At 45.9% G+C, this 65,580-nt stretch overlaps 3 long non-coding RNA genes across 4 annotated transcripts; all 3 read left to right on the top strand.

Moving 5' to 3' along the window:
• The first annotated feature begins 22,414 nt into the window (after nucleotides 1-22,414).
• LOC125774357 (uncharacterized) lies at nucleotides 22,415-44,845 on the top strand. 2 transcript variants are annotated; one of them, XR_007420841.1, is made up of 5 exons: nucleotides 22,415-22,870; nucleotides 30,991-31,676; nucleotides 32,349-32,600; nucleotides 41,015-41,714; nucleotides 44,335-44,845. It is a non-coding gene; the product is annotated as an uncharacterized LOC125774357 (long non-coding RNA). The 2 variants fall into 2 exon arrangements; XR_007420842.1 differs by lacking the exons at nucleotides 22,415-22,870; nucleotides 30,991-31,676; nucleotides 32,349-32,600 and adding an exon at nucleotides 40,229-40,496 and having other exon boundaries at nucleotides 40,735-41,714.
• A 3,280-nt stretch (nucleotides 44,846-48,125) lies between these two features.
• Nucleotides 48,126-49,063, top strand: LOC125774359 (uncharacterized). Its single transcript, XR_007420844.1, has 3 exons — nucleotides 48,126-48,184; nucleotides 48,381-48,450; nucleotides 48,885-49,063. It is a non-coding gene; the product is annotated as an uncharacterized LOC125774359 (long non-coding RNA).
• An 11,551-nt stretch (nucleotides 49,064-60,614) lies between these two features.
• On the top strand, nucleotides 60,615-62,017 carry LOC125774355 (uncharacterized). Its single transcript, XR_007420839.1, has 3 exons — nucleotides 60,615-60,793; nucleotides 61,190-61,360; nucleotides 61,934-62,017. It is a non-coding gene; the product is annotated as an uncharacterized LOC125774355 (long non-coding RNA).
• The last annotated feature ends 3,563 nt before the right edge of the window (nucleotides 62,018-65,580 follow it).

Raw genomic sequence — 65,580 nt, 5'->3', positions numbered from 1 at the left:
CTTGGCTAATGTGTCTTGGCTAAGGTGTCTTGGCTAAGGTGTCTTGGCTAATGTGTCTTGGCTAAGGTGTCTTGGCTAATGTGTCTTGGCTAATGTGTCTTGGCTAAGGTGTCTTGGCTAAGGTGTCTTGGTTAAAGTGTCTTGGCTAAGGTGTCTTGGCTAAGGTGTCTTGGCTAATGTGTCTTGGCTAAGGTGTCTTGGCTAATGTGTCGTGTCTAAGGTGTCTTGGCTAAGGTGTCTTGGCTAAGGTGTCTTGGCTAATGTGTCTTGGCTAATGTGTCTTGGCTAAGGTGTCTTGGCTAAGGTGTCTTGGCTAATGTGTCTTGGCTAATGTGTCTTGGCTAATGTGTCTTGGCTAAGGTGTCTTGGCTAAGGTGTCTTGGCTAAGGTGTCTTGGCTAATGTGTCTTGGCTAATGTGTCTCGGCTAATGTGTCTCGGCTAAGGTGTCTTGGCTAAGGTGTCTTGGCTAATGTGTCTTGGCTAATGCGTCTTGGCTAAGGTGTCTTGGCTAAGGTGTCTTGGCTAATGTGTCTTGGCTATGGTGTCTTGGCTAAGGTGTCTTGGCTAATGTGTCTTGGCTAAGGTGTCTTGGCTAAGGTGTCTTGGCTAAGGTGTCTTGGCTAATGTGTCTTGGCTAAGGTGTCTTGGCTAAGGTGTCTTGGCTAATGTGTCTTGGCTAATGTGTCTCGGCTTATGTGTCTCGGCTAAGGTGTCTTGGCTAATGTGTCTTGGCTAAGGTGTCTTGGCTAATGTGTCTTGGCTAATGTGTCTTGGCTAAGGTGTCTTGGCTAAGGTGTCTTGGCTAAGGTGTCTTGGCTAATGTGTCTTGGCTAATGTTTCTTGGCTAATGTGTCTTGGCTAATGTGTCTTGGCTAATGTGTCTTGGCTAATGTGTCTTGGCTAAGGTGTCTTGGTTAAGGTGTCTTGGCTAATGTGTCTTGGCTAATGTGTCTTGGCTAAGGTGTCTTGACTAAGGTGTCTTGGCTAAGGTGTCTTGGCTGATGTGTCTTGGCTAATGTGTCTTGGCTAAGGTGTCTTGGCTAAGGTGTCTTGGCTAATGTGTCTTGGCTAATGTGTCTTGGCTAATGTGTCTTGGCTAATGTGTCTTGGCTAATGTGTCTTGGCTAAGGTGTCTTGGCTAATGTGTCTTGGCTAATGTGTCTTGGCTAAAGTGTCTTGGCTAAGGTGTCTTGGCTAAGGTGTCTTGGCTAATGTGTCTTGGCTAATGTGTCTCGGCTAATGTGTCTCGGCTAAGGTGTCTTGGCTAAGGTGTCTTGACTAAGGTGTCTTGGCTTAAGTGTCTTGGCTAATGTGTCTTGGCTAAGGTGTCTTGGCTAATGTGTCTTGGCTAATGTGTCTTGGCTAATGTGTCTTGGCTAAGGTGTCTTGGCTAAGGTGTCTTGGCTAAGGTGTCTTGGCGAATGTGTCTTGGCTAAGGTGTCTTGGCTAAGGTGTCTTGGCTAATGTGTCTTGGCTAAGGTGTCTTGGCTAAGGTGTTTTGGCTAAGGTGTCTTGGCTAATGTGTGTTGGCTAATGTGTCTTGGCTAATGTGTCTTGGCTAAGGTGTCTTGGCTAAGGTGTCTTGGCTAATGTGTCTCGGCTTATGTGTCTCGGCTAAGGTGTCTTGGCTAATGTGTCTTGGCTAAGGTGTCTTGGCTAATGTATCTTGGCTAAGGTGTCTTGGCTAAGGTGTCTTGGCTAAGGTGTCTTGGCTAATGTGTCTTGCCTAAGGTGTCTTGGCTAAGGTGTCTTGGCTAAGGTGTCTTGGCTAATGTGTCTTGGCTAATGTGTCTCGGCTAATGTGTCTCGGCTAAGGTGTCTTGGCTAAGGTGTCTTGGCTAAGGTGTCTTGGCTAAGGTGTCTTGGCTAATGTGTCTTGGCTAAGGTGTCTTGGCTAATGTGTCTTGGCTAATGTGTCTCGGCTAAGGTGTCTTGGCTAAGGTGTCTTGGCTAAGGTGTCTTGGCTAAGGTGTCTTGGCTAAGGTGTCTTGGCTAATGTGTCTTGGCTAAGGTGTCTTGGCTAAGGTGTCTTGGCTAATGTGTCTTGGCTAATGTGTCTCGGCTAAGGTGTCTTGGCTAAGGTGTCTTGGCTAAGGTGTCTTGGCTAAGGTGTCTTGGCTAATGTGTCTTGGCTAATGTGTCTTGGCTAAGGTGTCTTGGCTAAGGTGTCTTGGCTAAGGTGTCTTGGCTTATGTGTCTTGGCTAATGTTTCTTGGCTAATGTGTCTTGGCTAATGTGTCTTGGCTAAGGTGTCTTGGCTAAGGTGTCTTGGCTAAGGTGTCTTGGCTAATGTGTGTTGGCTAATGTGTCTTGGCTAATGTGTCTTGGCTAAGGTGTCTTGGCTAAGGTGTCTTGGCTAAGGTGTCTTGGCTTATGTGTCTTGGCTAATGTTTCTTGGCTAATGTGTCTTGGCTAATGTGTCTTGGCTAAGGTGTCTTGGCTAATGTGTCTTGGCTAATGTGTTATGGCTAATGTGTCTTGGCTAATGTGTCTTGGCTAATGTGTCTTGGCTAAGGTGTCTTGGCTAATGTGTCTTGGCTAATGTGTCTTGGCTAAGGTGTCTTGGCTAAGGTGTCTTGGCCAAGGTGTCTTGGCTAATGTGTCTTGGCTGATGTGTCTCGGCTAATGTGTCTCGGCTAAGGTGTCTTGCCTAAGGTGTCTTGGCTAAGGTGTCTTGGCTTAAGTGTCTTGGCTAATGTGTCTTGGCTAAGGTGTCTTGGCTAATGTGTCTTGGCTAATGTGTCTTGGCTAATGTGTCTTGGCTAAGGTGTCTTGGCTAAGGTGTCTTGGCTAAGGTGTCTTGGCTAATGTGTCTTGGCTAATGTTTCTTGGCTAATGTGTCTTGGCTAATGTGTCTTGGCTAAGGTGTCTTGGCTAATGTGTCTCGGCTAATGTGTCTCGGCTAATGTGTCTCGGCTAATGTGTCTTGGCTAAGGTGTCTTGGCTAATGTGTCTTGGCTAATGTGTCTTGGCTAAGGTGTCTTGGCTAAGGTGTCTTGGCTAATGTGTCTTGGCTAATGTGTCTCGGCTAAGGTGTCTTGGCTAAGGTGTCTTGGCTAATGTGTCTTGGCTAAGGTATCTTGGCTAAGGTGTCTTGGCTAATGTGTCTTGGCTAAGGTGTCTTGGCTAATGTGTCTCGGCTAAGGTGTCTTGGCTAAGGTGTCTTGGCTAAGGTGTCTTGGTTAAGGTGTCTTGGCTAAGGTGTCTTGGCTAATGTGTCTTGGCTAAGGTGTCTTGGCTAAGGTGTCTTGGCTAATGTGTCTTGGCTAATGTGTCTCGGCTAATGTGTCTTGGCTAAGGTGTCTTGGCTAAGGTGTCTTGGCTAATGTGTCTCGGCTAATGTGTCTCGGCTAATGTGTCCCGGCTAATGTGTCTTGGCTAAGGTGTCTTGGCTAATGTGTCTTGGCTAATGTGTCTTGGCTAAGGTGTCTTGGCTAAGGTGTCTTGGCTAATGTGTCTTGGCTAAGGTGTCTTGGCTAATGTGTCTCGGCTTATGTGTCTCGGCTAAGGTGTCTTGGCTAATGTGTCTTGGCTAAGGTGTCTTGGCTAATGTGTCTTGGCTAATGTGTCTTGGCTAAGGTGTCTTGGCTAAGGTGTCTTGGCTAAGGTGTCTTGGCTAATGTGTCTTGGCTAATGTTTCTTGGCTAATGTGTCTTGGCTAATGTGTCTTGGCTAAGGTGTCTTGGCTAAGGTGTCTTGGCTAAGGTGTCTTGGCTAATGTGTGTTGGCTAATGTGTCTTGGATAATGTGTCTTGGCTAAGGTGTCTTGGCTAAGGTGTCTTGGCTAATGTATCTTGGCTAAGGTGTCTTGGCTAAGGTGTCTTGGCTAAGGTGTCTTGGCTAATGTGTCTTGGCTAAGGTGTCTTGGCTAAGGTGTCTTGGCTAAGGTGTCTTGGCTAATGTGTCTTGGCTAATGTGTCTCGGCTAATGTGTCTCGGCTAAGGTGTCTTGGCTAAGGTGTCTTGGCTAAGGTGTCTTGGCTAAGGTGTCTTGGCTAATGTGTCTTGGCTAAGGTGTCTTGGCCAATGTGTCTTGGCTAATGTGTCTCGGCTAAGGTGTCTTGGCTAAGGTGTCTTGGCTAAGGTGTCTTGGTTAAGGTGTCTTGGCTAAGGTGTCTTGGCTAATGTGTCTTGGCTAAGGTGTCTTGGCTAAGGTGTCTTGGCTAATGTGTCTTGGCTAATGTGTCTCGGCTAAGGTGTCTTGGCTAAGGTGTCTTGGCTAAGGTGTCTTGGCTAAGGTGTCTTGGCTAAGGTGTCTTGGCTAATGTGTCTTGGCTAATGTGTCTTGGCTAAGGTGTCTTGGCTAGGGTGTCTTGGCTAAGGTGTCTTGGCTAATGTGTCTCGGCTAATGTGTCTCGGCTAATGTGTCTCGGCTAATGTGTCTTGGCTAAGGTGTCTTGGCTAATGTGTCTTGGCTAATGTGTCTTGGCTAAGGTGTCTTGGCTAAGGTGTCTTGGCTAATGTGTCTTGGCTAATGTGTCTCGGCTAAGGTGTCTTGGCTAAGGTGTCTTGGCTAATGTGTCTTGGCTAAGGTATCTTGGCTAATGTGTCTTGGCTAATGTGTCTTGGCTAAGGTGTCTTGGCTAATGTGTCTCGGCTAAGGTGTCTTGGCTAAGGTGTCTTGGCTAAGGTGTCTTGGCTAATGTGTCTTGGCTAATGTGTCTTGGCTAAGGTGTCTTGGCTAAGGTGTCTTGGCTAAGGTGTCTTGGCTAATGTGTCTTGGCTAATGTGTCTTGGCTAATGTGTCTCGGCTAATGTGTCTCGGCTAAGGTGTCTTGGCTAAGGTGTCTTGGCTAATGTATCTTGGCTAAGGTGTCTTGGCTAATGTGTCTTGGCTAATGTGTCTCGGCTAATGTGTCTCGGCTAAGGTGTCTTGGCTAAGGTGTCTTGGCTAATGTGTCTTGGCTAATGTGTCTTGGCTAAGGTGTCTTGGCTAAGGTGTCTTGGCTAATGTGTCTTGGCTAATGTGTCTTGGCTAAGGTGTCTTGGCTAATGTGTCTTGGCTAATGTGTCTTGGCTAAGGTTTCTTGGCTAAGGTGTCTTGGCTAAGGTGTCTTGGCTAAGGTGTCTTGGCTAAGGTGTCTCGGTTAATGTGTCTTGGCTTAGGTGTCGTGGCTAAAGTGTCTTGCCTAATGTGTCTTGGCTAAGGTGTCTTGGTTAAGGTGTCTTGGCTAATGTGTCTTGGCTAATGTGTCTTGGCTAATGTGTCTTGGCTAATGTGTCTCGGCTAATGTGTCTTGGCTAAGGTGTCTTGGCTAAGGTGTCTTGGCTAATGTGTTTTGGCTAATGTGTCTTGGCTAAGGTGTCTTGGCTAAGGTGTCTTGGCTAAGGTGTCTTGGCTAATGTGTCTTGGCTAATGTGTCTTGGCTAATGTGTCTCGGCTAATGTGTCTTGGCTAAGGTGTCTTGGCTAAGGTGTCTTGGCTAATGTGTCTTGGCTAATGTGTCTTGGCTAATGTGTCTTGGCTAAGGTGTCTTGGCTAAGGTGTCTTGGCTAAGGTGTCTTGGCTAATGTGTCTTGGCTAATGTGTCTTGGCTAATGTGTCTTGGCTAATGTGTCTTGGCTAAGGTGTCTTGGCTAAGGTGTCTTGGCTAATGTGTCTTTGCTAATGTGTCTTGGCTAATGTGTCTTGGCTAAGGTGTCTTGGTAAAGGTTCTTGGCTAATGTGTCTTGGCTAATGTGTCTTGGCTAATGTGTCTTGGCTAAGGTGTCTTGGCTAAGGTGTCTTGGCTAAGGTGTCTTGGCTAATGTGTCTTGGCTAATGTGTCTTGGCTAAGGTGTCTTGGCTAATGTGTCTTGGCTAATGTGTCTTGGCTAATGTGTCTTGGCTAAGGTGTCTTGGCTAAGGTGTCTTGGCTAATGTGTCTTTGCTAATGTGTCTTGGCTAATGTGTCTTGGCTAAGGTGTCTTGGTTAAGGTTCTTGGCTAATGTGTCTTGGCTAATGTGTCTTGGCTAATGTGTCTTGGCTAAGGTGTCTTGGCTAAGGTGTCTTGGTTAAGGTGTCTTGGCTAATGTGTCTTGTGAAATGTGTCTTGGCTAATGTGTCTTGGCTAAGGTGTCTTGGCTAATGTGTCTTGGCTAATGTGTCTCGGCTAAGGTGTCTTGGCTAAGGTGTCTTGGCTAATGTGTCTTGGCTAAGGTATCTTGGCTAAGGTGTCTTGGCTAATGTGTCTTGGCTAAGGTGTCTTGGCTAATGTGTCTCGGCTAAGGTGTCTTGGCTAAAGTGTCTTGGCTAAGGTGTCTTGGCTAAGGTGTCTTGGCTAAGGTGTCTTGGCTAAGGTGTCTTGGCTTAGGTGTCTTGGCTATTGTGTCTTGGCTAAGGTGTCTTGGCTAAGGTGTCTTGGCTAAGCTGTCTTGGCTAAGGTGTATTGGCTAAGGTGTCTTGGCTAATGTGGCTCGGCTAAAGTGTCTTGGCTAAGGTGTCTTGGCTAAAGTGTCTTGGCTAAGGTGTCTTGGCTAATGTGTCTCGGCTAAAGTGTCTTGGCTAAGGTGTCTTGGCTAAGGTGTCTTGGCTCAGGTGTCTTGGCTAATGTGTCTCGGCTAAGGTGTCTTGGCTAATGTGTCTTGGCTAAGGTGTCCTGGCTAATGTGTCTTGGCAAATTTGTCTTGGCTAAGGTGTCTTGGCTAAGGTGTCTTGGCTAATGTGTCTCGGCTAAAGTGTCTTGGCTAAGGTGTCTTGGCTAAGGTGTCTTGGCTAAGGTGTCATGGCTTAGGTGTCTTGGGTAATGTGTCTCGGCTAAGGTGTCTTGGCTATTGTGTCTTGGCTAAGGTGTCTTGGCTAAGGTGTCTTGGCTAAGGTGTCTTGGCTAATGTGTCTTGGCTAAGGTGTCTTGGCTAAGGTGTCTTGGCTAAGGTGTCTTGGCTAATGTGTCTTGGCTAAGGTGTCTCGGCTAAGGTGTCTTGGCTAAGGTGTCTTGGCTAATGTGTCTTGGCTAAGGTGTCTTGGCTAATGTGTCTTGGCTAAGGTGTCATGGCTAAGGTGTCTTGGCTAAGGTGTCTTGGCTAATATGTCTTGGCTAAGGTGTCTTGGCTAATGTGTCTTGGCTAATGTGTCTTGGCTAATGTGTCTTGGCTAATGTGTCTTGGCTAAGGTGTCTTGGCGTAGGTGTCTTGGCTAATGTGTCTTGGCTAAGGTGTCTTGGCTAAGGTGTCTTGGCTAAGGTGTCTTGGCTAATGTGTCTTGGCTAAGGTGTCTTGGCTAAGGTGTCTTGGCTAATGTGTCTTGGCTAAGGTGTCTTGGCTAATGTGTCTTGGCTAAGGTGTCTTGGCTAAGGTGTCTTGGCTAATGTGTCTTGGCTAAGGTGTCTTGGCTAAGGTGTCTTGGCTAAGGTGTCTTGGCTAAGGTGTCTTGGCTAAGGTGTCTCGGCTAATGTGTCTTGGCTAAGGTGTCTTGGCTAATGTGTCTTGGCTAAGGTGTCTTGGCTAAGGTGTCTTGGCTAATGTGTCTTGGCTAAGGTGTCTTGGCTAAGGTGTCTTGGCTAAGGTGTCTCGGCTAATGTGTCTTGGCTAAGGTGTCTTGGCTAAGGTGTCTCGGCTAATGTGTCTTTCTAAGGTGTCTTGGCTAAGGTGTCTTGGCTAAGGTGTCTTGGCGTAGGTGTCTTGGCTAAGGTGTCTTGGCTAAGGTGTCTTGGCTAAGGTGTCTTGGCTAATGTGTCTTGGGTAAGGTGTCTTGGCTAAGGTGTCTCGGCTAATGTGTCTTGGCTAAGGTGTCTTGGCTAAGGTGTCTTGGCTAATGTGTCTTGGCTAATGTGTCTTGGCTAAGGTGTCTTGGCTAAGGTGTCTTGGCTAAGGTGTCTTGGCTAATGTGTCTTGGCTAAGGTGTCTTGGCTAAGGTGTCTTGGCTAATGTGTCTTGGCTAAGGTGTCTTGGCTAAGGTGTCTTGGCTAATGTGTCTTGGCTAAGGTGTCTTGGCTAATGTGTCTTGGCTAAGGTGTCTTGGCTAATGTGTCTTGGCTAAGGTGTCTTGGCTAAGGTCTCTTGGCGTAGGTGTCTTGGCTAATGTGTCTTGGCTAAGGTGTCTTGGCTAAGGTGTCTTGGCTAATGTGTCTTGGCTAAGGTGTCTTGGCTAAGGTGTCTTGGCTAATGTGTCTTGGCTAAGGTGTCTTGGCTAATGTGTCTTGGCTAAGGTGTCTTGGCTAATGTGTCTTGGCTAAGGTGTCTTGGCTAATATGTCTTGGCTAAGGTGTCTTGGCTAATGTGTCTTGGCTAAGGTGTCTTGGCTAAGGTGTCTTGGCTAAGGTGTCTCGGCTAATGTGTCTTGGCTAAGGTGTCTTGGCTAAGGTGTCTCGGCTAATGTGTCTTGGCTAAGGTGTCTTGGCTAAGGTGTCTTGGCTAAGGTGTCTTGGCTAAGGTGTCTTGGCTAATGTGTCTTGGCTAAGGTGTCTTGGCTAAGGTGTCTTGGCTAAGGTGTCTCGGCTAATGTGTCTTGGCTAAGGTGTCTTGGCTAAGGTGTCTTGGCTAAGGTGTCTTGGCTAAGGTGTCTTGGCTAATGTGTCTTGGCTAAGGTGTCTTGGCTAAGGTGTCTTGGCTAAGGTGTCTTGGCTAATGTGTCTTGGCTAAGGTGTCTTTACTAAGGTGTCTTGGCTAAGGTGTCTTGGCTAAGGTGTCTCGGCTAATGTGTCTTGGCTAAGGTGTCTTGGCTAAGGTGTCTTGGCTAAGGTGTCTTGGCTAAGGTGTCTTGGCTAAGGTGTCTTGGCTAATGTGTCTTGGCTAAGGTGTCTTGGCTAATGTGTCTTGGCTAAGGTGTCTTGGCTAAGGTGTCTTGGCTAAGGTGTCTTGGCTAAGGTGTCTTGGCGTAGGTGTCTTGGCTAATGTGTCTTGGCTAAGGTGTCTTGGCTAAGGTGTCTTGGCTAATGTGTCTTGGCTAAGGTGTCTTGGCTAAGGTGTCTTGGCTAAGGTGTCTTGGCTAATGTGTCTTGGCTAAGGTGTCTTGGCTAATGTGTCTTGGCTAATGTGTCTTGGCTAAGGTGTCTTGGCTAAGGTGTCTTGGCTAAGGTGTCTTGGCTAAGGTGTCTTGGCTAAGGTGTCTTGGCTAAGGTGTCTTGGCTAATGTGTCTCGGCTAAGGTGTCTTGGCTAAGGTGTCTTGGCTAAGGTGTCTTGGCTAAGGTGCCTTGGCGTAGGTGTCTGGGCTAATGTGTCTTGGCTAAGGTGTCTTGGCTAAGGTGTCTCGGCTAATGTGTCTTGGCTAAGGTGTCTTGGCTAAGGTGTCTTGGCTAATGTGTCTTGGCTAAGGTGTCTTGGCTAATGTGTTTTGGCTAATGTGTCTTGGCTAAGGTGTCTTGCCTAAGGTGTCTTGGCTAAGGTGTCTTGGCTAATGTGTCTTGGCTAAGGTGTCTTGGCTAAGGTGTCTTGGCTAATGTGTCTCGGCTAAGGTGTCTTGGCTAAGGTGTCTTGACTAAGGTGTCTTGGCTAATGTGTCTTGGCTAAGGTGTCTTGGCTAAGGTGTCTTGGCTAAGGTGTCTTGGCTAAGGTGTCTTGGCTAAGGTGTCTTGGCTAAGGTGTCTCGGCTAATGCGTCTTGGCTAAGGTGTCTTTGCTAATGTGTCTTGGCTAAGGTGTCTTGGCTAAGGTGTCTTGGCTAAGGTGTCTTGACTAAGGTGTCTTGGCTAATGTGTCTTGGCTAAGGTGTCTTGGCTAAGGTGTCTTGGCTAAGGTGTCTTGGCTAAGGTGTCTTGGCTAAGGTGTCTTGGCTAAGGTGTCTTGGCTAATGTGTCTTGGCTAATGTGTCTTGGCTAAGGTGTCTTGGCTAATGTGTCTCGGCTAAGGTGTCTTGGCTAATGTGTCTTGGCTAAAGTGTCTTGGCTAAGGTGTCTTGGCTAAGGTGTCTTGGCTAAGGTGTCTTGGCTAATGTGTCTTGGCTAAGGTGTCTTGGCTAAGGTGTCTTGGCTAATGTGTCTTGGCTAAGGTGTCTTGGCTAAGGTGTCTTGGCTAAGGTGTCTCGGCTAATGTGTCTTGGCTAAGGTGTCTTGGCTAAGGTGTCTTGGCTAAGGTGTCTTGGCTAAGGTGTCTTGGCTAAGGTGTCTTGGCTAAGGTGTCTTGGCTAAGGTGTCTTGGCTAAGGTGTCTTGGCTAAGGTGTCTTGGCTAAGGTGTCTTGGCTAATGTGTCTTGGCTAATGTGTCTTGGCTAAGGTGTCTTGGCTAATGTGTCTCGGCTAAGGTGTCTTGGCTAATGTGTCTTGGCTAAAGTGTCTTGGCTAAGGTGTCTTGGCTAAGGTGTCTTGGCTAAGGTGTCTTGGCTAATGTGTCTTGGCTAAGGTGTCTTGGCTAAGGTGTCTTGGCTAATGTGTCTTGGCTAAGGTGTCTTGGCTAAGGTGTCTTGGCTAAGGTGTCTCGGCTAATGTGTCTTGGCTAAGGTGTCTTGGCTAAGGTGTCTTGGCTAAGGTGTCTTGGCTAAGGTGTCTTGGCTAAGGTGTCTTGGCTAAGGTGTCTTGGCTAAGGTGTCTTGGCTAAGGTGTCTTGGCTAAGGTGTCTTGGCTAAGGTGTCTTGGCTAAGGTGTCTTGGCTAAGGTGTCTTGGCTAAGGTGTCTTGGCTAATGTGTCTTGGCTAAGGTGTCTTGGCTAAGGTGTCTTGGCTAAGGTGTCTTGGCTAATGTGTCTTGGCTAAGGTGTCTTGGCTAAGGTGTCTTGGCTAAGGTGTCTTGGCTAAGGTGTCTCGGCTAATGTGTCTTGGCTAAGGTGTCTTGGCTAAGGTGTCTTGGCTAAGGTGTCTTGGCTAATGTGTCTCGGCTAAGGTGTCTTGGCTAATGTGTCTTGGCTAAAGTGTCTTGGCTAAGGTGTCTTGGCTAAGGTGTCTTGGCTAAGGTGTCTTGGCTAATGTGTCTTGGCTAAGGTGTCTTGGCTAAGGTGTCTTGGCTAAGGTGTCTTGGCTAAGGTGTCTTGGCTAAGGTGTCTTGGCTAATGTGTCTTGGCTAATGTGTCTTGGCTAAGGTGTCTTGGCTAATGTGTCTCGGCTAAGGTGTCTTGGCTAATGTGTCTTGGCTAAAGTGTCTTGGCTAAGGTGTCTTGGCTAAGGTGTCTTGGCTAAAGTGTCTTGGCTAATGTGTCTTGGCTAAGGTGTCTTGGCTAAGGTGTCTTGGCTAATGTGTCTTGGCTAAGGTGTCTTGGCTAAGGTGTCTTGGCTAAGGTGTCTCGGCTAATGTGTCTTGGCTAAGGTGTCTTGGCTAAGGTGTCTTGGCTAAGGTGTCTTGGCTAAGGTGTCTTGGCTAATGTGTCTTGGCTAAGGTGTCTTGGCTAAGGTGTCTTGGCTAAGGTGTCTTGGCTAAGGTGTCTTGGCTAAGGTGTCTTGGCTAATGTGTCTTGGCTAAAGTGTCTTGGCTAAGGTGTCTTGGCTAAGGTGTCTTGGCTAAGGTGTCTTGGCTAATGTGTCTTGGCTAAGGTGTCTTGGCTAAGGTGTCTTGGCTAAGGTGTCTTGGCTAAGGTGTCTTGGCTAAGGTGTTTTGGCTAATGTGTCTTGGCTAATGTGTCTTGGCTAAGGTGTCTTGGCTAATGTGTCTCGGCTAAGGTGTCTTGGCTAATGTGTCTTGGCTAAAGTGTCTTGGCTAAGGTGTCTTGGCTAAGGTGTCTTGGCTAAGGTGTCTTGGCTAATGTGTCTTGGCTAAGGTGTCTTGGCTAAGGTGTCTTGGCTAATGTGTCTTGGCTAAGGTGTCTTGGCTAAGGTGTCTTGGCTAAGGTGTCTCGGCTAATGTGTCTTGGCTAAGGTGTCTTGGCTAAGGTGTCTTGGCTAAGGTGTCTTGGCTAAGGTGTCTTGGCTAATGTGTCTTGGCTAAGGTGTCTTGGCTAAGGTGTCTTGGCTAAGGTGTCTTGGCTAATGTGTCTTGGCTAAGGTGTCTTGGCTAAGGTGTCTTGGCTAAGGTGTCTTGGCTAAGGTGTCTCCGCTAATGTGTCTTGGCTAAGGTGTCTTGGCTAAGGTGTCTTGGCTAAGGTGTCTTGGCTAAGGTGTCTTGGCTAATGTGTCTTGGCTAAGGTGTCTTGGCTAATGTGTCTTGGCTAAGGTGTCTTGGCTAAGGTGTCTTGGCTAAGGTGTCTTGGCGTAGGTGTCTTGGCTAATGTGTCTTGGCTAAGGTGTCTTGGCTAAGGTGTCTTGGCTAATGTGTCTTGGCTAAGGTGTCTTGGCTAAGGTGTCTTGGCTAAGGTGTCTTGGCTAATGTGTCTTGGCTAAGGTGTCTTGGCTAAGGTGTCTTGGCTAATGTGTCTTGGCTAAGGTGTCTTGGCTAAGGTGTCTTGGCTAAGGTGTCTTGGCTAATGTGTCTTGGCTAAGGTGTCTTGACTAAGGTGTCTTGGCTAATGTGTCTCGGCTAAGGTGTCTTGGCTAAGGTGTCTTGGCTAAGGTGTCTTGGCTAAGGTGCCTTGGCGTAGGTGTCTGGGCTAATGTGTCTTGGCTAAGGTGTCTTGGCTAAGGTGTCTCGGCTAATGTGTCTTGGCTAAGGTGTCTTGGCTAAGGTGTCTTGGCTAATGTGTCTTGGCTAAGGTGTCTTGGCTAATGTGTTTTGGCTAATGTGTCTTGGCTAAGGTGTCTTGCCTAAGGTGTCTTGGCTAAGGTGTCTTGGCTAATGTGTCTTGGCTAAGGTGTCTTGGCTAAGGTGTCTTGGCTAATGTGTCTCGGCTAAGGTGTCTTGGCTAAGGTGTCTTGGCTAAGGTGTCTTGGCTAATGTGTCTTGGCTAAGGTGTCTTGGCTAAGGTGTCTTGGCTAAGGTGTCTTGGCTAAGGTGTCTTGGCTAAGGTGTCTTGGCTAAGGTGTCTCGGCTAATGCGTCTTGGCTAAGGTGTCTTTGCTAATGTGTCTTGGCTAAGGTGTCTTGGCTAATGTGTCTTGGCTAAGGTGTCTTGACTAAGGTGTCTTGGCTAATGTGTCTTGGCTAAGGTGTCTTGGCTAAGGTGTCTTGGCTAAGGTGTCTTGGCTAAGGTGTCTTGGCTAAGGTGTCTCGGCTAATGTGTCTTGGCTAAGGTGTCTTGGCTAAGGTGTCTTGGCTAATGTGTCTTGGCTAAGGTGTCTTGGCTAAGGTGTCTTGGCTAAGGTGTCTTGGCGTAGGTGTCTTGGCTAATGTGTCTTGGCTAAGGTGTCTTGGCTAAGGTGTCTTGGCTAATGTGTCTTGGCTAAGGTGTCTTGGCCAAGGTGTCTTGGCTAATGTGTCTTGGCTAAGGTGTCTTGGCTAAGGTGTCTTGGCTAAGGTGTCTTGGCCATGGTGTCTTGGCTAAGGTGTCTCGGCTTATGTGTCTTGACTAAGGTGTCTTGGCTAAGGTGTCTTGGCTAAGGTGTCTTGGCTAATGTGTCTTGGCTAAGGTGTCTTGGCTAATGTGTCTTGGCTAAGGTGTCTTGGCTAAGGTGTCTTGGCTAAGGTGTCTTGGCTAAGGTGTCTTGGCTAAGGTGTCTTGGCTAAGGTGTCTTGGCGTAGGTGTCTTGGCTAATGTGTCTTGGCTAAGGTGTCTTGGCTAAGGTGTCTTGGCTAATGTGTCTTGGCTAAGGTGTCTTGGCTAAGGTGTCTTGGCTAAGGTGTCTTGGCTAAGGTGTCTTGGCTAATGTGTCTTGGCTAAGGTGTCTTGGCTAAGGTGTCTTGGCTAAGGTGTCTCGGCTAATGTGTCTTGGCTAAGGTGTCTTGGCTAAGGTGTCTTGGCTAAGGTGTCTTGGCTAATGTGTCTTGGCTAAGGTGTCTTGGCTAATGTGTCTTGGCTAAGGTGTCTTGGCTAAGGTGTCTTGGCTAAGGTGTCTCGGCTAATGTGTCTTGGCTAAGGTGTCTTGGCTAAGGTGTCTCGGCTAATGTGTCTTGGCTAAGGTGTCTTGGCTAATGTGTCTTGGCTAAGGTGGCTTGGCTAATGTGTCTTGGCTAAGGTGTCTTGGCTAATGTGTCTTGGCTAAGGTGTCTTGGCTAATGTGTCTTGGCTAAGGTGTCTTGGCTAAGGTGTCTTGGCTAATGTATCTTGGCTAAGGTGTCTTGGCTAAGGTGTCTTGGCTAATGTGTCTTGGCTAAGGTGTCTTGGCTAAGGTGTCTTGGCTAATGTGTCTTGGCTAAGGTGTCTTGGCTAATGTGTCTTGGCTAAGGTGTCTTGGCTAAGGTGTCTTAGCTAATGTGTCTTGGCTAAGGTGTCTTGGCTAAGGTGTCTTGGCTAAGGTGTCTTGGGTAATGTGTCTTGGCTAAGGTGTCTTGGCTAATGTGTCTTGGCTAAGGTGTCTTGGCTAAGGTGTCTCGGCTAATGTGTCTTGGCTAAGGTGTCTTGGCTAAGGTGTCTTGGCTAATGTGTCTTGGCTAAGGTGTCTTGGCTAAGGTGTCTTGGCTAAGGTGCCTTGGCTAAGGAGTCTTGGCTAAGGTGTCTTGGCTTATGTGTCTTGGCTAAGGTGTCTTGGCTAATGTGTCTTGGCGTAGGTGTCTTGGCTAATGTGTCTTGGCTAAGGTGTCTTGGCTAAGGTGTCTTGGCTAATGTGTCTTGGCTAAGGTGTCTTGGCTAAGGTGTCTTGGCTAAGGTGTCTTGGCTAATGTGTCTTGGCTAAGGTGTCTTGGCTAATGTGTCTTGGCTAAGGTGTCTTGGCTAAGGTGTCTTGGCTAAGGTGTCTCGGCTAATGTGTCTTGGCTAAGGTGTCTTGGCTAAGGTGTCTTGGCTAAGGTGTCTTGGCTAATGTGTCTTGGCTAAGGTGTCTTGGCTAATGTGTCTTGGCTAAGGTGTCTTGGCTAAGGTGTCTTGGCTAAGGTGTCTTGGCTAATGTGTCTTGGCTAAGGTGTCTTTTACTAATGTGTCTTGGCTAATGTGTCTTGGCTAAGGTGTCTTGGCTAAGGTGTCTTGGCTAAGGTGTCTTGGCTAATGTGTCTTGGCTAAGGTGTCTTGGCTAAGGTGTCTTGGCTAAGGTGTCTTGGCTAAGGTGTCTTGGCTAAGGTGTCTTGGCTAATGTGTCTTGGCTAATGTGTCTTGGCTAAGGTGTCTTGGCTAATGTGTCTCGGCTAAGGTGTCTTGGCTAATGTGTCTTGGCTAAAGTGTCTTGGCTAAGGTGTCTTGGCTAAGGTGTCTTGGCTAAGGTGTCTTGGCTAATGTGTCTTGGCTAAGGTGTCTTGGCTAAGGTGTCTTGGCTAATGTGTCTCGGCAAAGGTGTCTTGGCTAATGTGTCTTGGCTAAGGTGTCTTGGCTAATGTGTCTTGGCTAAGGTGTCTTGGCTAAGGTGTCTTGGCTAATGTGTCTTGGCTAAGGTGTCTTGGCTAAGGTGTCTTGGCAAAGGTGTCTTGGCTAAGGTGTCTTGGCTAAGGTGTCTTGGCTAATGTGTCTTGGCTAATGTGTCTTGGCTAAAGAGTCTTGGCTTAGGTGTCTTGGCTAATGTGTCTTGGCTAATGTGTCTTGGCTAAAGTGTCTTGGCTTAGGTGTCTTGGCTATTGTGTCTCGGCTAAGGTGTCTTGGCTAAGGTGTCTTGGCTAATGTGTCTTGGCTAAGGTGTCTTGGCTAATGTGTCTTGGCTAAGGTGTCTTGGCTAATGTGTCTTGGCTAAGGTGTCTTGGCTAAGGTGTCTTGGCTAAGGTGTCTCGGCTAATGTGTCTTGGCTAAGGTGTCTTGGCTAAGGTGTCTTGGCTAAGGTGCCTTGGCTAAGGAGTCTTGGCTAATGTGTCTTGGCTTATGTGTCTTGGCTAAGGTGTCTTGGCTAATGTGTCTTGGCGTAGGTGTCTTGGCTAATGTGTCTTGGCTAAGGTGTCTTGGCTAAGGTGTCTTGGCTTAGGTGTCTTGGCTATTGTGTCTCGGCTAAGGTGTCTTGGCTAAGGTGTCTTGGCTAATGTGTCTTGGCTAAGGTGTCTTGGATAATGTGTCTTGGCTAAGGTGTCTTGGCTAAGGTGTCTTGGCTAAGGTGTCTTGGCTAAGGTGTCTTGGCTAAGGTGTCTTGGCTCATGTGTCTTGGCTAAGGTGTCTTGGCTAAGGTGTCTTGGCTAAGGTGTCTTGGCTAAGGTGTCTTGGCTAAGGTGTCTTGGCTAATGTGTCTTGGCTAAGGTGTCTTGGCCAAGGTGTCTTGGCTAATGTGTCTTGGCTAAGGTGTCTTGGCTAAGGTGTCTTGGCTAAGGTGTCTTGGCTAAGGTGTCTCGGCTAATGTGTCTTGACTAAGGTGTCTCGGCTAAGGTGTCTTGGCTAAGGTGTCTCGGCTAATGTGTCTTGGCTAAAGTGTCTTGGCTAAGGTGTCTCGGCTAATGTGTCTTGGGTAAGGTGTCTTGGCTAAGGTGTCTTGGCTAATGTGTCTTGGCTAAGGTGTCTTGGCTAAGGTGTCTTGGCTAAGATGCCTTGGCTAAGGAGTCTTGGCTAAGGTGTCTTGGCTTATGTGTCTTGGCTAAGGTGTCTTGGCTAATGTGTCTTGGCGTAGGTGTCTTGGCTAATGTGTCTTGGCTAAGGTGTCTTGGCTAAGGTGTCTTGGCTAATGTGTCTTGGCTAAGGTGTCTTGGCTAAGGTGTCTTGGCTAAGGTGTCTTGGCTAATGTGTCTTGGCTAAGGTGTCTTGGCTAATGTGTCTTGGCTAAGGTGTCTTGGCTAAGGTGTCTTGGCTAAGGTGTCTCGGCTAATGTGTCTTGGCTAAGGTGTCTTGGCTAAGGTGTCTTGGCTAAGGTGTCTTGGCTAATGTGTCTTGGCTAAGGTGTCTTGGCTAATGTGTCTTGGCTAAGGTGTCTTGGCTAAGGTGTCTTGGCTAAGGTGTCTTGGCTAATGTGTCTTGGCTAAGGTGTCTTGGCTAATGTGTCTTGGCTAATGTGTCTTGGCTAAGGTGTCTTGGCTAAGGTGTCTTGGCTAAGGTGTCTTGGCTAATGTGTCTTGGCTAAGGTGTCTTGGCTAAGGTGTCTTGGCTAATGTGTCTTGGCTAATGTGTCTTGGCTAAGGTGTCTTGGCTAATGTGTCTCGGCTAAGGTGTCTTGGCTAATGTGTCTTGGCTAAAGTGTCTTGGCTAAGGTGTCTTGGCTAAGGTGTCTTGGCTAAGGTGTCTTGGCTAATGTGTCTTGGCTAAGGTGTCTTGGCTAAGGTGTCTTGGCTAATGTGTCTCGGCAAAGGTGTCTTGGCTAATGTGTCTTGGCTAAGGTGTCTTGGCTAATGTGTCTTGGCTAAGGTGTCTTGGCTAAGGTGTCTTGGCTAATGTGTCTTGGCTAAGGTGTCTTGGCTAAGGTGTCTTGGCAAAGGTGTCTTGGCTAAGGTGTCTTGGCTAAGGTGTCTTGGCTAATGTGTCTTGGCTAATGTGTCTTGGCTAAAGTGTCTTGGCTTAGGTGTCTTGGCTAATGTGTCTTGGCTAATGTGTCTTGGCTAAAGTGTCTTGGCTTAGGTGTCTTGGCTATTGTGTCTCGGCTAAGGTGTCTTGGCTAAGGTGTCTTGGCTAATGTGTCTTGGCTAAGGTGTCTTGGATAATGTGTCTTGGCTAAGGTGTCTTGGCTAAGGTGTCTTGGCTAAGGTGTCTTGGCTAAGGTGTCTTGGCTAAGGTGTCTTGGCTAATGTGTCTTGGCTAAGGTGTCTTGGCTAAGGTGTCTTGGCTAAGGTGTCTTGGCTAAGGTGTCTTGGCTAAGGTGTCTTGGCTAAGGTGTCTCGGCTAATGTGTCTTGGCTAAGGTGTCTTGACTAAGGTGTCTTGGCTAATGTGTCTCGGCTAATGTGTCTTGGCTAAGGTGTCTTGACTAAGGTGTCTTGGCTAATGTGTCTTGGCTAAGGTGTCTCGGCTAAAGTGTCTTGGCTAAGGTGTCTTGGCTAAGGTGTCTTGGCTAAGGTGTCTTGGCTAATGTGTCTTGGCTAATGTGTCTCGGCTAATGTGTCTTGGCTAAGGTGTCTTGGCTAAGGTGTCTTGGCTAATGTGTCTTGGCTAATGTGTCTTGGCTAAGGTGTCTTGGCTAAGTTGTCTTGGCTAATGTGTCTTGGCTAATGTGTCTTGGCTAAGGTGTCTTGGCTAATGTGTCTCGGCTAATGTGTCTTGGCTAAGGTGTCTTGGCTAATGTGTCTTGGCTAATGTGTCTTGGCTAATGTGTCTCGGCTAAGGTGTCTTGGCTAAGGTGTCTTGGCTAAGGTGTCTTGGCTAAGGTGTCTTGGCTAATGTGTCTCGGCTAAAGTGTCTTGGCTAAGGTGTCTTGGCTAAGGTGTCTTGGCTAAGGTGTCTCGGCTTAGGTGTCTTGGCTAATGTGTCTTGGCTAATGTGTCTTGGCTAATCTGTCTTGGCTAAGGTGTCTTGGCTAAGGTGTCTTGGCTAAGGTGTCTTGGCTAAAGTGTCTTGGCTTAGGTGTCTTGGCTAATGTGTCTCGGCTAATGTGTCTCGGCTAAGGTGTCTTGGCTAAGGTGTCTTCGCTAAGGTGTCTTGGCTAAGGTGTCTTGACTAAGGTGTCTTGGCTAATGTGTCTTGGCTAAGGTGTCTTGGCTAAGGTGTCTTGGCTAAGGTGTCTTGGCTAAGGTGTCTTGGCTAAGGTGTCTCGGCTAATGTGTCTTGGCTAAGGTGTCTTGGCTAAGGTGTCTTGGCTAATGTGTCTTGGCTAAGGTGTCTTGGCTAAGGTGTCTTGGCTAAGGTGTCTTGGCGTAGGTGTCTTGGCTAATGTGTCTTGGCTAAGGTGTCTTGGCGAAGGTGTCTTGGCTAATGTGTCTTGGCTAAGGTGTCTTGGCCAAGGTGTCTTGGCTAATGTGTCTTGGCTAAGGTGTCTTGGCTAAGGTGTCTTGGCAAAGGTGTCTTGGCCATGGTGTCTTGGCTAAGGTGTCTCGGCTTATGTGTCTTGACTAAGGTGTCTTGGCTAAGGTGTCTTGGCTAAGGTGTCTTGGCTAAGGTGTCTTGGCTAATGTGTCTTGGCTAAGGTGTCTTGGCTAATGTGTCTTGGCTAAGGTGTCTTGGCTAAGGTGTCTTGGCTAAGGTGTCTTGGCTAATGTGTCTTGGCTAAGGTGTCTTGGCTAAGGTGTCTTGGCTAATGTGTCTTGGCTAAGGTGTCTTGGCTAAGGTGTCTTGGCTAATGTGTCTTGGCTAAGGTGTCTTGGCTAATGTGTCTTGGCTAAGGTGTCTTGGCTAAGGTGTCTTGGCTAAGGTGTCTCGGCTAATGTGTCTGGGCTAAGGTGTCTTGGCTAAGGTGTCTTGGCTAAGGTGTCTTGGCTAATGTGTCTTGGCTAAGGTGTCTTGGCTAATGTGTCTTGGCTAAGGTGTCTTGGCTAAGGTGTCTTGGCTAAGGTGTCTCGGCTAATGTGTCTTGGCTAAGGTGTCTTGGCTAAGGTGTCTTGGCTAATGTGTCTTGGCTAAGGTGTCTTGGCTAAGGTGTCTTGGCTAAGGTGTCTTGGCTAATGTGTCTTGGCTAAGGTGTCTTGGCTAAGGTGTCTTGGCTAAGGTGTCTTGGCTAAGGTGTCTTGGCTAATGTGTCTTGGCTAAGGTGTCTTGGCTAAGGTGTCTTGGCTAATGTGTCTTGGCTAAGGTGTCTTGGCTAAGGTGTCTTGGCTAATGTGTCTTGGCTAAGGTGTCTTGGCTAATGTGTCTTGGCTAAGGTGTCTTGGCTAAGGTGTCTTGGCTAATGTGTCTTGGCTAAGGTGTCTTGGCTAAGGTGTCTTGGCTAAGGTGTCTTGGGTAATGTGTCTTGGCTAAGGTGTCTTGGCTAATGTGTCTTGGCTAAGGTGTCTTGGCTAAGGTGTCTCGGCTAATGTGTCTTGGCTAAGGTGTCTTGGCTAAGGTGTCTTGGCTAAGGTGTCTTGGCCAAGGTGTCTTGGCTAATGTGTCTTGGCTAAGGTGTCTTGGCTAAGGTGTCTTGGCTAAGGTGTCTTGGCCATGGTGTCTTGGCTAAGGTGTCTCGGCTTATGTGTCTTGACTAAGGTGTCTTGGCTAAGGTGTCTTGGCTAAGGTGTCTTGGCTAAGGTGTCTTGGCTAATGTGTCTTGGCTAAGGTGTCTTGGCTAATGTGTCTTGGCTAAGGTGTCTTGGCTAAGGTGTCTTGGCTAAGGTGTCTTGGCTAAGGTGTCTTGGCTAAGGTGTCTTGGCTAATGTGTCTTGGCTAAGGTGTCTTGGCTAATGTGTCTTGGCTAAGGTGTCTTGGCTAAGGTGTCTTGGCTAAGGTGTCTTGGCTAAGGTGTCTTGGCTAATGTGTCTTGGCTAAGGTGTCTTGGCTAAGGTGTCTCGGCTAATGTGTCTTGGCTAAGGTGTCTCGGCTAATGTGTCTTGGCTAAGGTGTCTTGGCTAAGGTGTCTTGGCTAAGGTGTCTTGGCTAATGTGTCTTGGCTAAGGTGTCTTGGCTAAGGTGTCTTGGCTAATGTGTCTTGGCTAAGGTGTCTTGGCTAATGTGTCTTGGCTAAGGTGTCTTGGCTAATGTGTCTTGGCTAATGTGTCTTGGCTAATGTGTCTTGGCTAATGTGTCTTGGCTAAGGTGTCTTGGCTAAGGTGTCTTGGCTAAGGTGTCTTGGCTAAGGTGTCTTGGCTAAGGTGTCTTGGCTAATGTGTCTTGGCTAAGGTGTCTTGGCTAAGGTGTCTTGGCTAATGTGTCTTGGCTAAGGTGTCTTGGCTAAGGTGTCTTGGCTAATGTGTCTTGGCTAAGGTGTCTTGGCTAAAGTGTCTTGGCTAAGGTGTCTTGGCTAAGGTGTCTTGGCTAAGGTGTCTTGGCTAAGGTGTCTTGGCTAATGTGTCTTGGCTAAGGTGTCTTGGCTAATGTGTCTTGGCTAAGGTGTCTTGGCTAATGTGTCTTGGCTAAGGTGTCTTGGCTAAGGTGTCTTGGCTAAGGTGTCTCGGCTAATGTGTCTGGGCTAAGGTGTCTTGGCTAAGGTGTCTTGGCTAAGGTGTCTTGGCTAATGTGTCTTGGCTAAGGTGTCTTGGCTAATGTGTCTTGGCTAAGGTGTCTTGGCTAAGGTGTCTTGGCTAAGGTGTCTTGGCCATGGTGTCTTGGCTAAGGTGTCTCGGCTTATGTGTCTTGACTAAGGTGTCTTGGCTAAGGTGTCTTGGCTAAGGTGTCTTGGCTAAGGTGTCTTGGCTAATGTGTCTTGGCTAAGGTGTCTTGGCTAATGTGTCTTGGCTAAGGTGTCTTGGCTAAGGTGTCTTGGCTAATGTGTCTTGGCTAAGGTGTCTTGGCTAAAGTGTCTTGGCTAAGGTGTCTTGGCTAAGGTGTCTTGGCTAAGGTGTCTTGGCTAAGGTGTCTTGGCTAATGTGTCTTGGCTAAGGTGTCTTGGCTAAGGTGTCTTGGCTAATGTGTCTTGGCTAAGGTGTCTTGGCTAATGTGTCTTGGCTAAGGTGTCTTGGCTAAGGTGTCTTGGCTAAGGTGTCTTGGCTAAGGTGTCTTGGCTAAGGTGTCTTGGCTAATGTGTCTTGGCTAAGGTGTCTTGGCTAATGTGTCTTGGCTAAGGTGTCTTGGCTAAGGTGTCTTGGCTAAGGTGTCTTGGCCATGGTGTCTTGGCTAAGGTGTCTTGGCTAAGGTGTCTTGGCTAATGTGTCTTGGCTAATGTGTCTTGGCTAAAGTGTCTTGGCTTAGGTGTCTTGGCTAATGTGTCTTGGCTAATGTGTCTTGGCTAAAGTGTCTTGGCTTAGGTGTCTTGGCTATTGTGTCTCGGCTAAGGTGTCTTGGCTAAGGTGTCTTGGCTAATGTGTCTTGGCTAAGGTGTCTTGGCTAATGTGTCTTGGCTAAGGTGTCTTGGCTAATGTGTCTTGGCTAAGGTGTCTTGGCTAAGGTGTCTTGGCTAAGGTGTCTCGGCTAATGTGTCTTGGCTAAGGTGTCTTGGCTAAGGTGTCTTGGCTAAGGTGCCTTGGCTAAGGAGTCTTGGCTAAGGTGTCTTGGCTTATGTGTCTTGGCTAAGGTGTCTTGGCTAATGTGTCTTGGCGTAGGTGTCTTGGCTAATGTGTCTTGGCTAAGGTGTCTTGGCTAAGGTGTCTTGGCTTAGGTGTCTTGGCTATTGTGTCTCGGCTAAGGTGTCTTGGCTAAGGTGTCTTGGCTAATGTGTCTTGGCTAAGGTGTCTTGGATAATGTGTCTTGGCTAAGGTGTCTTGGCTAAGGTGTCTTGGCTAAGGTGTCTTGGCTAAGGTGTCTTGGCTAATGTGTCTTGGCTAAGGTGTCTTGGCTAAGGTGTCTTGGCTAAGGTGTCTTGGCTAAGGTGTCTTGGCTAAGGTGTCTTGGCTAATGTGTCTTGGCTAAGGTGTCTTGGCCAAGGTGTCTTGGCTAATGTGTCTTGGCTAAGGTGTCTTGGCTAAGGTGTCTTGGCTAAGGTGTCTTGGCCATGGTGTCTTGGCTAAGGTGTCTCGGCTTATGTGTCTTGACTAAGGTGTCTTGGCTAAGGTGTCTTGGCTAAGGTGTCTCGGCTAATGTGTCTTGGCTAAGGTGTCTTGGCTAAGGTGTCTCGGCTAATGTGTCTTGGCTAAGGTGTCTTGGCTAAGGTGTCTTGGCTAATGTGTCTTGGCTAAGGTGTCTTGGCTAAGGTGTCTTGGCTAAGGTGCCTTGGCTAAGGAGTCTTGGCTAAGGTGTCTTGGCTTATGTGTCTTGGCTAAGGTGTCTTGGCTAATGTGTCTTGGCGTAGGTGTCTTGGCTAATGTGTCTTGGCTAAGGTGTCTTGGCTAAGGTGTCTTGGCTAATGTGTCTTGGCTAAGGTGTCTTGGCTAAGGTGTCTTGGCTAAGGTGTCTTGGCTAATGTGTCTTGGCTAAGGTGTCTTGGCTAATGTGTCTTGGCTAAGGTGTCTTGGCTAAGGTGTCTTGGCTAAGGTGTCTCGGCTAATGTGTCTTGGCTAAGGTGTCTTGGCTAAGGTGTCTTGGCTAAGGTGTCTTGGCTAATGTGTCTTGGCTAAGGTGTCTCGGCTTATGTGTCTTGACTAAGGTGTCTTGGCTAAGGTGTCTTGGCTAAGGTGTCTTGGCTAAGGTGTCTTGGCTAATGTGTCTTGGCTAAGGTGTCTTGGCTAATGTGTCTTGGTTAAGGTGTCTTGGCTAAGGTGTCTTGGCTAAGGTGTCTTGGCTAAGGTGTCTTGGCTAAGGTGTCTTGGCTAATGTGTCTTGGCTAAGGTGTCTTGGCTAATGTGTCTTGGCTAAGGTGTCTTAGCTAAGGTGTCTTGGCTAAGGTGTCTTGGCTAAGGTGTCTTGGCTAATGTGTCTTGGCTAATGTGTCTTGGCTAAGGTGTCTTGGCTAAGGTGTCTTGGCTAAGGTGTCTTGGCTAATGTGTCTTGGCTAAGGTGTCTTGGCTAAGGTGTCTTGGCTAAGGTGTCTTGGCTAAGGTGTCTTGGCTAAGGTGTGTTGGCTAAGGTGTCTTGGCTAAGGTGTCTTGGCTAATGTGTCTTGGCTAAGGTGTCTTGGCTAAGGTGTCTTGGCTAATGTGTCTTGGCTAATGTGTCTTGGCTAAGGTGTCTTGGCTAATGTGTCTTGGCTAAGGTGTCTTGGCTAAGGTGTCTTGGCTAAGGTGTCTTGGCTAAGGTGTCTTGGCTAAGGTGTCTTGGCTAATGTGTCTTGGCTAAGGTGTCTTGGCTAATGTGTCTTGGCTAAGGTGTCTTGGCTAATGTGTCTTGGCTAAGGTGTCTTGGCTAAGGTGTCTTGGCTAAGGTGTCTTGGCTAATGTGTCTTGGCTAAGGTGTCTTGGCTAATGTGTCTTGGCTAAGGTGTCTTGGCTAAGGTGTCTTGGCTAAGGTGTCTTGGCTAAGGTGTCTTGGCTAAGGTATCTTGGCTAATGTGTCTTGGCTAAGGTGTCTTGGCTAAGGTGTCTTGGCTAATGTGTCTTGGCTAATGTGTCTTGGCTAAGGTGTCTTGGCTAAAGTGTCTTGGCTAAGGTGTCTTGGCTAAGGTGTCTTGGCTAAGGTGTCTTGGCTAAGGTGTCTTGGCTAAGGTGTCTTGGCTAATGTGTCTTGGCTAAGGTGTCTTGGCTAATGTGTCTTGGCTAAGGTGTCTTGGCTAATGTGTCTTGGCTAAGGTGTCTTGGCTAAGGTGTCTTGGCTAAGGTGTCTCGGCTTATGTGTCTGGGCTAAGGTGTCTTGGCTAAGGTGTCTTGGCTAAGGTGTCTTGGCTAAAGTGTCTTGGCTAAGGTGTCTTGGCTAATGTGTCTTGGCTAAGGTGTCTTGGCTAAGGTGTCTTGGCTAAGGTGTCTTGGCCATGGTGTCTTGGCTAAGGTGTCTCGGCTTATGTGTCTTGACTAAGGTGTCTTGGCTAAGGTGTCTTGGCTAAGGTGTCTTGGCTAAGGTGTCTTGGCTAATGTGTCTTGGCTAAGGTGTCTTGGCTAATGTGTCTTGGCTAAGGTGTCTTGGCTAAGGTGTCTTGGCTAATGTGTCTTGGCTAAGGTGTCTTGGCTAAGGTGTCTTGGCTAAGGTGTCTTGGCTAAGGTGTCTTGGCTAAGGTGTCTTGGCTAATGTGTCTTGGCTAAGGTGTCTTGGCTAAGGTGTCGTGGCTAATGTGTCTTGGCTAAGGTGTCTTGGCTAATGTGTCTTGGCTAAGTTGTCTTGGCTAAGGTGTCTTGGCTAAGGTGTCTTGGCTAAGGTGTCTTGGCTAAGGTGTCTTGGCTAATGTGTCTTGGCTAAGGTGTCTTGGCTAATGTGTCTTGGCTAAGGTGTCTTGGCTAAGGTGTCTTGGCTAATGTGTCTTGGCTAAGGTGTCTTGGCTAATGTGTCTTGGCTAAGGTGTCTTGGCTAAGGTGTCTTGGCTAAGGTGTCTTGGCCATGGTGTCTTGGCTAAGGTGTCTTGGCTAAGGTGTCTTGGCTAATGTGTCTTGGCTAATGTGTCTTGGCTAAAGTGTCTTGGCTTAGGTGTCTTGGCTAATGTGTCTTGGCTAATGTGTCTTGGCTAAGGTGTCTTGGCTAAGGTGTCTTGGCTAAGGTATCTTGGCTAATGTGTCTTGGCTAAGGTGTCTTGGCTAAGGTGTCTTGGCTAATGTGTCTTGGCTAATGTGTCTTGGCTAAGGTGTCTTGGCTAAAGTGTCTTGGCTAAGGTGTCTTGGCTAAGGTGTCTTGGCTAAGGTGTCTTGGCTAAGGTGTCTTGGCTAAGGTGTCTTGGCTAAAGTGTCTTGGCTTAGGTGTCTTGGCTAATGTGTCTTGGCTAATGTGTCTTGGCTTATGTGTCTTGGCTAAAGTGTCTTGGCTTAGGTGTCTTGGCTAATGTGTCTTGGCTAATGTGTCTTGGCTAAAGTGTCTTGGCTTAGGTGTCTTGGCTATTGTGTCTCGGCTAAGGTGTCTTGGCTAAGGTGTCTTGGCTAATGTGTCTTGGCTAAGGTGTCTTGGCTAATGTGTCTTGGCTAAGGTGTCTTGGCTAATGTGTCTTGGCTAAGGTGTCTTGGCTAAGGTGTCTTGGCTAAGGTGTCTCGGCTAATGTGTCTTGGCTAAGGTGTCTTGGCTAAGGTGTCTTGGCTAAGGTGCCTTGGCTAAGGAGTCTTGGCTAAGGTGTCTTGGCTTATGTGTCTTGGCTAAGGTGTCTTGGCTAATGTGTCTTGGCGTAGGTGTCTTGGCTAATGTGTCTTGGCTAAGGTGTCTTGGCTAAGGTGTCTTGGCTTAGGTGTCTTGGCTATTGTGTCTCGGCTAAGGTGTCTTGGCTAAGGTGTCTTGGCTAATGTGTCTTGGCTAAGGTGTCTTGGATAATGTGTCTTGGCTAAGGTGTCTTGGCTAAGGTGTCTTGGCTAAGGTGTCTTGGCTAAGGTGTCTTGGCTAATGTGTCTTGGCTAAGGTGTCTTGGCTAAGGTGTCTTGGCTAAGGTGTCTTGGCTAAGGTGTCTTGGCTAAGGTGTCTTGGCTAATGTGTCTTGGCTTAGGTGTCTTGGCCAAGGTGTCTTGGCTAATGTGTCTTGGCTAAGGTGTCTTGGCTAAGGTGTCTTGGCTAAGGTGTCTTGGCCATGGTGTCTTGGCTAAGGTGTCTCGGCTTATGTGTCTTGACTAAGGTGTCTTGGCTAAGGTGTCTTGGCTAAGGTGTCTCGGCTAATGTGTCTTGGCTAAGGTGTCTTGGCTAAGGTGTCTCGGCTAATGTGTCTTGGCTAAGGTGTCTTGGCTAAGGTGTCTTGGCTAATGTGTCTTGGCTAAGGTGTCTTGGCTAAGGTGTCTTGGCTAAGGTGCCTTGGCTAAGGAGTCTTGGCTAAGGTGTCTTGGCTTATGTGTCTTGGCTAAGGTGTCTCGGCTAATGTGTCTTGGCTAAGGTGTCTTGGCTAAGGTGTCTTGGCTAATGTGTCTTGGCTAAGGTGTCTTGGCTAAGGTGTCTTGGCTAAGGTGCCTTGGCTAAGGAGTCTTGGCTAAGGTGTCTTGGCTTATGTGTCTTGGCTAAGGTGTCTTGGCTAATGTGTCTTGGCGTAGGTGTCTTGGCTAATGTGTCTTGGCTTAGGTGTCTTGGCCAAGGTGTCTTGGCTAATGTGTCTTGGCTAAGGTGTCTTGGCTAAGGTGTCTTGGCTAAGGTGTCTTGGCCATGGTGTCTTGGCTAAGGTGTCTCGGCTTATGTGTCTTGACTAAGGTGTCTTGGCTAAGGTGTCTTGGCTAAGGTGTCTCGGCTAATGTGTCTTGGCTAAGGTGTCTTGGCTAAGGTGTCTTGGCTAAGGTGTCTTGGCTAATGTGTCTTGGCTAAGGTGTCTTGGCTAATGTGTCTTGGCTAAGGTGTCTTGGCTAAGGTGTCTTGGCTAAGGTGTCTTGGCTAATGTGTCTTGGCTAAGGTGTCTTGGCTAATGTGTCTTGGCTAAGGTGTCTTAGCTAAGGTGTCTTGGCTAAGGTGTCTTGGCTAAGGTGTCTTGGCTAATGTGTCTTGGCTAATGTGTCTTGGCTAAGGTGTCTTGGCTAAGGTGTCTTGGCTAATGTGTCTTGGCTAAGGTGTCTTGGCTAAGGTGTCTTGGCTAAGGTGTCTTGGCTAAGGTGTCTTGGCTAAGGTGTGTTGGCTAAGGTGTCTTGGCTAAGGTGTCTTGGCTAATGTGTCTTGGCTAAGGTGTCTTGGCTAAGGTGTCTTGGCTAATGTGTCTTGGCTAATGTGTCTTGGCTAAGGTGTCTTGGCTAATGTGTCTTGGCTAAGGTGTCTTGGCTAAGGTGTCTTGGCTAAGGTGTCTTGGCTAAGGTGTCTTGGCTAATGTGTCTTGGCTAAGGTGTCTTGGCTAATGTGTCTTGGCTAAGGTGTCTTGGCTAATGTGTCTTGGCTAAGGTGTCTTGGCTAAGGTGTCTTGGCTAAGGTGTCTTGGCTAATGTGTCTTGGCTAAGGTGTCTTGGCTAATGTGTCTTGGCTAAGGTGTCTTGGCTAAGGTGTCTTGGCTAAGGTGTCTTGGCTAAGGTGTCTTGGCTAAGGTATCTTGGCTAATGTGTCTTGGCTAAGGTGTCTTGGCTAAGGTGTCTTGGCTAATGTGTCTTGGCTAATGTGTCTTGGCTAAGGTGTCTTGGCTAAAGTGTCTTGGCTAAGGTGTCTTGGCTAAGGTGTCTTGGCTAAGGTGTCTTGGCTAAGGTGTCTTGGCTAAGGTGTCTTGGCTAAGGTGTCTTGGCTAAGGTGTCTTGGCTAATGTGTCTTGGCTAAGGTGTCTTGGCTAATGTGTCTTGGCTAAGGTGTCTTGGCTAATGTGTCTTGGCTAAGGTGTCTTGGCTAAGGTGTCTTGGCTAAGGTGTCTCGGCTTATGTGTCTGGGCTAAGGTGTCTTGGCTAAGGTGTCTTGGCTAAGGTGTCTTGGCTAAAGTGTCTTGGCTAAGGTGTCTTGGCTAATGTGTCTTGGCTAAGGTGTCTTGGCTAAGGTGTCTTGGCTAAGGTGTCTTGGCCATGGTGTCTTGGCTAAGGTGTCTCGGCTTATGTGTCTTGACTAAGGTGTCTTGGCTAAGGTGTCTTGGCTAAGGTGTCTTGGCTAAGGTGTCTTGGCTAATGTGTCTTGGCTAAGGTGTCTTGGCTAATGTGTCTTGGCTAAGGTGTCTTGGCTAAGGTGTCTTGGCTAAGGTATCTTGGCTAAGGTGTCTTGGCTAAGGTGTCTTGGCTAAGGTGTCTTGGCTAATGTGTCTTGGCTAAGGTGTCTTGGCTAAGGTGTCGTGGCTAATGTGTCTTGGCTAAGGTGTCTTGGCTAATGTGTCTTGGCTAAGTTGTCTTGGCTAAGGTGTCTTGGCTAAGGTGTCTTGGCTAAGGTGTCTTGGCTAAGGTGTCTTGGCTAATGTGTCTTGGCTAAGGTGTCTTGGCTAATGTGTCTTGGCTAAGGTGTCTTGGCTAAGGTGTCTTGGCTAATGTGTCTTGGCTAAGGTGTCTTGGCTAATGTGTCTTGGCTAAGGTGTCTTGGCTAAGGTGTCTTGGCTAAGGTGTCTTGGCCATGGTGTCTTGGCTAAGGTGTCTTGGCTAAGGTGTCTTGGCTAATGTGTCTTGGCTAATGTGTCTTGGCTAAAGTGTCTTGGCTTAGGTGTCTTGGCTAATGTGTCTTGGCTAATGTGTCTTGGCTAAAGTGTCTTGGCTTAGGTGTCTTGGCTATTGTGTCTCGGCTAAGGTGTCTTGGCTAAGGTGTCTTGGCTAATGTGTCTTGGCTAAGGTGTCTTGGCTAATGTGTCTTGGCTAAGGTGTCTTGGCTAAGGTGTCTTGGCTAAGGTGTCTTGGCTAAGGTGTCTTGGCTAAGGTGTCTTGGCTAATGTGTCTTGGCTAAGGTGTCTTGGCTAATGTGTCTTGGCTAAGGTGTCTTGGCTAAGGTGTCTTGGCTAAGGTGTCTTGGCTAAGGTGTCTTGGCTAATGTGTCTTGGCTAAGGTGTCTTGGCTAAGGTGTCTTGGCTAATGTGTCTTGGCTAAGGTGTCTTGGCTAAGGTGTCTTGGCTAAGGTGTCTTGGCTAATGTGTCTTGGCTAAGGTGTCTTGGCTAAGGTGTCTTGGCTAATGTGTCTTGGCTAAGGTGTCTTGGCTAAGGTGTCTTGGCTAATGTGTCTTGGCTTATGTGTCTTGGCTAAGGTGTCTTGGCTAATGTGTCTTGGCTAAGGTGTCTTGGCTAAGGTGTCTTGGCTAAGGTGTCTTGGCTAAGGTGTCTTGGCTAATGTGTCTTGGCTAAGGTGTCTTGGCTAATGTGTCTTGGCTAAGGTGTCTTGGCTAATGTGTCTTGGCTAAGGTGTCTTGGCTAAGGTGTCTTGGCTAAGGTGTCTTGGCTAATGTGTCTTGGCTAAGGTGTCTTGGCTAATGTGTCTTGGCTAAGGTGTCTTGGCTAAGGTGTCTTGGCTAAGGTGTCTTGGCTAATGTGTCTTGGCTAAGGTGTCTTGGCTAATGTGTCTTGGCTAAGGTGTCTTGGCTAAGGTGTCTTGGCTAATGTGTCTTGGCTTATGTGTCTTGGCTAAGGTGTCTTGGCTAAAGTGTCTTGGCTAAGGTGTCTTGGCTAAGGTGTCTTGGCTAAGGTGTCTTGGCTAAGGTGTCTTGGCTAATGTGTCTTGGCTAAGGTGTCTTGGCTAATGTGTCTTGGCTAAGGTGTCTTGGCTAATGTGTCTTGGCTAAGGTGTCTTGGCTAAGGTGTCTTGGCTAAGGTGTCTCGGCTAATGTGTCTGGGCTAAGGTGTCTTGGCTAAGGTGTCTTGGCTAAGGTGTCTTGGCTAATGTGTCTTGGCTAAGGTGTCTTGGCTAATGTGTCTTGGCTAAGGTGTCTTGGCTAAGGTGTCTTGGCTAAGGTGTCTTGGCCATGGTGTCTTGGCTAAGGTGTCTCGGCTTATGTGTCTTGACTAAGGTGTCTTGGCTAAGGTGTCTTGGCTAAGGTGTCTTGGCTAAGGTGTCTTGGCTAATGTGTCTTGGCTAAGGTGTCTTGGCTAATGTGTCTTGGCTAAGGTGTCTTGGCTAAGGTGTCTTGGCTAATGTGTCTTGGCTAAGGTGTCTTGGCTAAGGTGTCTTGGCTAAGGTGTCTTGGCTAAGGTGTCTTGGCTAAGGTGTCTTGGCTAATGTGTCTTGGCTAAGGTGTCTTGGCTAAGGTGTCTTGGCTAATGTGTCTTGGCTAAGGTGTCTTGGCTAATGTGTCTTGGCTAAGGTGTCTTGGCTAAGGTGTCTTGGCTAAGGTGTCTTGGCTAAGGTGTCTTGGCTAAGGTGTCTTGGCTAATGTGTCTTGGCTAAGGTGTCTTGGCTAATGTGTCTTGGCTAAGGTGTCTTGGCTAATGTGTCTTGGCTAAGGTGTCTTGGCTAAGGTGTCTTGGCTAAGGTGTCTCGGCTAATGTGTCTTGGCTAAGGTGTCTTGGCTAATGTGTCTTGGCTAAGGTGTCTTGGCTAAGGTGTCTTGGCTAAGGTGTCTTGGCTAAGGTGTCTTGGCTAAGGTGTCTTGGCTAATGTGTCTTGGCTAAGGTGTCTTGGCTAAGGTGTCTTGGCTAAGGTGTCTTGGCTAATGTGTCTTGGCTAAGGTGTCTTGGCTAATGTGTCTTGGCTAAGGTGTCTTGGCTAAGGTGTCTTGGCTAAGGTGTCTTGGCTAAGGTGTCTTGGCTAAGGTGTCTTGGCTAATGTGTCTTGGCTAAGGTGTCTTGGCTAATGTGTCTTGGCTAAGGTGTCTTGGCTAATGTGTCTTGGCTAAGGTGTCTTGGCTAAGGTGTCTTGGCTAAGGTGTCTTGGCTAATGTGTCTTGGCTAAGGTGTCTTGGCTAATGTGTCTTGGCTAAGGTGTCTTGGCTAAGGTGTCTTGGCTAAGGTGTCTTGGCCATGGTGTCTTGGCTAAGGTGTCTCGGCTTATGTGTCTTGACTAAGGTGTCTTGGCTAAGGTGTCTTGGCTAAGGTGTCTTGGCTAATGTGTCTTGGCTAATGTGTCTTGGCTAAGGTGTCTTGGCTAATGTGTCTTGGCTAAGGTGTCTTGGCTAAGGTGTCTTGGCTAAGGTGTCTTGGCTAAGGTGTCTTGGCTAATGTGTCTTGGCTAAGGTGTCTTGGCTAAGGTGTCTTGGCTAAGGTGTCTCGGCTAATGTGTCTGGGCTAAGGTGTCTTGGCTAATGTGTCTTGGCTAATGTGTCTTGGCTAAGGTGTCTTGGCTAATGTGTCTTGGCTAAGGTGTCTTGGCTAATGTGTCTTGGCTAAGGTGTCTTGGCTAAGGTGTCTTGGCTAAGGTGTCTTGGCCATGGTGTCTTGGCTAAGGTGTCTCGGCTTATGTGTCTTGACTAAGGTGTCTTGGCTAAGGTGTCTTGGCTAAGGTGTCTTGGCTAAGGTGTCTCGGCTAATGTGTCTTGGCTAAGGTATCTTGGCTAAGGTGTCTCGGCTAATGTGTCTTGGCTAAGGTGTCTTGGCTAATGTGTCTTGGCTAATGTGTCTTGGCTAAGGTGTCTTGGCTTATGTGTCTTGGCTAAGGTGTCTTGGCTAAGGTGTCTTGGCTAAGGTGTCTTGGCTAAGGTGTCTTGGCTAAGGTGTCTTGGCTAATGTGTCTTGGCTAAGGTGTCTTGGCTAATGTGTCTTGGCTAAGGTGTCTTGGCTAATGTGTCTTGGCTAAGGTGTCTTGGCTAAGGTGTCTTGGCTAAGGTGTCTTGGCTAATGTGTCTTGGCTAAGGTGTCTTGGCTAATGTGTCTTGGCTAAGGTGTCTTGGCTAAGGTGTCTTGGCTAAGGTGTCTTGGCTAAGGTGTCTTGGCTAAGGTGTCTTGGCTAAGGTGTCTTGGCTAAGGTGTCTTGGCTAATGTGTCTTGGCTAATGTGTCTTGGCTAAGGTGTCTTGGCTAATGTGTCTTGGCTAAGGTGTCTTGGCTAAGGTGTCTTGGCTAAGGTGTCTTGGCTAATGTGTCTTGGCTAAGGTGTCTTGGCTAATGTGTCTTGGCTAAGATGTCTTGGCTAAGGTGTCTTGGCTAAGGTGTCTTGGCTAAGGTGTCTTGGCTAAGGTGTCTTGGCTAATGTGTCTTGGCTAAGGTGTCTTGGCTAAGGTGTCTTGGCTAATGTGTCTTGGCTAATGTGTCTTGGCTAAGGTGTCTTGGCTAAGGTGTCTTGGCTAAGGTGTCTTGGCTAATGTGTCTTGGCTAAGGTGTCTTGGCTAATGTGTCTTGGCTAAGGTGTCTTGGCTAATGTGTCTCGGCTAATGTGTCTGGGCTAAGGTGTCTTGGCTAAGGTGTCTCGGCTAATGTGTCTTGGCTAAGGTGTCTTGGCTAAGGTGTCTCGGCTAATGTGTCTTGGCTAAGGTGTCTTGGCTAATGTGTCTTGGCTTAGGTGTCTTGGCTAAGGTGTCTTGGCTAAGGTGTCTTGGCTAAGGTGTCTTGGCTAAGGTGTCTTGGCTAAGGTGTCTTGGCTAAGGTGTCTTGGCTAATGTGTCTTGGCTAAGGTGTCTTGGCTAATGTGTCTTGGCTAATGTGTCTGGGCTAAGGTGTCTTGGCTAAGGTGTCTCGGCTAATGTGTCTTGGCTAAGGTGTCTTGGCTAAGGTGTCTTGGCTAAGGTGTCTTGGCTAAGGTGTCTCGGCTAAGGTGTCTTGGCTAAGGTGTCTTGGCTAAGGTGTCTTGGCTAAGGTGTCTTGGCTAAGGTGTCTTGGCTAATGTGTCTTGGCTAATGTGTCTTGGCTAATGTGTCTTGGCTAAGGTGTCTTGGCTAATGTGTCTTGGCTTAGGTGTCTTGGCTAAGGTGTCTCGGCCAATGTGTCTGGGCTAAGGTGTCTTGGCTAAGGTGTCTCGGCTAATGTGTCTTGGCTAATGTGTCTTGGCTAAGGTGTCTTGGCTAAGGTGTCTTGGCTAAGGTGTCTTGGCTAATGTGTCTTGGCTAAGGTGTCTTGGCTAAGGTGTCTTGGCTAAGGTGTCTTGGCTAAGGTGTCTTGGCTAATGTGTCTTGGCTAAGGTGTCTTGGCTAATGTGTCTTGGCTAAGGTGTCTTGGCTAATGTGTCTTGGCTAAGGTGTCTTGGCTAATGTGTCTCGGCTAAGGTGTCTTGGCTAAGGTGTCTTGGCTAAGGTGTCTTGGCTAAGGTGTCTTGGCTAAGGTGTCTTGGCTAAGGTGTCTTGGCTAATGTGTCTTGGCTAAGGTGTCTTGGCTAATGTGTCTTGGCTAAGGTGTCTTGGCTAATGTGTCTTGGCTAAGGTGTCTTGGCTAAGGTGTCTTGGCTAAGGTATCTCGGCTAATGTGTCTTGGCTAAGGTGTCTTGGCTAAGGTGTCTCGGCTAATGTGTCTTGGCTAAGGTGTCTTGGCTAATGTGTCTTGGCTAAGGTGTCTTGGCTAATGTGTCTTGGCTAATGTGTCTTGGCTAAGGTGTCTTGGCTTATGTGTCTTGGCTAAGGTGTCTTGGCTAAGGTGTCTCGGCTAAGGTGTCTTGGCTAAGGTGTCTTGGCTAAGGTGTCTTGGCTAAGGTGTCTCGGCTAAGGTGTCTTGGCTAAGGTGTCTTGGCTAAGGTGTCTTGGCTAAGGTGTCTTGGCTAATGTGTCTTGGCTAAGGTGTCTTGGCTAATGTGTCTTGGCTAAGGTGTCTTGGCTAATGTGTCTTGGCTAAGGTGTCTTGGCTAATGTGTCTTGGCTAAGGTGTCTTGGCTAATGTGTCTTGGCTAAGGTGTCTTGGCTAAGGTGTCTCGGCTAATGTGTCTGGGCTAAGGTGTCTTGGCTAAGGTGTCTCGGCTAATGTGTCTTGGCTAAGGTGTCTTGGCTAAGGTGTCTCGGCTAATGTGTCTTGGCTAAGGTGTCTTGGCTAATGTGTCTTGGCTAAGGTGTCTTGGCTAAGGTGTCTTGGCTAAGGTGTCTTGGCTAAGGTGTCTTGGCTAAGGTGTCTTGGCTAATGTGTCTTGGCTAATGTGTCTTGGCTAATGTGTCTGGGCTAAGGTGTCTTGGCTAAGGTGTCTCGGCTAATGTGTCTTGGCTAAGGTGTCTCGGCTAATGTGTCTTGGCTAAGGTGTCTTGGCTAAGGTGTCTTGGCTAAGGTGTCTGGGCTAAGGTGTCTTGGCTAAGGTGTCTCGGCTAATGTGTCTTGGCTAAGGTGTCTTGGCTAAGGTGTCTTGGCTAAGGTGTCTTGGCTAAGGTGTCTTGGCTAAGGTGTCTTGGCTAAGGTGTCTTGGCTAAGGTGTCTTGGCTAAGGTGTCTTGGCTAATGTGTCTTGGCTAAGGTGTCTTGGCTAATGTGTCTTGGCTAAGGTGTCTTGGCTAATGTGTCTTGGCTAAGGTGTCTTGGCTAAGGTGTCTCGGCTAATGTGTCTGGGCTAAGGTGTCTTGGCTAAGGTGTCTCGGCTAATGTGTCTTGGCTAATGTGTCTCGGCTAAGGTGTCTTGGCTAAGGTGTCTTGGCTAAGGTGTCTTGGCTAAGGTGTCTTGGCTAATGTGTCTTGGCTAAGGTGTCTTGGCTAATGTGTCTTGGCTAAGGTGTCTTGGCTAATGTGTCTTGGCTAAGGTGTCTTGGCTAATGTGTCTTGGCTAAGGTGTCTTGGCTAAGGTGTCTTGGCTAAGGTGTCTCGGCTAATGTGTCTTGGCTAAGGTGTCTTGGCTAAGGTGTCTCGGCTAATGTGTCTTGGCTAAGGTGTCTTGGCTAATGTGTCTTGGCTAAGGTGTCTTGGCTAATGTGTCTTGGCTAATGTGTCTTGGCTAAGGTGTCTTAGCTAAGGTGTCTCGGCTAATGTGTCTTGGCTAAGGTGTCTTGGCTAAGGTGTCTTGGCTAATGTGTCTTGGCTAAGGTGTCTTGGCTAAGGTGTCTTGGCTAAGGTGTCTTGGCTAAGGTGTCTTGGCTAAGGTGTCTTGGCTAATGTGTCTTGGCTAAGGTGTCTTGGCTAAGGTGTCTTGGCTAATGTGTCTTGGCTAAGGTGTCTTGGCTAATGTGTCTTGGCTAAGGTGTCTTGGCTAATGTGTCTTGGCTAAGGTGTCTTGGCTAAGGTGTCTTGGCTAAGGTGTCTTGGCTGATGTGTCTTGGCTAAGGTGTCTTGGCTAAGGTGTCTTGGCTAAGGTGTCTTGGGTAATGTGTCTTGGCTAAGGTGTCTTGGCTAAGGTGTCTTGGCTAAGGTGTCTTGGCTAAGGTGTCTTGGCTAATGTGTCTTGGCTAAGGTGTCTTAGCTAAGGTGTCTCGGCTAAGGTGTCTCGGCTAATGTGTCTTGGCTAAGGTGTCTTGGCTAATGTGTCTTGGCTAAGGTGTCTTAGCTAAGGTGTCTTGGCTAAGGTGTCTTGGCTAATGTGTCTTGGCTAAGGTGTCTTGGCTAATGTGTCTTGGCTAAGGTGTCTTGGCTAAGGTGTCTTGGCTAATGTGTCTTGGCTAAGGTGTCTTGGCTAAGGTGTCTTGGCTAAGGTGTCTTGGCTAATGTGTCTTGGCTAAGGTGTCTTGGCTAAGGTGTCTTGGCTAAGGTGTCTTGGCTAAGGTGTCTTGGCTAAGGTGTCTTGGCTAATGTGTCTTGGCTAAGGTGTCTTGGCTAAGGTGTCTTGGCTAATGTGTCTTGGCTAAGGTGTCTTGGCTAAGGTGTCTTGGCTAATGTGTCTTGGCTAAGGTGTCTTGGCTAATGTGTCTTGGCTAAGGTGTCTTGGCTAAGGTGTCTTGGCTAATGTGTCTTGGCTAAGGTGTCTTGGCTAAGGTGTCTTGGCTAAGGTGTCTTGGCTAATGTGTCTTGGCTAAGGTGTCTTGGCTAAGGTGTCTTGGCTAAGGTGTCTTGGCTAATGTGTCTTGGCTAAGGTGTCTTGGCTAATGTGTCTTGGCTAAGGTGTCTTGGCTAAGGTGTCTCGGCTAATGTGTCTTGGCTAAGGTGTCTTGGCTAAGGTGTCTTGGCTAATGTGTCTTGGCTAAGGTGTCTTGGCTAAGGTGTCTTGGCTAAGGTGCCTTGGCTAATGTGTCTTGGCTAAGGTGTCTTGGCTAATGTGTCTTGGCTAAGGTGTCTTGGCTAAGGTGTCTCGGCTAATGTGTCTTGGCTAAGGTGTCTTGGCTAATGTGTCTTGGCTAAGGTGTCTTGGCTAATGTGTCTTGGCTAATGTGTCTTGGCTAAGGTGTCTTAGCTAAGGTGTCTCGGCTAATGTGTCTTGGCTAAGGTGTCTTGGCTAAGGTGTCTTGGCTAAGGTGTCTTGGCTAAGGTGTCTTGGCTAAGGTGTCTTGGCTAAGGTGTCTTGGCTAAGGTGTCTTGGCTAATGTGTCTTGGCTAAGGTGTCTTGGCTAAGGTGTCTTGGCTAATGTGTCTTGGCTAAGGTGTCTTGGCTAAGGTGTCTTGGCTAATGTGTCTTGGCTAAGGTGTCTTGGCTAATGTGTCTTGGCTAAGGTGTCTTGGCTAAGGTGTCTTGGCTAATGTGTCTTGGCTAAGGTGTCTTGGCTAAGGTGTCTTGGCTAAGGTGTCTTGGGTAATGTGTCTTGGCTAAGGTGTCTTGGCTAATGTGTCTTGGCTAAGGTGTCTTGGCTAAGGTGTCTCGGCTGATGTGTCTTGGCTAAGGTGTCTTGGCTAAGGTGTCTTGGCTAATGTGTCTTGGCTAAGGTGTCTTGGCCAAGGTGTCTTGGCTAATGTGTCTTGGCTAAGGTGTCTTGGCTAAGGTGTCTTGGCTAAGGTGTCTTGGGTAATGTGTCTTGGCTAAGGTGTCTTGGCTAATGTGTCTTGGCTAAGGTGTCTTGGCTAAGGTGTCTCGGCTAATGTGTCTTGGCTAAGGTGTCTTGGCTAAGGTGTCTTGGCTAAGGTGTCTTGGCTAATGTGTCTTGGCTAAGGTGTCTTGGCTAAGGTGTCTTGGCTAATGTGTCTTGGCTAAGGTGTCTTGGCTAAGGTGTCTTGGCTAAGGTGTCTTGGCTGATGTGTCTTGGCTAAGGTGTCTTGGCTAATGTGTCTTGGCTAAGGTGTCTTGGCTAAGGTGTCTTGGCTAAGGTGTCTTGGCTAATGTGTCTTGGCTAAGGTGTCTTGGCTAATGTGTCTTGGCTAAGGTGTCTTGGCTAAGGTGTCTTGGCGTAGGTGTCTTGGCTAATGTGTCTTGGCTAAGGTGTCTTGGCTAAGGTGTCTTGGCTAAGGTGTCTTGGCTAAGGTGTCTTGGCTAAGGTGTCTTGGCTAAGGTGTCTTGGCTAAGGTGTCTCGGCTAATGTGTCTTGGCTAAGGTGTCTTGGCTAAGGTGTCTTGGCTAATGTGTCTTGGCTAAGGTGTCTTGGCTAAGGTGTCTTGGCGTAGGTGTCTTGGCTAATGTGTCTTGGCTAATGTGTCTTGGCTAAAGTGTCTTGGCTTAGGTGTCTTGGCTAATGTGTCTCGGCTAAGGTGTCTTGGCTAAGGTGTCTTGGATAAGGTGTCTTGGCTAAGGTGTCTTGACTAAGGTGTCTTGGCTAATGTGTCTTGGCTAAGGTGTCTTGGCTAAGGTGTCTTGGCTAAGGTGTCTTGGCTAAGGTGTCTTGGCTAAGGTGTCTCGGCTAATGTGTCTTGGCTAAGGTGTCTTGGCTAAGGTGTCTTGGCTAATGTGTCTTGGCTAAGGTGTCTTGGCTAAGGTGTCTTGGCTAAGGTGTCTTGGCGTAGGTGTCTTGGCTAATGTGTCTTGGCTAAGGTGTCTTGGCTAAGGTGTCTTGGCTAATGTGTCTTGGCTAAGGTGTCTTGGCCAAGGTGTCTTGGCTAATGTGTCTTGGCTAAGGTGTCTTGGCTAAGGTGTCTTGGCTAAGGTGTCTTGGCCATGGTGTCTTGGCTAAGGTGTCTCGGCTTATGTGTCTTGACTAAGGTGTCTTGGCTAAGGTGTCTTGGCTAAGGTGTCTTGGCTAAGGTGTCTTGGCTAATGTGTCTTGGCTAAGGTGTCTTGGCTAATGTGTCTTGGCTAAGGTGTCTTGGCTAAGGTGTCTTGGCTAAGGTGTCTTGGCTAAGGTGTCTTGGCGCAGGTGTCTTGGCTAATGTGTCTTGGCTAAGGTGTCTTGGCTAAGGTGTCTTGGCTAATGTGTCTTGGCTAAGGTGTCTTGGCTAAGGTGTCTTGGCTAAGGTGTCTTGGCTAATGTGTCTTGGCTAAGGTGTCTTGGCTAATGTGTCTTGGCTAAGGTGTCTTGGCTAAGGTGTCTTGGCTAAGGTGTCTCGGCTAATGTGTCTGGGCTAAGGTGTCTTGGCTAAGGTGTCTTGGCTAATGTGTCTTGGCTAAGGTGTCTTGGCTAATGTGTCTTGGCTAAGGTGTCTTGGCTAAGGTGTCTTGGCTAAGGTGTCTCGGCTAATGTGTCTTGGCTAAGGTGTCTTGGCTAAGGTGTCTCGGCTAATGTGTCTTGGCTAAGGTGTCTTGGCTAATGTGTCTTTTCTAAGGTGTCTTGGCTAATGTGTCTTGGCTAATGTGTCTTGGCTAAGGTGTCTTGGCTAAGGTGTCTCGGCTAATGTGTCTTGGCTAAGGTGTCTTGGCTAAGGTGTCTTGGCTAATGTGTCTTGGCTAAGGTGTCTTGGCTAAGGTGTCTTGGCTAAGGTGTCTTGGCTAAGGTGTCTTGGCTAATGTGTCTTGGCTAAGGTGTCTTGGCTAAGGTGTCTTGGCTAATGTGTCTTGGCTAAGGTGTCTTGGCTAAGGTGTCTTGGCTAATGTGTCTTGGCTAAGGTGTCTTGGCTAATGTGTCTTGGCTAAGGTGTCTTGGCTAAGGTGTCTTGGCTAATGTGTCTTGGCTAAGGTGTCTTGGCTAAGGTGTCTTGGCTAAGGTGTCTTGGGTAATGTGTCTTGGCTAAGGTGTCTTGGCTAAGGTGTCTTGGCTAAGGTGTCTTGGCGTAGGTGTCTTGGCTAATGTGTCTTGGCTAAGGTGTCTTGGCTAAGGTGTCTTGGCTAATGTGTCTTGGCTAATGTGTCTTGGCCAAGGTGTCTTGGCTAATGTGTCTTGGCTAAGGTGTCTTGGCTAAGGTGTCTTGGCTAAGGTGTCTTGGCCATGGTGTCTTGGCTAAGGTGTCTCGGCTTATGTGTCTTGACTAAGGTGTCTTGGCTAAGGTGTCTTGGCTAAGGTGTCTTGGCTAAGGTGTCTTGGCTAAGGTGTCTTGGCTAATGTGTCTTGGCTAAGGTGTCTTGGCTAATGTGTCTTGGCTAAGGTGTCTTGGCTAAGGTGTCTTGGCTAAGGTGTCTTGGCGTAGGTGTCTTGGCTAATGTGTCTTGGCTAAGGTGTCTTGGCTAAGGTGTCTTGGCTAATGTGTCTTGGCTAAGGTGTCTTGGCTAAGGTGTCTTGGCTAAGGTGTCTTGGCTAATGTGTCTTGGCTAAGGTGTCTTGGCTAATGTGTCTTGGCTAAGGTGTCTTGGCTAAGGTGTCTTGGCTAAGGTGTCTCGGCTAATGTGTCTGGGCTAAGGTGTCTTGGCTAAGGTGTCTTGGCTAAGGTGTCTTGGCTAATGTGTCTTGGCTAAGGTGTCTTGGCTAATGTGTCTTGGCTAAGGTGTCTTGGCTAAGGTGTCTTGGCTAAGGTGTCTCGGCTAATGTGTCTTGGCTAAGGTGTCTTGGCTAAGGTGTCTCGGCTAATGTGTCTTGGCTAAGGTGTCTTGGCTAATGTGTCTTGGCTAAGGTGTCTTGGCTAATGTGTCTTGGCTAATGTGTCTTGGCTAAGGTGTCTTGGCTAAGGTGTCTCGGCTAATGTGTCTTGGCTAAGGTGTCTTGGCTAAGGTGTCTTGGCTAATGTGTCTTGGCTAAGGTGTCTTGGCTAAGGTGTCTTGGCTAAGGTGTCTTGGCTAATGTGTCTTGGCTAATGTGTCTTGGCTAAGGTGTCTTGGCGTAGGTGTCTTGGCTAATGTGTCTTGGCTAAGGTGTCTTGGCTAAGGTGTCTTGGCTAATGTGTCTTGGCTAAGGTGTCTTGGCTAAGGTGTCTTGGCTAAGGTGTCTTGGCTAATGTGTCTTGGCTAAGGTGTCTTGGCTAATGTGTCTTGGCTAAGGTGTCTTGGCTAAGGTGTCTTGGCTAAGGTGTCTTGGCTAAGGTGTCTTGGCTAAGGTGTCTTGGCTAATGTGTCTTGGCTAAGGTGTCTTGGCTAAGGTGTCTTGGCTAATGTGTCTTGGCTAAGGTGTCTTGGCTAAGGTGTCTTGGCTAATGTGTCTTGGCTAAGGTGTCTTGGCTAATGTGTCTTGGCTAAGGTGTCTTGGCTAAGGTGTCTTGGCTAATGTGTCTTGGCTAAGGTGTCTTGGCTAAGGTGTCTTGGCTAAGGTGTCTTGGGTAATGTGTCTTGGCTAAGGTGTCTTGGCTAATGTGTCTTGGCTAAGGTGTCTTGGCTAAGGTGTCTCGGCTAATGTGTCTTGGCTAAGGTGTCTTGGCTAAGGTGTCTTGGCTAATGTGTCTTGGCTAAGGTGTCTTGGCTAAGGTGTCTTGGCTAAGGTGCCTTGGCTAAGGAGTCTTGGCTAAGGTGTCTTGGCTTATGTGTCTTGGCTAAGGTGTCTTGGCTAATGTGTCTTGGCTAAGGTGTCTTGGCTAATGTGTCTTGGCTAATGTGTCTTGGCTAAGGTGTCTTGGCTAAGGTGTCTTGGCTAAGGTGTCTCGGCTAATGTGTCTTGGCTAAGGTGTCTTGGCTAAGGTGTCTTGGCTAATGTGTCTTGGCTAAGGTGTCTTGGCTAAGGTGTCTTGGCTAAGGTGTCTCGGCTAATGTGTCTTGGCTAAGGTGTCTTGGCTAAGGTGTCTCGGCTAATGTGTCTTGGCTAATGTGTCTTGACTAAGGTGTCTTGGCTAAGGTGTCTTGGCTAAGGTGTCTTGGCTAATGTGTCTTGGCTAAGGTGTCTTGGCTAAGGTGTCTTGGCTAAGGTGTCTTGGCTAAGGTGTCTTGGCTAAGGTGTCTTGGCTAAGGTGTCTTGGCTAAGGTGTCTTGGCTAATGTGTCTCGGCTAAGGTGTCTCGGCTAAAGTGTCTTGGCTAATGTGTCTCGGCTAAGGTGTCTTGGCTAATGTGTCTTGGCTAAGGTGTCTTGGCTTAGGTGTCTTGGCTAAGGTGTCTTGGCTAATGTGTCTTGGCTAAGGTGTCTTGGCTAATGTGTCTCGGCTAAGGTGTCTTGGCTAAGGTGTCTTGGCTAATGTGTCTTGGCTAAGGTGTCTTGGCTAAGGTGTCTTTGCTAATGTGTCTTGGCTAAAGTGTCTTGGCTTAGGTGTCTTGGCTAATGTGTCTCGGCTAAGGTGTCTTGGCTAATGTGTCTTGGCTAATGTGTCTTGGCTAAAGTGTCTTGGCTAATGTGTCTTGGTTAAGGTGTCTTGGCTAAGGTGTATTGGCTAAGGTGTCTTGGCTAATGTGTCTCGGCTAAGGTGTCTTGGCTAAGGTGTCTTGGCTAAGGTGTCTTGGCTAAGGTGTCTTGGCTAAGGTGTATTGGCTAAGGTGTCTTGGCTAAGGTGTCTTGGCTAATGTGTCTTGGCTAAGGTGTCTCGGCTAAGGTGTCTTGGCTAATGTGTCTTGGCTAAGGTGTCTTGGCTAAGGTGTCTTGGCTAAGGTGTCTTGGCTAAGGTGTCTTGGCTAAGGTGTCTTGGCTAATGTGTCTCGGCTAAGGTGTCTCGGCTAAGGTGTCTTGGCTAATGTGTCTTGGCTAAGGTGTCTTGGCTAAGGTGTCTTGGCTAATGTGTCTTGGCTAAGGTGTCTTGGCTAAGGTGTCTTGGCTAAAGTGTCTTGGCTAATGTGTCTTGGCTAAGGTGTCTTGGCTAAGGTGTCTTGGCTAAGGTGTCTTGGCTAAGGTGTCTTGGCTAATGTGTCTTGGCTAATGTGTCTTGGTTAAGGTGTCCTGGCTAATGTGTCTTGGCTAAAGTGTCTTGGCTAATGTGTCTTGGCTAATGTGTCTTGGCTAAGGTGTCTTGGCTAAGGTGTCTTGGCTAAGGTGTCTTGGCTAATGTGTCTTGGCTAAGGTGTCTTGGCTAATGTGTCTTGGCTAAGGTGTCTTGGCTAAGGTGTCTTGGCTAAGGTGTCTTGGCTAATGTGTCTTGGCTAAGGTGTCTTGGCTAATGTGTCTTGGCTAATGTGTCTTGGCTAAGGTGTCTTGGCTAATGTGTCTCGGCTAATGTGTCTTGGCGAAGGTGTCTTGGCTAAGGTGTCTTGGCTAATGTGTCTTGGCTAAGGTGTCTTGGCTAAGGTGTCTTGGCTAAGGTGTCTTGGCTAAGGTGTATCGGCTAAGGTGTCTTGGCTAAGGTGTCTTGGCTAAGGTGTCTTGGCTAATGTGTCTCGGCTAAGGTGTCATGGCTAATGTGTCTTGGCTAAGGTGTCTTGGCTAAGGTGTCTTGGCTAAGGTGTCTTGGCTAAGGTGTCTTGGCTAAGGTGTCTTGGCTAATGTGTCTCGGCTAAGGTGTCTTGGCTAAGGTGTCTTGGCTAATGTGTCTTGGCTAAGGTGTCTTGGCTAAGGTGTCTTGGCTAATGTGTCTCGGCTAAGGTGTCTTGGCTTATGTGTCTTGGCTAAGGTGTCTTGGCTAATGTGTCTTGGCTAATGTGTCTTGGCTAAGGTGTCTGGGCCAAGGTGTCTTGGCTAAGGTGTCTTGGCTAAGGTGTCTTGGCTAAGGTGTCTTGGCTAAGGTGTCTTGGCTAAGGTGTCTTGGCTAAGGTGTCTTGGCTAATGTGTCTCGGCTAAGGTGTCTTGGCTAATGTGTCTTGGCTAAGGTGTCTTGGCTAAGGTGTCTTGGCTAAGGTGTCTTTTTGCTAAGGTGTCTTGGCTAAGGTGTCTTGGCTAATGTGTCTCGGCTAAGGTGTCTTGGCTATTGTGTCTTGGCTAAGGTGTCTTGGCTAATGTGTCTTGGCTAAGGTGTCTTGGCTAATGTGTATTGGCTTATGTGTCTTGGCTAAGGTGTCTTGGCTAAGGTGTCTTGGCTAATGTGTCTCGGCTAAAGTGTCTTGGCTAAGGTGTCTTGGCTAAGGTGTCTTGGCTAAGGTGTCTTGGCTAAGGTGTCTTGGCTAAGGTGTCTTGGCTAAGGTGTCTTGGCTAATGTGTCTTGGCTAAGGTGTCTTGGCTAAGGTGTCTTGGCTAAGGTGTCTTGGCTAAGGTGTCTTGGCTAAGGTGTCTTGGCTAAGGTGTCTTGGCTAATGTGTCTTGGCTAAGGTGTCTTGGCTAAGGTGTCTTGGCTAAGGTGTCTTGGCTAATGTGTCTTGGCTAAGGTGTCTTGGCTAAGGTGTCTTGGCTAAGGTGTCTTGGCTAAGGTGTCTTGGCTAATGTGTCTTGGCTAAGGTGTCTTGGCTAATGTGTCTCGGCTAAGGTGTCTTGGCTAAGGTGTCTTGGCTAATGTGTCTTGGCTAAGGTGTCTTGGCTAAGGTGTCTTGGCTAAGGTGTCTTGGCTAAGGTGTCTTGGCTAAGGTGTCTTGGCTAAGGTGTCTTGGCTAATGTGTCTTGGCTAAGGTGTCTTGGCTAAGGTGTCTTGGCTAAGGTGTCTTGGCTAATGTGTCTTGGCTAAGGTGTCTTGGCTAAGGTGTCTTGGCTAAGGTGTCTTGGCTAAGGTGTCTTGGCTAATGTGTCTCGGCTAAGGTGTCTTGGCTAATGTGTCTTGGCTAAGGTGTCTTGGCTAAGGTGTCTTGGCTAAGGTGTCTTGGCTAAGGTGTCTTGGCTAAGGTGTCTTGGCTAATGTGTCTTGGCTAAGGTGTCTTGGCTAAGGTGTCTTGGCTAATGTGTCTCGGCTAATGTGTCTTGGCTAAGGTGTCTTGGCTAATGTGTCTTGGCTAATGTGTCTTGGCTAAGGTGTCTTGGCTAATGTGTCGCGGCTAATGTGTCTTGGCTAAGGTGTCTTGGCTAATGTGTCTCGGCTAATGTGTCTTGGCTAAGGTGTCTTGGCTAAGGTGTCTTGGCTAAGGTGTCTTGGCTAAGGTGTCTTGGCTAAGGTGTCTTGGCTAAGGTGTCTTGGCTACGGTGTCTTGGCTAAGGTGTCTTGGCTAATGTGTCTTGGCTAAGGTGTCTTGGCTAAGGTGTCTTGGCTAAGGTGTCTTGGCTAAGGTGTCTTGGCTAATGTGTCTCGGCTAAGGTGTCTTGGCTAATGTGTCTTGGCTAAGGTGTCTTGGCTAAGGTGTCTTGGCTAAGGTGTCTTGGCTAATGTGTCTTGGCTAAGGTGTCTTGGCTAAGGTGTCTTGGCTAAGGTGTCTTGGCTAAGGTGTCTTGGCTAAGGTGTCTTGGCTAATGTGTCTCGGCTAATGTGTCTTGGCTAAGGTGTCTTGGCTAAGGTGTCTTGGCTAATGTGTCTTGGCTAATGTGTCTTGGCTAAGGTGTCTTGGCTAAGGTGTCTTGGCTAAGGTGTCTTGGCTAAGGTGTCTTGGCTAAGGTGTCTTGGCTAAGGTGTCTTGGCTAATGTGTCTTGGCTAAGGTGTCTTGGCTAAGGTGTCTTGGCTAATGTGTCTCGGCTAATGTGTCTTGGCTAAGGTGTCTTGGCTAATGTGTCTTGGCTAAGGTGTCTTGGCTAATGTGTCTCGGCTAATGTGTCTTGGCTAAGGTGTCTTGGCTAATGTGTCTTGGCTAAGGTGTCTTGGCTAAGGTGTCTTGGCTAAGGTGTCTTGGCTAATGTGTCTTGGCTAATGTGTCTTGGCTAATGTGTCTTGGCTAATGTGTCTCGGCTAAGGTGTCTTGGTTAAGGTGTCTTGGCTAAGGTGTCTTGGCTAAGGTGTCTTGGCTAAGGAGTCTTGGCTAAGGTGTCTTGGCTAATGTATCTTTGCTAATATGTCGTGGCTAATGTGTCTTGGCTAATGTGTCTCGGCTAATGTGTCTTGGCTAATGTGTCTTGGCTAAGGTGTCTTGGCTAATGTGTCTCGGCTAAGGTGTCTTGGCTAAGGTGTCTTGGCTAAGGTGTCTTGGCTAAGGTGTCTTGGCTAAGGTGTATTGGCTAAGGTGTCTTGGCTAATGTGTCTTGGCTAAGGTGTCTTGGCTAATGTGTCTTGGCTAAGGTGTCTTGGCTAAGGTGTCTTGGCTAAGGTGTCTTGGCTAATGTGTCTCGGCTAAGGTGTCTCGGCTAAGGTGTCTTGGCTAATGTGTCTTGGCTAATGTGTCTTGGCTAAGGTGTCTTGGCTAAGGTGTCTTGGCTAAGGTGTCTTGGCTAATGTGTCTTGGCTAATGTGTCTTGGCTAAGGTGTCTTGGCTAAGGTGTCTTGGCTAATGTGTCTTGGCTAAAGTGTCTTGGCTAAGGTGTCTTGGCTAATGTGTCTTGGCTAAGGTGTCTTGGCTAATGTGTCTCGGCTAATGTGTCTTGGCTAAGGTGTCTTGGCTAATGTGTCTCGGCTAATGTGTCTTGGCTAATGTGTCTTGGCTAAGGTGTCTTGGCTAATGTGTCTTGGCTAAGGTGTCTTGGCTAAGGTGTCTTGGATAATGTGTCTTGGCTAAGGTGTCTTGGCTAAGGTGTCTTGGCTAAGGTGTCTTGGCTAAGGTGTCTTGGCTAAAGTGTCTTGGCTAATGTGTCTCGGCTAAGGTGTCTTGGCTAAGGTGTCTTGGCTAATGTGTCTTGGCTTATGTGTCTCGGCTAAGGTGTCTTGGCTAATGTGTCTTGGCTAAGGTGTCTTGGCTAAAGTGTCTTGGCTAATGTGTCTCGGCTAATGTGTCTTGGCTAAGGTGTCTTGGCTAAAGTGTCTTGGCTAATGTGTCTCGGCTAATGTGTCTTGGCTAAGGTGTCTTGGCTAAGGTGTCTTGGATAATGTGTCTTGGCTAAGGTGTCTTGGCTAATGTGTCTCGGCTAAGGTGTCTTGGCTAAAGTGTATTGGCTAATGTGTCTCGGCTAAGGTGTCTTGGCTAAGGTGTCTTGGCTAAGGTGTCTTGGCTAAGGTGTCTTGGCTAAGGTGTCTTGGCTAATGTGTCTCGGCTAATGTGTCTTGGCTAAGGTGTCTTGGCTAATGTGTCTTGGCTAAGGTGTCTTGGCTAATGTGTGTAGGCTAATGTGTCTTGGCTAAGGTGTCTTGGCTAAAGTGTCTTGGCTAATGTGTCTTGGCTAAGGTGTCTTGGCTAAGGTGTCTTGGCTAAGGTGTCTTGGCTAATGTGTCTTGGCTAATGTGTCTTGGTTAAGGTGTCCTGGCTAATGTGTCTTGGCTAAAGTGTCTTGGCTAATGTGTCTTGGCTAATGTGTCTTGGCTAAGGTGTCTTGGCTAAGGTGTCTTGGCTAAGGTGTCTTGGCTAATGTGTCTTGGCTAAGGTGTCTTGGCTAATGTGTCTTGGCTAAGGTGTCTTGCCTAATGTGCCTTGGCTAAGGTGTCTTGGCTAAGGTGTCTTGGCTAATGTGTGTAGGCTAATGTGTCTTGGCTAATGTGTCTTGGCTAATGTGTCTTGGCTAATGTGTCTTGGCTAAGGTGTCTTGGCTAATGTGTCCTGGCTAATGTGTCTTGGCTAAGGTGTCTTGGCTAATGTGTCTTGGCTAATGTGTCTTGGCTAAGGTGTCCTGGCTAATGTGTCTTGGCTAAAGTGTCTTGGCAAATGTGTCTTGGCTAATGTGTCTTGGCTTAGCTGTCTTGGCTAAGGTGTCTTGGCTAATGTGTCTTGGCTAATGTGTCTTGGCTATGGTGTCTTGGCTAAGGTGTCTTGGCTAAGGTGTCTTGGCTAATGTGTCTTGGCTAATGTGTCTCGGCTAATGTGTCTTGGCTAAGGTGTCTTGGCTAATGTGTCTCGGCTAATGTGTCTTGGCTAAGGTGTCTTGGCTAAGGTGTCTTGGCTAAGGTGTCTTGGCTAATGTGTCTTGGCTAATGTATCTCGGCTATGGTGTCTTGGCTAAGGTGTCTTGCCTAATGTACCTTGGCTAAGGTCTCTTGGCTAAGATGTCTTGGCTTATGTTTCTCGGCTAATGTGTCTTGGCTAATGTGTCTCGGCTAATGTGTCTTGGCTGAGGTGTCTTGGCTAAGGTGTCTTGGCTAAGGTGTCTTGGCTATGGTGTCTTGGCTAAGGTGTCTTGCCTAATGTGCCTTGGCTAAGGTCTCTTGACTAAGGTGTCTTGGCTAATGTGTGTAGGCTAATGTGTCTTGGCTAAGGTGTCCTGGCTAATGTGTCTTGGCTAATGTGTCTTGGCTAATGTGTCTTGGCTATGGTGTCTTGGCTAAGGTGTCTTGGCTAAGGTGTCTTGGCTAATGTGTCTTGGCTAAGGTGTCTTGCCTAATGTGCCTTGGCTAAGGTCTCTTGCCTAAGGTGTCTTGGCTAATGTATCTTTGCTAATGTGTCGTGGCTAATGTGTGTTGGCTAATGTGTCTTGGCTAATGTGTCTTGGCTAAGGTGTCTTGCCTAATGTGCCTTGGCTAAGGCCTCTTGACTAAGGTGTCTTGGCTAATGTGTGTAGGCTAATGTGTCTTGGCTAAGGTGTCCTGGCTAATGTGTCTTGGCTAAGGTGTCTTGGCTAATGTGTCTTGGCTAAGGTGTCTTGGCTAAGGTGTCTTGGCTAATGTGTCTTGGCTAAGGTGTCCTGGCTAATGTGTCTTGGCTAATGTGTCTTGGCTAAGGTGTCTTGGCTAAGGTGTCTTGGCTAAGGTGTCTTGGCTAATGTGTCTTGGCTAATGTGTCTTGGCTAAGGTGTCTTGGCTAATGTGTCTTGGCTAATGTGTCTTGGCTAATGTGTCTTGGCTAAGGTGTCTTGGCTAATGTGTCTTGGCTAAGGTGTCTTGGCTAATGTGTCTCGGCTAAGGTGTCTTGGCTAAGGTGTCTTGGCTAATGTGTCTCGGCTAAGGTGGCTTGGCTAAGGTGTCTTGGCTAAGGTGTCTAGGCTAAGGTGTCTTGGCTAATGTATCTTTGCTAATGTGTCGTGGCTAATGTGTGTTGGCTAATGTGTCTTGGCTAATGTGTCTTGGCTAATGTGTATTGGCAAAGGTGTCTTGGCTAAAGTGTCTTAGCTAATGTGTCTTGGCTAATGTGTCTTGTTTAAGGTGTCCTGGCTAATGTGTCTTGGCTAATGTGTCTTGGCTAATGTGTCTTGGCTAATGTGTCTCGGCTAAGGTGGCTTGGCTAAGGTGTCTTGGCTAAGGTGTCTAGGCTAAGGTGTCTTGGCTAAGGTGTCTTGGCTAATGTGTCTTGGCTAATGTGTCTTGGCTAATGTGTCTTGGCTAAGGTGTCTTGGCTAAGGTGTCTTGGCTAATGTGTCTCGGCTAAGGTGTCTTGGCTAAAGTGTCTTGGCTAATGTGTCTTGGCTAATGTGTCTTGGCTGAGGTGTCTTGGCTAAGGTGTCTTGGCTAAGGTGTCTTGGCTAAGGTGTCTTGCCTAATGTGCCTTGGCTAAGGTCTCCTGGCTACGGTGTCTTGGCTAATGTATCTTTGCTAATGTGTCGTGGCTAATGTGTGTTAACTAATGTGTCTTGGCTAATGTGTCTTTTCTAATGTGTATTGTTAAAGGTGTCTTGGCTAAAGTGTCTTGGCTAATGTGTCTTGGCTAAGGTGTCTTGGCTAAGGTGTCTTGGCTAAGGTGTCTTGGCTAATGTGTCTTGGCTAATGTGTCTTGGCTAAGGTGTCCTGGCTAATGTGTCTTGGCTAAAGTGTCTTGGCTAATGTGTCTTGGCTAATGTGTCTTGGCTAAGGTGTCTTGGCTAAGGTGTCTTGGCTAAGGTGTCTTGGCTAATGTGTCTTGGCTAATGTGTCTTGGCTAATGTGTCTTGGCTAAGGTGTCTTGCCTAATGTGCCTTGGCTAAGGTCTCTTGGCTAAGGTGTCTTGGCTAATGTGTGTAGGCTAATGTGTCTTGGCTAATGTGTCTTGGCTAATGTGTCTTGGCTAATGTGTCTTGGCTAAGGTGTCTTGGCTAATGTGTCCTGGCTAATGTGTCTTGGCTAAGGTGTCTTGGCTAAGGTGTCTTGGCTAAGGTGTCTTGGCTAATGTGTCTTGGCTAATGTGTCTTGGCTAATGTGTCTTGGCTAATGTGTCTTGGCTAAGGTGTCCTGGCTAATGTGTCTTGGCTAAAGTGTCTTGGCTAATGTGTCTTGGCTAATGTGTCTTGGCTTAGCTGTCTTGGCTAAGGTGTCTTGGCTAATGTGTCTTGGCTAATGTGTCTTGGCTATGGTGTCTTGGCTAAGGTGTCTTGGCTAAGGTGTCTTGGCTAATGTGTCTTGGCTAAGGTGTCTTGCCTAATGTGCCTTGGCTAAGGTCTCTTGGCTAAGGTGTCTTGGCTAATGTATCTTTGCTAATGTGTCGTGGCTAATGTGTGTTGGCTAATGTGTCTTGGCTAATGTGTCTTGGCTAATGTGTCTCGGCTATGGTGTCTTGGCTAAGGTGTCTTGCCTAATGTACCTTGGCTAAGGTCTCTTGGCTAAGATGTCTTGGCTTATGTTTCTCGGCTAATGTGTCTTGGCTAATGTGTCTCGGCTAATGTGTCTTGGCTAATGTGTCTTGGCTAAGGTGTCTTGGCTAAGGTGTCTTGGCTAATGTGTCTTGGCTAAGGTGTCTTGCCTAATGTGCCTTGGCTAAGGTCTCTTGACTAAGGTGTCTTGGCTAATGTGTGTAGGCTAATGTGTCTTGGCTAAGGTGTCCTGGCTAATGTGTCTTGGCTAATGTGTCTTGGCTAAGGTGTCTTGGCTAATGTGTCTTGGCTAAGGTGTCTTGGCTAATGTGTCTTGGCTAAGGTGTCTTGGCTAAGGTGTCTTGGCTAAGGTGTCTTGGCTAAGGTGTCTTGGCTAATGTGTCTTGGCTAATGTGTCTTGGCTAATGTATCTTGGCTAAGGTGTCCTGGCTAATGTGTCTTGGCTAAAGTGTCTTAGCTAATGTGTCTTGGCTAATGTGTCTTGGCTAAGGTGTCTTGGCTAAGGTGTCTTGGCTAAGATGTCTTGGCTAATGTGTCTTGGCTAATGTGTCTTGGCTAATGTGTCTTGGCTATGGTGTCTTGGCTAAGGTGTCTTGGCTAAGGTGTCTTGGCTAATGTGTCTTGGCTAAGGTGTCTTGCCTAATGTGCCTTGGCTAAGGTCTCTTGGGTAAGGTGTCTTGGCTAATGTATCTTTGCTAATGTGTCTTGGCTAATGTGTATTGGCAAAGGTGTCTTAGCTAAAGTGTCTTGGCTAATGTGTCTTGCCTAATGTGTCTTGGCTAAGGTGTCCTGGCTAATGTGTCTTGGCTAAAGTGTCTTGGCTAATGTGTCTTGGCTAATGTGTCTTGGCTAAGGTGTCTTGGCTAAGGTGTCTTGGCTAAGGTGTCTTGCCTAATGTGTCTTGGCTAAGGTGTCTTGCCTAATGTGCCTTGGCTAAGGTGTCTTGGCTAATGTATCCTTGCTAATGTGTCGTGGCTAATGTGTGTTGGCTAATGTGTCTTGGCTAATGTGTCTTGGCTAATGTGTATTGGCAAAGGTGTCTTGGCTAAAGTGTCTTGGCTAATGTGTCTTGGCTAATGTGTCTTGGCTAAGGTGTCCTGGCTAATGTGTCTTGGCTAAAGTGTCTTGGCTAATGTGTCTTGGCTAATGTGTCTTGGCTAAGGTGTCTTGGCTAAGGTGTCTTGGCTAAGGTGTCTTGGCTAATGTGTCTTGGCTAATGTGTCTTGGCTAATGTGTCTTGGCTATGGTGTCTTGGCTAAGGTGTCTTGGCTAAGGTGTCTTGGCTAATGTGTCTTGGCTAAGGTGTCTTGCCTAATGTGCCTTGGCTAAGGTCTCTTGGCTAAGGTGTCTTGGCTAAGGTATCTTTGCTAATGTGTCGTGGCTAATGTGTGTTGGCTAATGTGTCTTGGCTAATGTGTCTTGGCTTAGCTGTCTTGGCTAAGGTGTCTTGGCTAATGTGTCTTGACTAAGGTGTCTTGGCTAATGTGTGTAGGCTAATGTGTCTTGGCTAAGGTGTCCTGGCTAATGTGTCTTGGCTAATGTGTCTTGGCTAATGTGTCTTGGCTAATGTGTCTTGGCTAATGTGTCTTGGCTAAGGTGTCTTGGCTAATGTGTCTTGGCTAAGGTGTCTTGGCTAAGGTGTCTTGGCTAAGGTGTCTTGGCTAATGTGTCTTGGCTAATGTGTCTTGGCTAAGGTGTCCTGGCTAATGTGTCTTGGCTAAAGTGTCTTGGCTAATGTGTCTTGGCTAATGTGTCTTGGCTAATGTGTCTTGGCTAAGGTGTCTTGGCTAAGGTGTCTTGGCTAAGGTGTCTTGGCTAATGTGTCTTGGCTAATGTGTCTTGGCTAATGTGTCTTGGCTATGGTGTCTTGGCTAAGGTGTCTTGGCTAAGGTGTCTTGGCTAATGTGTCTTGGCTAAGGTGTCTTGGCTAATGTGTCTCGGCTAAGGTGTCTTGGCTAAAGTGTCTTGGCTAATGTGTCTCGGCTAAGGTGGCTTGGCTAAGGTGTCTTGGCTAAGGTGTCTAGGCTAAGGTGTCTTGGCTAATGTATCTTTGCTAATGTGTCGTGGCTAATGTGTGTTGGCTAATGTGTCTTGGCTAATGTGTACTGGCAAAGGTGTCTTGGCTAAAGTGTCTTGGCTAATGTGTCTTGGCTAATGTGTCTTGTTTAAGGTGTCCTGGCTAATGTGTCTTGGCTAAAGTGTCTTGGCTAAAGTGTCTTGGCTAATGTGTCTTGGCTAATGTGTCTTGGCTAAGGTGTCTTGGCTAAGGTGTCTTGGCTAATGTGTCTTGGCTAAGGTGTCTTGCCTAATGTGCCTTGGCTAAGGTCTCTTGGCTACGGTGTCTTGGCTAATGTATCTTTGCTAATGTGTCGTGGCTAATGTGTGTTGGCTAATGTGTCTTGGCTAATGTGTCTTGGCTAAGGTGTCTTGCCTAATGTGCCTTGGCTAAGGCCTCTTGACTAAGGTGTCTTGGCTAATGTGTGTAGGCTAATGTGTCTTGGCTAAGGTGTCCTGGCTAATGTGTCTTGGCTAAGGTGTCTTGGCTAATGTGTCTTGGCTAAGGTGTCTTGGCTAAGGTGTCTTGGCTAATGTGTCTTGGCTAAGGTGTCCTGGCTAATGTGTCTTGGCTAATGTGTCTTGGCTAAGGTGTCTTGGCTAAGGTGTCTTGGCTAAGGTGTCTTGGCTAATGTGTCTTGGCTAATGTGTCTTGGCTAAGGTGTCTTGGCTAATGTGTCTTGGCTAATGTGTCTTGGCTAATGTGTCTTGGCTAAGGTGTCTTGGCTAATGTGTCTTGGCTAAGGTGTCTTGGCTAATGTGTCTCGGCTAAGGTGTCTTGGCTAAGGTGTCTTGGCTAATGTGTCTCGGCTAAGGTGGCTTGGCTAAGGTGTCTTGGCTAAGGTGTCTAGGCTAAGGTGTCTTGGCTAATGTATCTTTGCTAATGTGTCGTGGCTAATGTGTGTTGGCTAATGTGTCTTGGCTAATGTGTCTTGGCTAATGTGTATTGGCAAAGGTGTCTTGGCTAAAGTGTCTTAGCTAATGTGTCTTGGCTAATGTGTCTTGTTTAAGGTGTCCTGGCTAATGTGTCTTGGCTAATGTGTCTTGGCTAATGTGTCTTGGCTAATGTGTCTCGGCTAAGGTGGCTTGGCTAAGGTGTCTTGGCTAAGGTGTCTTGGCTAAGGTGTCTTGGCTAAGGTGTCTTGGCTAATGTGTCTTGGCTAAGGTGTCTTGGCTAATGTGTCTTGGCTAAGGTGTCTTGGCTAAGGTGTCTTGGCTAATGTGTCTTGGCTAAGGTGTCTTGGCTAAGGTGTCTTGGCTAAGGTGTCTTGGCTAAGGTGTCTTGGCTAATGTGTCTCGGCTAAGGTGTCTTGGCTAAGGTGTCTTGGCTAAGGTGTCTTGGCTAAGGTGTCTTGGCTAAGGTGTCTTGGCTAAGGTGTCTTGGCTAATGTGTCTCGGCTAAGGTGTCTTGGCTAAGGTGTCTTGGCTAATGTGTCTCGGCTAAGGTGTCTTGGCTAAGGTGTCTTGGCTAAGGTGTCTTGGCTAAGGTGTCTTGGCTAATGTGTCTTGGCTAAGGTGTCTTGGCTAATGTGTCTTGGCTAAGGTGTCTTGGCTAAGGTGTCTTGGCTAAGGTGTCTTGGCTAAGGTGTCTTGGCTAATGTGTCTTGGCTAAGGTGTCTTGGCTAAGGTTTCTTGGCTAAGGTGTCTTGGCTAAGGTGTCTTGGCTAATGTGTCTTGGCTAAGGTGTCTCGGCTAAGGTGTCTTGGCTAAGGTGTCTTGGCTAATGTGTCTTGGCTAAGGTGTCTTGGCTAATGTGTCTTGGCTAAGGTGTCTTGGCTAATGTGTCTTGGCTAAGGTGTCTTGGCTAAGGTGTCTTGGCTAAGGTGTCTTGGCTAAGGTGTCTCGGCTAAAGTGTCTTGGCTAATGTGTCTCGGCTAAGGTGTCTTGGCTAAGGTGTCTCGGCTAATGTGTCTTGGCTAATGTGTCTTGGCTAATGTGTCTTGGCTAATGTGTCTTGGCTAAGGTGTCTTGGCTAAGGTGTCTTGGCTAATGTGTCTCGGCTTATGTGTCTTGGCTAATGTGTCTTGGCTAAGATGTCTTGGCTAATGTGTCTTGGCTAAGGTGTCTTGGCTAAGGTGTCTTGGCTAAGATGTCTTGGCTAATGTGTCTTGGCTAATGTGTCTTGGCTAATGTGTCTTGGCTATGGTGTCTTGGCTAAGGTGTCTTGGCTAAGGTGTCTTGGCTAAGGTGTCTTGGCTAAGGTGTCTTGGCTAATGTGTCTCGGCTAAGGTGTCTTGGCTAATGTGTCTTGGCTAATGTGTCTTGGCTAATGTGTCTCGGCTAAGGTGTCTTGGCTAATGTGTCTTGGCTCATGTGTCTTGGCTAATGTGTCTTGGTTAAGGTGTCTTGGCTAATGTGTCTTGGCTAAAGTGTCTTGGCTAAGGTGTCTTGGCTAATGTGTCTCGGCTAAGGTGTCTTGGCTAAAGTGTCTTGGCTAAGGTGTCTTGGCTAAGGTGTTTGGCTAAGGTGTCTTGGCTAAGGTGTCTTGGCTAATGTGTCTCGGCTAAGGTGTCTTGGCTAAAGTGTCTTGGCTAATGTGTCTTGGCTAAGGTGTCTTGGATAAGGTGTCTTGGCTAAGGTGTCTTGGCTAATGTGTCTTGGCTAATGTGTCTTGGCTAAGGTGTCTTGGCTAAGGTGTCTTGGCTAATGTGTCTTGGCTAATGTGTTTTGGCTAATGTGTCTTGGCTAAGGTGTCTTGGCTAATGTGTCTTGGCTAATGTGTCTCGGCTAATGTGTCTTGGCTAATGTGTCTTGGCTAAGGTGTCTTGGCTAAGGTGTCTTGGCTAATGTGTCTTGGCTAAGGTGTCTTGGCTAAGGTGTCTTGGCTAAGGTGTCTTGCCTAATGTGCCTTGGCTAAGGTCTCTTGGGTAAGGTGTCTTGGCTAATGTATCTTTGCTAATGTGTCGTGGCTAATGTGTGTTGGCTAATGTGTCTTGGCTAATGTGTCTTGGCTAATGTGTATTGGCAAAGGTGTCTTAGCTAAAGTGTCTTGGCTAATGTGTCTTGCCTAATGTGTCTTGGCTAAGGTGTCCTGGCTAATGTGTCTTGGCTTAAGTGTCTTGGCTAATGTGTCTTGGCTAAGGTGTCTTGGCTAAGGTGTCTTGGCTAAGGTGTCTTGGCTAATGTGTCTTGGCTAATGTGTCTTGGCTAAGGTGTCTTGGCTAATGTGTCTTGGCTAATGTGTCTTGGCTAATGTGTCTTGGCTAAGGTGTCTTTGCTAAGGTGTCTTGGCTAATGTGTCTTGGCTAAGGTGTCTTGGCTAAGGTGTCTTGGCTAAGGTGTCTTGGCTAAGGTGTCTTGGCTAAGGTGTCTTGGCTAATGTGTCTTGGCTAATGTGTCTTGGCTAATGTATCTTGGCTAAGGTGTCCTGGCTAATGTGTCTTGGCTAAAGTGTCTTAGCTAATGTGTCTTGGCTAATGTGTCTTGGCTAAGGTGTCTTGGCTAATGTGTCTTGGCTAAGGTGTCTTAGCTAAGGTGTCTTGGCTAAGGTGTCTTGGCTAAGGTGTCTTGGCTAATGTGTCTTGGCTAAGGTGTCTTGGCTAAGGTGTCTTGGCTAATGTGTCTCGGCTTATGTGTCTTGGCTAATGTGTCTTGGCTAAGATGTCTTGGCTAATGTGTCTTGGCTAAGGTGTCTTGGCTAAGGTGTCTTGGCTAAGATGTCTTGGCTAATGTGTCTTGGCTAATGTGTCTTGGCTAATGTGTCTTGGCTATGGTGTCTTGGCTAAGGTGTCTTGGCTAAGGTGTCTTGGCTAAGGTGTCTTGGCTAAGGTGTCTTGGCTAATGTGTCTCGGCTAAGGTGTCTTGGCTAATGTGTCTTGGCTAATGTGTCTTGGCTAATGTGTCTCGGCTAAGGTGTCTTGGCTAATGTGTCTTGGCTCATGTGTCTTGGCTAATGTGTCTTGGTTAAGGTGTCTTGGCTAATGTGTCTTGGCTAAAGTGTCTTGGCTAAGGTGTCTTGGCTAATGTGTCTCGGCTAAGGTGTCTTGGCTAAAGTGTCTTGGCTAAGGTGTCTTGGCTAAGGTGTTTGGCTAAGGTGTCTTGGCTAAGGTGTCTTGGCTAATGTGTCTCGGCTAAGGTGTCTTGGCTAAAGTGTCTTGGCTAATGTGTCTTGGCTAAGGTGTCTTGGATAAGGTGTCTTGGCTAAGGTGTCTTGGCTAATGTGTCTTGGCTAATGTGTCTTGGCTAAGGTGTCTTGGCTAAGGTGTCTTGGCTAATGTGTCTTGGCTAATGTGTTTTGGCTAATGTGTCTTGGCTAAGGTGTCTTGGCTAATGTGTCTTGGCTAATGTGTCTCGGCTAATGTGTCTTGGCTAATGTGTCTTGGCTAAGGTGTCTTGGCTAAGGTGTCTTGGCTAATGTGTCTTGGCTAAGGTGTCTTGGCTAAGGTGTCTTGGCTAAGGTGTCTTGCCTAATGTGCCTTGGCTAAGGTCTCTTGGGTAAGGTGTCTTGGCTAATGTATCTTTGCTAATGTGTCGTGGCTAATGTGTGTTGGCTAATGTGTCTTGGCTAATGTGTCTTGGCTAATGTGTATTGGCAAAGGTGTCTTAGCTAAAGTGTCTTGGCTAATGTGTCTTGCCTAATGTGTCTTGGCTAAGGTGTCCTGGCTAATGTGTCTTGGCTTAAGTGTCTTGGCTAATGTGTCTTGGCTAAGGTGTCTTGGCTAAGGTGTCTTGGCTAAGGTGTCTTGGCTAATGTGTCTTGGCTAATGTGTCTTGGCTAAGGTGTCTTGGCTAATGTGTCTTGGCTAATGTGTCTTGGCTAATGTGTCTTGGCTAAGGTGTCTTTGCTAAGGTGTCTTGGCTAATGTGTCTTGGCTAAGGTGTCTTGGCTAAGGTGTCTTGGCTAAGGTGTCTTGGCTAAGGTGTCTTGGCTAAGGTGTCTTGGCTAATGTGTCTTGGCTAATGTGTCTTGGCTAATGTATCTTGGCTAAGGTGTCCTGGCTAATGTGTCTTGGCTAAAGTGTCTTAGCTAATGTGTCTTGGCTAAGGTGTCTTGGCTAATGTGTCTTGGCTAAGGTGTCTTAGCTAAGGTGTCTTGGCTAAGGTGTCTTGGCTAAGGTGTCTTGGCTAATGTGTCTTGGCTAATGTGTCTTGGCTAAGGTGTCTTGGCTAAGGTGTCTTGGCTAAGGTGTCTTGGCTAATGTGTCTTGGCTAAGGTGTCTTAGCTAATGTGTCTTGGCTAAGGTGTCTTGGCTAAAGTGTCTTGGTTAAGGTGTCTTGGCTAATGTGTCTTAGCTAAAGTGTCCTGGCTAATGTGTCTCGGCTAATGTGTCTCGGCTAATGTGTCTCGGCTAAGGTGTCTTGGCTAAGGTGTCTTGGCTAATGTGTCTTGGCTAATGTGTCTTGGCTAAGGTGTCTTGGCTAAGGTGTCTTGGCTAATGTGTCTTGGCTAAGGTGTCTTGCCTAATGTGTCTTGGCTATGGTGTCTTGGCTAAGGTGTCTTGGCTAAGGTGTCTTGGCTAATGTGTCTTGGCTAATGTGTCTTGGCTAAGGTGTCTTGGCTAAGGTGTCTTGGCTAATGTATCCTTGCTAATGTGTCGTGGCTAATGTGTGTTGGCTAATGTGTCTTGGCTAATGTGTCTTGGCTAAGGTGTCTTGGCTAAGGTGTCTTGGCTAAGGTGTCTTGGCTAAGGTGTCTTGGCTAATGTGTCTCGGCTAAAGTGTCTTGGCTAAGGTGTCTTGGCTAAGGTGTCTTGGCTAATGTGTCTTGGCTAAGGTGTCTTGCCTAATGTGTCTTGGCTATGGTGTCTTGGCTAAGGTGTCTTGGCTAAGGTGTCTTGGCTAAGGTGTCTTGGCTAATGTGTCTTGGCTAAGGTGTCTTGGCTAAGGTGTCTTGGCTAATGTATCCTTGCTAATGTGTCGTGGCTAATGTGTGTTGGCTAATGTGTCTTGGCTAATGTGTCTTGGCTAATGTGTCTTGGCTAATGTGTCTTGGCTATGGTGTCTTGGCTAAGGTGTCTTGGCTAAGGTGTCTTGGCTAATGTGTCTTGGCTAAGGTGTCTTGGCTAATGTGTCTCGGCTAAGGTGTCTTGGCTAAAGTGTCTTGGCTAATGTGTCTCGGCTAAGGTGTCTTGGCTAATGTGTCTCGGCTAATGTGTCTTGGCTAAGGTGTCTTGGCTAATGTGTCTCGGCTAATGTGTCTTGGCTAAGGTGTCTTGGCTAAGGTGTCTTGGCTAATGTGTCTTGGCTAATGTGTCTTGGCTAATGTGTCTTGGCTAATGTGTCTCGGCTAAGGTGTCCTGGCTAATGTGTCTTGGCTAAAGTGTCTTGGCTAATGTGTCTTGGCTAATGTGTCTTGGCTAAGGTGTCTTGGCTAAGGTGTCTTGGCTAAGGTGTCTTGGCTAATGTGTCTTGGCTAATGTGTCTTGGCTAATGTGTCTTGGCTAAGGTGTCTTGGCTAAGGTGTCTTGGCTAATGTGTCTTGGCTAATGTGTCTTGGCTAATGTGTCTCGGCTAATGTGTCTTGGCTAATGTGTCTTGGCTAAGGTGTCTTGCCTAATGTGCCTTGGCTAAGGTCTCTTGGCTAAGGTGTCTTGGCTAATGTATCCTTGCTAATGTGTCGTGGCTAATGTGTGTTGGCTAATGTGTCTTGGCTAATGTGTCTTGGCTAAGGTGTCTTGGCTAAGGTGTCTTGGCTAAGGTGTCTTGGCTAATGTATCTTTGCTAATGTGTCGTGGCTAATGTGTGTTGGCTAATGTGTCTTGGCTAATGTGTCTTGGCTAATGTGTATTGGCAAAGGTGTCTTAGCTAAAGTGTCTTGGCTAATGTGTCTTGCCTAATGTGTCTTGGCTAAGGTGTCCTGGCTAATGTGTCTTGGCTTAAGTGTCTTGGCTAATGTGTCTTGGCTAAGGTGTCTTGGCTAAGGTGTCTTGGCTAAGGTGTCTTGGCTAATGTGTCTTGGCTAATGTGTCTTGGCTAAGGTGTCTTGGCTAAGGTGTCTTGGCTAATGTATCCTTGCTAATGTGTCGTGGCTAATGTGTGTTGGCTAATGTGTCTTGGCTAATGTGTCTTGGCTAAGGTGTCTTGGCTAAGGTGTCTTGGCTAAGGTGTCTTGGCTAAGGTGTCTTGGCTAATGTGTCTCGGCTAAAGTGTCTTGGCTAAGGTGTCTTGGCTAAGGTGTCTTGGCTAATGTGTCTTGGCTAAGGTGTCTTGCCTAATGTGTCTTGGCTATGGTGTCTTGGCTAAGGTGTCTTGGCTAAGGTGTCTTGGCTAAGGTGTCTTGGCTAATGTGTCTTGGCTAAGGTGTCTTGGCTAAGGTGTCTTGGCTAATGTATCCTTGCTAATGTGTCGTGGCTAATGTGTGTTGGCTAATGTGTCTTGGCTAATGTGTCTTGGCTAATGTGTCTTGGCTAATGTGTCTTGGCTATGGTGTCTTGGCTAAGGTGTCTTGGCTAAGGTGTCTTGGCTAATGTGTCTTGGCTAAGGTGTCTTGGCTAATGTGTCTCGGCTAAGGTGTCTTGGCTAAAGTGTCTTGGCTAATGTGTCTCGGCTAAGGTGTCTTGGCTAATGTGTCTCGGCTAATGTGTCTTGGCTAAGGTGTCTTGGCTAATGTGTCTCGGCTAATGTGTCTTGGCTAAGGTGTCTTGGCTAAGGTGTCTTGGCTAATGTGTCTTGGCTAATGTGTCTTGGCTAATGTGTCTTGGCTAATGTGTCTCGGCTAAGGTGTCCTGGCTAATGTGTCTTGGCTAAAGTGTCTTGGCTAATGTGTCTTGGCTAATGTGTCTTGGCTAAGGTGTCTTGGCTAAGGTGTCTTGGCTAAGGTGTCTTGGCTAATGTGTCTTGGCTAATGTGTCTTGGCTAATGTGTCTTGGCTAATGTGTTTCGACTAATGTGTCTTGGCTAATGTGTCTTTTCTAATGTGTCTTGGCTAAGGTGTCTTGGCTAAGGTGTCTTGGCTAATGTGTCTTGGCTAAGGTGTCTTGCCTAATGTGCCTTGGCTAAGGTCTCTTGGCTAAGGTGTCTTGGCTAATGTATCTTTGCTAATGTGTCGTGGCTAATGTGTGTTGGCTAATGTGTCTTGGCTAATGTGTCTTGGCTAATGTGTCTTGGCTAATGTGTCTTGGCTAAGGTGTCTTGGCTAAGGTGTCTTGGCTAATGTGTCTTGGCTAAAGTGTCTTGGCTAAGGTGTCTTGGCTAATGTGTCTTGGCTAAGGTGTCTTGGCTAATGTGTCTCGGCTAATGTGTCTTGGCTAAGGTGTCTTGGCTAATGTGTCTCGGCTAATGTGTTTTGGCTAAGGTGTCTTGGCTAAGGTGTCTTGGCTAATGTGTCTTGGCTAATGTGTCTTGGCTAATGTGTCTCGGCTAATGTGTCTTGGCTAAGGTGTCTTGGCTAAGGTGTCTTGGCTAAGGTGTCTTGGCTAAGGTGTCTTGGCTAAGGTGTCTTGGCTAAGGTGTCTTGGCTAATGTGTCTTGGCTAAGGTGTCTTGGCTAAGGTGTCTTGGCTAATGTGTCTTGGCTAAGGTGTCTTGGCTAAGGTGTCTTGGCTAATGTGTCTTGGCTAAGGTGTCTTGGCTAATGTGTCTTGGCTAAGGTGTCTTGGCTAAGGTGTCTTGGCTAAGGTGTCTTGGCTAAGGTGTCTTGGCTAAGGTGTCTTGGCTAAGGTGTCTTGGCTAATGTGTCTTGGCTAAAGTGTCTTGGCTAATGTGTCTTTTTTGGTGTTTTTTGTGTTTTTGGTAGAAAGTTAGTGTTTTTGGTCAAAGTTAGTTGTAAATGACTTGTTTTGGACGCAATTGGTAGAAAACTATTGATTTTGGTAAAAGTTAGTGGTTTTGGTCAAAGTTAGTTGTAAATGACTTGTTTTGGACGCAATTGGTAGAAAACTATTGATTTTGGTAAAAGTTGGTGTTTTTGGTCAAAGTTAGTTGTAAATGACTTGTTTTGGACGCAATTTTTAGAAAACTATTGATTTTGGTAAAAGTTGGTGTTTTTGGTCAAAGTTAGTTGTAAATGACTTGTTTTGGACGCAATTGGTAGAAAACTATTGATTTTGGCCAAAGTTGGTGTTTTTGGTAAAAAGTTGGTGTTTTTGGTCAAAGTTAGTTGTAAATGACTTGTTTTGGACGCAATTGGTAGAAAACTATTGATTTTGGTAAAAGTTATTGGTTTTGGTAAAAGTTTGTTGTAAATGACTTGTTTTGGACGCAGTTGGTAGAAAACTATTGATTTTGGTAAAAGTTAGTGTTTTTAGTCAAAGCTAGTTGTAAATGACTTGTTTTGGACGAAATTGGTAGAAAACTATTGATTTTGGTAAAAGTTAGTGTTTTTAGTCAAAGTTAGTTGTAATTGACTTGTTTTGGACGCAATTTTTAGAAAACTATTGATTTTGGTAAAAGTTGGTGTTTTTGGTCAAAGTTAGTTGTAAATGACTTGTTTTGGACGCAATTGGTAGAAAACTATTGATTTTGGTAAAAGTTGGTGTTTTTGGTCAAAGTTAGTTGTAAATGACTTGTTTTGGACGCAATTGGTAGAAAACTATTGATTTTGGTAAAAGTTGGTGTTTTTGGTCAAAGTTAGTTGTAAATGACTTGTTTTGGACGCAATTGGTAGAAAACTATTGATTTTGGTAAAAGTTGGTGTTTTTGGTCAAAGTTAGTTGTAAATGACTTGTTTTGGACGCAATTGGTAGAAAACTGTTGATTTTGGTAAAAGTTAGTGTTTTTGGTAAAAGTTAGTGTTTTTGGTCAAAGTTAGTTGTAAATGACTTGTTTTGGACGCAATTGGTAGAAAACTATTGATTTTGGTAAAAGTTAGTGTTTTTGGTAAAAGTTTGTTGTAAATGACTTGTTTTGGACGCAGTTGGTAGAAAACTATTGATTTTGGTAAAAGTTAGTGTTTTTAGTCAAAGCTAGTTGTAAATGACTTGTTTTGGACGAAATTGGTAGAAAACTATTGATTTTGGTAAAAGTTAGTGTTTTTAGTCAAAGTTAGTTGTAATTGACTTGTTTTGGACGCAATTGGTAGAAAACTATTGATTTTGGTAAAAGTTAGTGTTTTTGGTCAAAGTTAGTTGTAAATGACTTGTTTTGGACGCAATTGGTAGAAAACTATTGATTTTGGTAAAAGTTGGTGTTTTTGGTAAAAAGTTGGTGTTTTTGGTCAAAGTTAGTTGTAAATGACTTGTTTTGGACGCAGTTGGTAGAAAACTATTGATTTTGGTAAAAGTTAGTGTTTTTGGTAAAAGTTAGTTGTAAATGACTTGTTTTGGACGCAATTGGTAGAAAACTATTGATTTTGGTAAAAGTTAGTGTTTTTGGTCAAATTTAGTTGTAAATGACTTGTTTTGTACGCAATTGGTAGAAAACTATTGATTTTGGTAAAAGTTAGTGTTTTTGGTCAAATTTAGTTGTAAATGACTTGTTTTGGACGCAATTGGTAGAAAACTATTGATTTTGGTAAAAGTTAGTGTTTTTGGTAAAAGTCAGTTGTAAATGACTTGTTTTGGACGCAATTGGTAGAACACTATGGATTTTGGTAAAAGTTAGTGTTTTTGGTCAAAGTTAGTTGTAAATGACTTGTTTTGGACGCAGTTGGTAGAAAACTATTGATTTTGGTAAAAGTTAGTGTTTTTGGTAAAAAGTTGGTGTTTTTGGTCAAAGTTAGTTGTAAATGACTTGTTTTGGACGCAATTGGTAGAAAACTATTGATTTTGGTAAAAGTTAGTGTTTTTGGTCAAAGTTAGTTGTAAATGACTTGTTTTGTACGCAATTGGTAGAAAACTATTGATTTTGGTAAAAGTTAGTGTTTTTGATCAAAGTTAGTTGTAAATGACTTGTTTTGGACGCAATTGGTAGAAAACTATTGATTTTGGTAAAAGTTTTTGTTTTTGGTCAAAGTTAGTTGTAAATGACTTGTTTTGGACGCAATTGGTAGAAAACTATTGATTTTTGTAAAAGTTAGTGTTTTTGGTAAAAAGTTGGTGTTTTTGGTAAAAGTTAGTTGTAAATGACTTGTTTTGGACGCAATTGGTAGAAAACTATTGATTTTGGTAAAAGTTAGTGTTTTTGGTCAAAGTTAGTTGTAAATGACTTGTTTTGGACGCTATTGGTAGAAAACTATTGATTTTGGTAAAAGTTAGTGTTTTTGGTCAAAATTAGTTGTAAATGACTTGTTTTGGACGCAATTTTTAGAAAACTATTGATTTTGGTAAAAGTTAGTGTTTTTGGTCAAAGTTAGTTGTAAATGACTTGTTTTGGATGCAATTGGTAGAAAACTATTGATTTAGGTAAAAGTTAGTGTTTTTGGTAAAAGTTAGTTGTAAATGACTTGTTTTGGACGCAATTGGTAGAAAACTATTGATTTTGGTAAAAGTTAGTGTTGCTGGTCAAAGTTAGTTGTAAATGACTTGTTTTGGACGCAATTTTTAGAAAACTATTGATTTTGGTAAAAGTTAGTGTTTTTGGTCAAAGTTAGTTGTAAATGACTTGTTTTGGATGCAATTGGTAGAAAACTATTGATTTGGGTAAAAGTTAGTGTTTTTGGTAAAAGTTAGTTGTAAATGACTTGTTTTGGACGCAATTGGTAGAAAACTATTGATTTTGGTAAAAGTTAGTGTTTTTGGTCAAAGTTAGTTGTAAATGACTTGTTTTGGACGCAATTGGTAGAAAACTATTGATTTTGGTAAAAGTTAGTGTTTTTGGTCAAAGTTAGTTGTAAATGACTTGTTTTGGACGCAATTGGTAGAAAACTATTGATTTTGGTAAAAGTTAGTGTTTTTAGTCAAAGTTAGTTGTAAATGACTTGTTTTGGACGCAATTGGTAGAAAACTATTGATTTTGGTAAAAGTTAGTGTTTTTGGTAAAAGTTGGTGTTTTTGGTCAAAGTTAGTTGTAAATGACTTGTTTTGGACGCAATTGGTAGAAAACTATTGATTTTGGTAAAAGTTAGTGTTTTTGGTAAAAGTTGGTGTTTTTGGTCAAAGTTAGTTGTAAATGACTTGTTTTGGATGCAATTGGTAGAAAACTATTGATTTTGGTAAAAGTTAGTGTTTTTGGTAAAAGTTAGTTGTAAATGACTTGTTTTGGACGCAATTGGTAGAAAACTATTGATTTTGGTAAAAGTTAGTGTTGCTGGTCAAAGTTAGTTGTAAATGACTTGTTTTGGACGCAATTTTTAGAAAACTATTGATTTTGGTAAAAGTTAGTGTTTTTGGTCAAAGTTAGTTGTAAATGACTTGTTTTGGATGCAATTGGTAGAAAACTATTGATTTGGGTAAAAGTTGGTGTTTTTGGTAAAAGTTAGTTGTAAATGACTTGTTTTGGACGCAATTGGTAGAAAACTATTGATTTTGGTAAAAGTTAGTGTTTTTGGTCAAAGTTAGTTGTAAATGACTTGTTTTGGACGCAATTGGTAGAAAACTATTGATTTTGGTAAAAGTTAGTGTTTTTGGTCAAAGTTAGTTGTAAATGACTTGTTTTGGACGCAATTGGTAGAAAACTATTGATTTTGGTAAAAGTTAGTGTTTTTAGTCAAAGTTAGTTGTAAATGACTTGTTTTGGACGCAATTGGTAGAAAACTATTGATTTTGGTAAAAGTTAGTGTTTTTGGTAAAAGTTGGTGTTTTTGGTCAAAGTTAGTTGTAAATGACTTGTTTTGGACGCAATTGGTAGAAAACTATTGATTTTGGTAAAAGTTAGTGTTTTTGGTAAAAGTTGGTGTTTTTGGTCAAAGTTAGTTGTAAATGACTTGTTTTGGACGCAATTGGTAGAAAACTATTGATTTTGTTAAAAGTTAGTGTTTTTGGTAAAAGTTGGTGTTTTTGGTAAAAGTTAGTTGTAAATGACTTGTTTTGGACGCAATTGGTAGAAAACTATTGATTTTGGTAAAAGTTAGTGTTTTTGGTCAAATTTAGTTGTAAATGACTTGTTTTGTACGCAATTGGTAGAAAACTATTGATTTTGGTAAAAGTTAGTGTTTTTGGTCAAAGTTAGTTGTAAATGACTTGTTTTGGACGCAATTGGTAGAAAACTATTGATTTTGGTAAAAGTTAGTGTTTTTGGTCAAAGTTAGTTGTAAATGACTTGTTTTGGACGCAATTGGTAGAAAACTATTGATTTTGGTAAAAGTTAGTGTTTTTGGTCAAAGTTAGTTGTAAATGACTTGTTTTGGACGCAATTGGTAGAAAACTATTGATTTTGGTAAAAGTTAGTGTTTTTAGTCAAAGTTAGTTGCAAATGACTTGTTTTGGACGCAATTGGTAGAAAACTATTGATTTTGGTAAAAGTTAGTGGTTTTGGTCAAAGTTAGTTGTAAATGACTTGTTTTGGACGCAATTGGTAGAACACTATTGATTTTGGTAAAAGTTAGTGTTTTTGGTCAAAGTTAGTTGTAAATGACTTGTTTTGGACGCAATTGGTAGAACACTATTGATTTTGGTAAAAGTTAGTGTTTTTGGTCAAAATTAGTTGTAAATGACTTGTTTTGGACGCAATTTTTAGAAAACTATTGATTTTGGTAAAAGTTAGTGTTTTTGGTCAAAGTTAGTTGTAAATGACTTGTTTTGGACGCAATTGGTAGAAAACTATTGATTTTGGTAAAAGTTATTGTTTTTGGTCAAAGTTAGTTGTAAATGACTTGTTTTGGACGCAATTGGTAGAAAACTATTGATTTTGGTAAAAGTTAGTGTTTTTGGTAAAAGTTGGTGTTTTTGGTCAAAGTTAGTTGTAAATGACTTGTTTTGGACGCAATTGGTAGAAAACTATTGATTTTGGTAAAAGTTAGTGTTTTTGGTAAAAGTTGGTGTTTTTGGTAAAAGTTAGTTGTAAATGACTTGTTTTGGACGCAATTGGTAGAAAACTATTGATTTTGGTAAAAGTTAGTGTTTTTGGTCAAATTTAGTTGTAAATGACTTGTTTTGGATGCAATTGGTAGAAAACTATTGATTTGGGTAAAAGTTAGTGTTTTTGGTAAAAGTTAGTTGTAAATGACTTGTTTTGGACGCAATTGGTAGAAAACTATTGATTTTGGTAAAAGTTAGTGTTTTTGGTAAAAGTTGGTGTTTTTGGTAAAAGTTAGTTGTAAATGACTTGTTTTGGACGCAATTGGTAGAAAACTATTGATTTTGGTAAAAGTTAGTGTTTTTGGTCAAAGTTAGTTGTAAATGACTTGTTTTGGACGCAATTGGTAGAAAACTATTGATTTTGGTAAAAGTTAGTGGTTTTGGTCAAAGTTAGTTGTAAATGACTTGTTTTGGACGCAATTGGTAGAAAACTATTGATTTTGGTAAAAGTTAGTGTTTTTGGCCAAAGTTAGTTGTAAATGACTTGTTTTGGACGCAATTGGTAGAAAACTATTGATTTTGGTAAAAGTTAGTGTTTTTGGTAAAAGTTAGTTGTAAATGACTTGTTTTGGACGCAATTGGTAGAAAACTATTGATTTTGGTAAAAGTTAGTGTTTTTGGTAAAAGTTAGTTGTAAATAACTTGTTTTGGATGCAATTGGTAGAAAACTATTGATTTTGGTAAAAGTTAGTGTTTTTGGTCAAAGTTAGTTGTAAATGACTTGTTTTGGACGCAATTGGTAGAAAACTATTGATTTTGGTAAAAGTTAGTGTTTTTGGTCAAATTTAGTTGTAAATGACTTGTTTTTTATGCAATTGGTAGAAAACTATTGATTTTGGTAAAAGTTAGTGTTTTTGGTCAAAGTTAGTTGTAAATGACTTGTTTTGGACGCAATTGGTAGAAAACTATTGATTTTGGTAAAAGTTAGTGTTTTTGGTCAAAGTTAGTTGTAAATGACTTGTTTTGGACGCTATTGGTAGAAAACTATTGATTTTGGTAAAAGTTAGTGTTTTTGGTCAAAATTAGTTGTAAATGACTTGTTTTGGACGCAATTTTTAGAAAACTATTGATTTTGGTAAAAGTTAGTGTTTTTG

This window comes from Anopheles funestus, unplaced genomic scaffold, assembly GCF_943734845.2.
Source record: "Anopheles funestus unplaced genomic scaffold, idAnoFuneDA-416_04 scaffold_75_ctg1, whole genome shotgun sequence".
NCBI classification, from domain to species: Eukaryota; Metazoa; Arthropoda; class Insecta; order Diptera; family Culicidae; genus Anopheles; species Anopheles funestus.
The sequence above is the reverse complement of the archived record's forward strand: the minus strand, read 5'-3'. Positions and strand labels throughout refer to the sequence as shown.